General features: G+C 38.3%; 2 protein-coding genes across 2 annotated transcripts; one reads left to right on the forward strand and one right to left on the reverse strand.

The window, feature by feature from the left end:
- Positions 1 to 6,142: 6,142 nt before the first annotated feature.
- UTP3 (UTP3 small subunit processome component) lies at positions 6,143 to 7,735 on the reverse strand. Its single transcript, XM_044680538.1, has one exon. The coding sequence runs from the start codon at positions 7,628 to 7,630 to the stop codon at positions 6,185 to 6,187; it is 1,446 nt and encodes a 481-aa protein (XP_044536473.1). The 5' UTR covers positions 7,631 to 7,735; the 3' UTR covers positions 6,143 to 6,184.
- Positions 7,736 to 32,507: 24,772 nt separating this feature from the next.
- Positions 32,508 to 41,602, forward strand: JCHAIN (joining chain of multimeric IgA and IgM). The gene is made up of 4 exons (XM_044680899.1): positions 32,508 to 32,585; positions 37,800 to 37,932; positions 39,253 to 39,333; positions 40,449 to 41,602. Exons 1-4 carry the CDS (start codon positions 32,522 to 32,524, stop codon positions 40,651 to 40,653), a joined length of 483 nt encoding a protein of 160 aa, XP_044536834.1. The 5' UTR covers positions 32,508 to 32,521; the 3' UTR covers positions 40,654 to 41,602.
- Positions 41,603 to 72,089: the final 30,487 nt, after the last annotated feature.

A 72,089-nucleotide genomic window follows, 5' to 3' on the forward strand; every position in this document is an offset into this window, starting at 1 on the left:
TCAAAATAAAAAAATACATACAAAATAAAAATGATAGCACATTAAACAAGTCACCTATGTACCTATGAGGGAGTAAACCAGATTGCAAGCAAGGCAATATATTAATTAGAAAAGAAAACACATATAGGAGGGTTCAACTTTATAGCAGATAACAAGTCCTCAAAAACAATAATGTCCAATGGTACAGAAGCAAGGTTTCAGGGATCATGGTATAGGCTTGTGGACCTTAATTTGCAATGATAGGTAAAGTGTCAGCACTTGGCCAGAAAGTAGTGCCAAAGGAAAAGGGCATTAGAAGAAGGGGCTCCCCAAAGCATGCTTCTACTGGGACCTCTGGCCACTCACTGGTTATCTTCATATATTCTCTCTTATATCCAAGCTATGATATTCTATACCCCATTTCTTTGCCCATATATCCTCTCTTATATATGCCTTTACCTGTTCCTTTTTTCCATACCTCTGATGGAATTTTCACACATGTGCATATATACTCATGTACATATGCAAAAAATTAAGAACTTAATTCATGCAAGGAACTTTGTTAGGAGGTATATATATAAAGATGTATTAGATATCAAGCTTATTCCCAAGAAATTAATTATATAAAATGTAGGAAAGACAACCTGGGGAGTGAGGTTATTTACACAACTAAAGGCCAGGCAGAGTTCAAGAGAAATGTAAGGATGGAAAAAAGTCACTTTATTGACAGAGATTTCTGGGGTTGGGGGATTGTCATCCAGAAGAAAAATGAAACAGGGACAATTTTGTGGAAGAACTGACAGGAAATCAGTTTGTTTATATACTTGCTTATGAAACAAGTAGAAATATGGCTGAACCTTTATGAAAAGTTCTTATGAACGATTGTGGAATTCTCGAAACTGATGTCAAGTAAGCCCTATCTTTTAAAATAAAGTATTTGTGGATAAAAACTCCCAATCCTATATTTTACAAATATTATGGATCTTTATCAAACAATTACTATTTAACCCAAGAAAAATTAATTTATTGCATCTATACATGAGAAGTCAAGTCCAACAGGTTTTACTACTACATTTAGATGTGAGTAGACCATATGATATTAAAGGTTATCAAGAAGATTGAATGATTCATAAAGAGGCCTTTCTGTGTAAGCAATGAGAAGGCATTTTTGAGCATCAAATGCAGTGCTGTAAGTTAACAATGATAGTGTTAACATTATTTTTTATGTTTCTGCTAAACTAATAAAATATTTAACTTCAGTATATATGCAGATGAAGCTGTCAAGGTCTGTACCTTGTGCTGGCAATGCTTGGTGATTCTGCTGTAAGCCTACATCTTTCTAGCTGACTGGCAACAATTTGTCTTTCCACTTCCAGCTCTCTGGTGAGTCGTTGAAACTGATGCTCCTGCTCCTTCACAGAGGCAATGGTAGTGGCTGTGGTTTCTGGTTCCATGCCTGGGTCTGTGGAGGCTTCCTGGCTAGTTTGTTGCAGCCCCTCCTCCACCAAGGGGGTCTGCTCAGGAGCTGGCATTCCTCTTTCCAGGTTAGGAAGCGGCTGCCGTCTCTCCGGGAATCGGGGACAGCCGCGCGGAGGAGTCGCGGCTGCGGCACCCCCCAAAAAAGTGCCAGGGCCAAGAGAGCTTCCCTCCCCCGCCCGCCCCCTCCCCTGAAACACTTCTCCCACCCCACCCCCGGGAGGCGGCGGCGGTGGTGGCCAACTTCCCCTTCTACCCGGTGCCCATGGTGCCACCTTCCTCGGCGACAACACGGAGTCGGCCCCGGAGCTCTGGCTGCTGCCGAGCTCTGCCGAACAGCCCCCGCCGCCCCAGTCACTCAGCCAGCCAGCCAGCCAGCCAGCCAGCCTAGGGCTCCTACTTTTTTGTTTCTTGAAGAGAAAGGAGTACTGTTTAACATCAGTCATCTGGAATCATCAGTGTATTTGATGTAAGTTTTGTTGTGTTTTTGTATTGTGTACATTTCCACGACAGTAGTCACTGCATTTTATATACATATATACTTTAAAACAGTCCTTGCCCAAAAGAAGCTTGCTTCTACTGAGGGGATAGGAAGGGGTGTCAGGTACACAAAATAAATATAATACAAGATAAATTTAGGTAAGTACTAACAACCTTGAAGGGGGAGGGAAAGAACATTTTCTGTGTGCCAGTCACTATGCTAAGAGCTTTACAAATATGTCACTTGATTCTCACAACTGTGGGATAGGAGTTATTATCCCCATTTTACATTTGGGGTGACTGAGGCATAGATTAAATGACTTGCCCTGGATCACACAGCTAGTACAATCTGAAGGCAGATTTGAACTCAGGTCTTCCTCACTCCAGGCCTAGCACTCTTATTTATTGTGACACTAGGAGCAGGGAAAGTTCCATAGAAGTGGTAACTTTTTGGGAAGATAAAAATTCCAGGCAATGAGGATTTACTCCAGGCATGGGAGATGTCTTAAGCAAATAGGGAAGCATAAATGTTGAAAAACAAACAGGTTAGATGGAAACCCAAGTGGGTGCCAGGGGAACAGTATAAAAAAAAGTTGAAAGCGAGAGCCACTAGATTTACTTTGTCTTACAAGTAATGGGGAGCAAAAGAAAATTCTTGAAATGGGGAGTAACCTTAGGTAGTAGTGGTAAATGAGTAGACAGATGCTAGAAATATGGAGAGAGGTAGAATGAAGAGTTGGCAACTGATTTGATGTGTTGCACAAGGGAATCAGGAGTCAAGGACTGGTTAATTCCACATGTGTGTGCTTGGAAGGCTAGTGGTACTCAACAGAAATTTTGTTTGAGGCAAAAGAAATGAGGATTGTTTTGGACAAAGTTTGAAGAATCTGTAGGACATTCAGATATACGGATTTGGAAACATGCATGGAAAAATAGTATGTTTGAACCCAGGGGAGCATAGGAGATCAGCAGGGAGAGTACATATAGAGAAAAGAATCCAGGACAGACACCTCCTTGTGAGATGGGATGAAAACGTGGTCCAGGAGCCTGATAAAACATGGTCAGAGGTGGAAAGAGAAAGCCAAGTCTTAAAAACTGGAGGAGGAGAGTATCCAGAAATAGGGTTACTATCAAAAGTTGCAACAGTCCTAAAGAATGAAGACTATGAGAAGACCATTGGATTTAGCAGTTAAGAGATTATTTTTATTGCTCACCCAGGAAAACTAAAAGGTCAGATTAACAGGGATGAGAAAGAAATGTAGTGACAAAGCATAGACCAAAGCCTTTTAGGAGTTTGGCAGTGAAAAGGAGATATAGGACTGTAACTTGAAAGGCTATTAAGGACAAGGATAAAGGATGCTTTTTTAAAAGTTGGGGATAAGTTAATTATGTTTATTGACAGTGAGAAAGGAGCCAGCTGACAAACAGAAAACAAAAAGTGAGAACAGGAGTAATACAGGATAAAGAGCAAAGACAATTGAGTTTGTCTTAGAAAGAAGTACCATTTTTGTCTCATAAGGGGGATGAGTGAAAATGTAAAGGGGTTTAGGAGATGAGGAAACCTTGACAGGTGAGCTATTTCTTCAATAAGGTGGTTTGATGTCTACTGAGAAACAGGTGGGGTTTGAGATAGTATTGGGGACTTGAGATTTGGAACAAAAGAGTGTGATAGTCAGTTAAGGAAGAATAAAAAGATAGCCATGTAACACCAAAGACTTAATTTGAATACTCCAGAACCATCTGATTGGCAGAAGGTAAGTGGTAGGACAAGGTGGGTAGGGAAGCCACAGGTCAGTACACTATGTTATTGAACTAAAGGGTCAAGAAAGGAACAAAATGAGGTCAGAAGACAGCTGAAGGACTAGGAGGTATAGGTAGGTATGGCAGGTTTTAGGGAACCTGGAGAAACTGAATGATTGATTTAGGAGGAAAATCTAAATCATGGAGGTCCTGGCAGTTATCGGTGAGATATGAGGTAGGACCATACCTATGGGTGGCTGAGGTAAAGATGCTGGTCACAGAACTTAAAGAGTATGTTGAAATTGAAGCTGGGGAATGTATATGTCCCCAAATCAGATGAGTTTGGGTATACAGGAAGACTGGCCAAGCATACTGATGATATTCCAACAACTTTCTAAAAACTACAAGTTAATGTTGGGAATGCTCTGAGCTCAAAGAATGTAACCAGATCCTGAATGTAAAGGACTCAATTTTTTCTACCCTCTTGGTGAAAAACTTGCAGTATTTACTTTTTTCCATGGTCCTTCAGGTACATTGTAGAATGCTTTTTTAAAGCCCTTTAAAAGAAGTTTTGGCTGAGATAGGAACAACACATTACATTTCACTTTACTCAGTACATTCCTTCCCTTATTGCCCAATCCTCAAATGCCCCATATCCCTCCTTGACTCCCAATGTTGAGAAGGAAGAATGGTACAGGATAAAGAACATTGGATTTGAGATCAGAGGACATAGGTTGGAATTTTAAGCTCTACCATTGTCTTTCACCTTTTTTTAAAAAACCTATCTATGGAACTTTAGGCAATCCTTAATCTCTCTAGGCTTCTTTTCTGATGTGAAAAATGAAGAACTTAGAACAGATGTCCTGAAAGCTATATTATGACCCTCTTCCAAAACATTTTTCTAGATATGTAGTGATTTCCTTCACTTAGTACTTTCACATGCAGTGATTTTTTTATCCTCATATTCCTGAAGGCCAAAATGATTAATCATCTCCTTTTTAAAAAGAACATTCTCATTTGGAACATCACCCCAATTCAAACTACATTTATTAGCAACCAGTATTGTTTATGCCTCATGTTAATAAGGTTAATGGATAATAATAGAATGCTTTAATCAAGTTGGGGTAACCTCCTACTTAGTAGGTCTACCTTGCAAAAAAAAAATGTCTTCTCTTCTTTTACCTCCAATTCAATATCGAGTTCCCTCCTGATTTTCTAATACCTTATAAACTAGCTCATAAATTATAACTGCTACTTTCAAAAAGAAAGCACCTCTGAAGTATTTTCGAGATTGTTATTATATAAGCTTGCTTTCAGCAATACATGAGCCTAAGTACTCTAAATTCTAGCCTGACTCCAAAAAAAGAAAATCCAGTAAAACTAAATTAACAATAAGGCAATTTTACTTTTCAAGGCTATTTGCATTTTAAGACAGGATGTCTGGAGAAGGAAATACTTATTCTTAAGAAGTGAACTGGTGGAATTTTGGGCAAGAAAATAAATTGGGTAGGTAAAGATTTTTAAATTTCACTTTTTTGCAGTTGTCAGATTGTTTCCCATTAAGATGAACATTAAATTACATTAGATCACTATTCAAACTATGTCTGGGCAAATTTTACCTTTTCTATTCAACAGCTCATACAAAATGACCTCTTTCTCTAGGACATGTGACATGACATCGTCTTGTTTGCTCTCCACTAAACAGCCAGGTAATCAATTATTATTATAAGTCCTTGCCTTCTTAGAATCAATACTAAGTATTGCTCCAAGGCAGAAGAAATATAAGGGATAGGCAACTGGGGTTAAGTGGCTTGCTCAGTGTCACACATCTAGTGTGAGGCTAGATTTGAACCCAGAACCTCCCATCTCTAGGCCTGACCAGGTTATCCATGCTCCAGATAACCAACTATTGACAAGACAGGAGGAAACCTGATAAAAACCCTTGCTAAGGGGCAGCTGGGTAGCTCAGTGGATTGAGAGCCAGGCCTAGAGACGGGAGGTCCTAGGTTCAAATCCGACCTCAGAACCTTCCCAGCTGTGTGACCCTGGGCAAGTCACTTGACCCCCATTGCCTACCCTTACCACTCTTCCACCTATAAGTCAATACACAGAGTTAAGGGTTTAAAATTAAAAAAAAAACAAAAAAAAACCCTTGCTAAACATAAAAAAGTTAAATAAATAAATAAATAATGAACGCAAGGCCCCATTACATCTAATCTTATCCTCTGTGCAAAGCCCATATAAGCATTATAGGCTCTATTGTAATAAATTTATACAAATAATTACAAATTGAACCTTCAAAAACCACACCCTGAATAGATTTTTCTTACCTGAAAACAATAAACAATGTATTTTTGACAAGTTGGCTGAATACCAGAAATGACTTCACCAAAATTTTAAAAGTTCTAAAAGACTACATCTTAGATAATTTTAAAAGAAAATCAATTTGTAATAAAAAATTTATTGATCCAAAATATATTGCTTAGAGCTTAAACTAAGCAAATTAATTTTATTTCAACTTAATGCTCTTTTTAACTCCAGCACGAATACCAGATAGTTCACCAGAATATTTGTATTCTTCTGTGCGAACCTGTGGTACTTGACCTCTTCTCCGAATTTTGGCTCTCCTAAATTTCTCACGATGTTTAACTCTGGGATTCCTATCAATTTTCTTCCTTCTGGGTGTAAGTCCCTTATTTTTGGCAATCTGGTAGGTAATAGCCCTCTTAGCATTTGGATCTTCAAGCACTTCTTCCTCACCCATTGCTTCTTCTTTCTTTCTTTTTAATTTCAGTCTCTCTTCCATTTCTTTATAGTGCTTCAAAGCAGCTTCTTTATCTAAATCAGAGTCATCTTCAAGGTCCGGAACATCACTGAGATCAGGAATCTTGGAAAGGGATTTTAGCTTAAGCTTTGTGGGTTTCTTCTTTAGATTTGCTGCCACTTTTCCATCAGTACTGCTCTGTGTGAGAAGATGCCTCATTTCATTCGACAGTCTCTGATCCACAATAGCCAGTTTGTTTATTAAGTTTCGATAGGTAACAAGTCTTTCAATGACAGGGTGTCCATGAATGGGGACTCGTCTAGCTTTCAGGACCAAGTAAAAACTAATGTTAGAGCAGTAGTTCAAGTAGAGGTTGTACTTGGTCTTCAGGTACTGGCTACCTTTTCCGGGAGGGATGATCCCCTTTTCCACCATGTGCAGCAACGGCTCCAGCTCATCTTTCACCTCTGTAAGCTTGGCCTTCAGGTCCTCGATCAGCTCCAGCAGCTCTGGGGATTCCTTTCGCAGCATCTTAAGTTTCTCTTTGGCAGGCATTTTGTCCAAGTCTTTCACCACCCGAGTCTGGGCCTCCTCTGGCAGGACCGGGGCCGACTTACCGAAAGCCTCCACCCAGCTCAGTCCGAAGTCGTCTTCCTGCAGGGCCTGGGCCAGGCGCCTCTGGATGAGCTGGGCCTCCTCCTCCTCCTCCCGCTCTTCCTCGTCGGCCTCCTGTTGGCTCTGCAGCCCCTTGCTCTTGGAGGCCCGGTAGTCTGTGTTGTAATAGAGATTCTTCCTCTGGCCCCACGACAGGCTGGGATCAGCATCGGTGGCGGGGTCGGCATCGCTGAGCACTGAGCTGCCACCCACACTACCGGCATCGTCCTCCTCTTCATCTTCTTCGTCCTCCTCCCCCCCTTCATCTTCCTCCTCCTCCTCCGAGTCTTCTTCCTGCAGGTCTAAGCCTAGCACCTCCTCCTCCTCCTCCGGATCCTCTGCCCCGCTCTCCCCGTCGCTCCACGAGGGCGCCAGGGCAGCCTGCGATCGCGCCTCATGGAAGGCATCTACCTGGTCTTGGAAATAGCTGGGGTCCCCCGGGGAGGGCGGCAGTTCCTGCTCTTCCTCCTCCTCCACCAACTGAGTCTTAGCGGTCCGGCGGTGACTAACCGTACGCTTCCGCGTCTTGCCCACCATCGCGGCAGCGGTTCCGGGACTGGCTCGCGCCTCAGGAACGGCGGGTTCCGTGACAATAGAGACCGCGCGGAGTCCTGGAACCGGATATCCGAGAGTGATTCCGCCTCTCTTCCGGTTTCCAGAATACCTTGGCTTGAGAATGCCTAGGGTACTTCAGTTAACGAGCAGACGTTATCTCCGTCCACGTACTCTTAAGTGCCTCAGACTTCCGGCGCTCTCCGAACCACGCTCCACGTGGGCATGGCGGAGAGGCAGGATCGGCTTCTTGCGTGAGCCCGCGCAGTCACGTCAGGAGAGTGGGACAACGCGAGATCCCGGTGTTCCGTCGCTCGGGGAGCGGGAACGGGGCGGGACTTTTGCATCTCTGAACCACGCCCCCAACAAGGTGCTGCCTCCTGCTAGCGCTTCCGTACAATTGGATCCTGCAGTTGTCGATCAGTGAGCACTTCCTGAGCGGCTCCCGGGCATTGTGGGCTTATAGGAAAATTTAAGACCTACGATACCTCCGGAAGGAGGAGTAGCTCCCTCTGCCGGATTAGAATCTCCCTTCTGAGGAGGTGGCCTTTAAGTCTGGAAGGACCCCAAATAAGGGAGAATAAACTGGAACGGGACCAGGACCTCGCGGCCCAGCTTCTATAATAAGGAGATGGGGTACCAAGAGAGGTCAAAGGCTCCTCCTGTTTTTTTTTTTTTTAAACCCTTACATTCCATTTTAGAATCCGTGTGGATTTCAAGGCAGAAGGGTGGTAAGGAGTATGCAATTGGGGTTCAGTGACTTGCCCAAGGTCACACAGCTAGGAAGTGTCTGATACCAGATGTGAATCCAGAATCCTCCACCTCCAGGACTGGCACTTTAACCACGGAGCCGCTCTTATTTCCCCTTTTTAACTAAAAATTGTTTCTTTGAAAAAAAGATTTACTTTTTAGTTGATCCACACCCCAAAATGTATCTTTTCAAAATAGGATAAAAAAAGATTGTACTTGAATCTACTGATCTGTATTGTTTACAGCTTTCTTTTTTAAAGTATCTATGGAGTCCCCAAAGTCTTGGTGCAGATTAAAACTTTAATAACTTTAAAAAGAAAAAGTAGGGGGCATCTGGGTGGCTCAGTGGACTGAGAGAACCAGGCCTAGAGAAGGGATATCCTAAATTCAAATGTGACCTCAGACTCTTCCTAGCTGTGTGACCCTGGGTAAATCACTTAATCCCCATTGCTTAGCCCTTACCACTTCTGCCTTGGAGCCAATACGCAGTATTAATTCCAAGATGGAAGGTATAGGTTAAAAAAAAATTGTAAAAATCTTAGTACAATTTTAAGCTTTAATAGCACTTAAAACTGCACTGATTTGAGACACCCTATAATTCACCGTACATAATATCTCCATATTTTTAGTTTTGCTCCTTGTTCTTACTGACCTCATTTCTGTAATCTACTGCATATTCATTATTAAATTTTTTTTATTAGCAAAAACTCATACACAAACTATTCACTGTGATATAGTAAAGTAAGCGATCTCATACACTGTTATAACAACTCCTTGCTGTTCTTGGATAAGAAATTTTGTCCAAAAGGATTGCTTTCACAATTGAAAAAGTTTCTAATCTCTTCCCCGTTGTTTCCTGCCTTCAAAATGGAAATGTTTTCTTATTCTGGTATTAAATTCTTCTACTTGTATTTCAAACTCTCCCCTTTTCTCCCTTTGCTGACTTATCCTCTTTTTTTTTACCCTTCCCTCTCCTGTGAAAATGATTTACTTGTTTATCCTCAGTTGCTGCAGAATGATGCCAATTGGCTATATAGTCTAAGCCAGTGATGGGCAAAATACGGCATGCGGGCCACATGCGACACAGAAATGTTTCTATTTGGCCTTTCGACATTATTCCTAATCTGACGAATACAATGAGTAGGTTACAATACAGTGAAATTTCTAAAGAGTTGCCTTAGAAACAGACTGACATGAGCATTTCCTTTCCTTTGGTCCCCTCTTTTAAAAGTTTGCCCATCACTGGTCTAAGCTATCAGTGAAAGCAGATTCCTTAGCATTCTAATACATTTCTTTCAGTTTGGCCTCTATCTTTGATCCAGAGTAATCAAATCCCTGATGATGGGTAGGCCAAGAGAGTGAGAAAATTCTTCAGTACTCATGATTTTATTAATTTGCAAATTCAATTACCCTTTCTTGTTTTTTTCTATAGATATAAAACTATTGATCATCCCCATCCTGCTAGATATCCTTTCACAACAATATCTTTTAATTTTACTCTTATGTCACTGACAGATCCTTCTCAGTCTCTTTTGTGGGATCATTATCCATGATCTATCAGCTATGGGTAGGTATACCTAAAGACTCTCTCCTGGACTCTCTTTACTTGTGACTTCATTTGTGTTCTTGAATTCAATTATCATCAATATATAGATGGCTCCCAGGTTTATACATTCAACTGTAGGCACTCTCAATTTCATTCCTGCATCACCAGTAGTTTTTTGGACATTGGACAGCTCTAACTCAACACGTCCATAATGGAATCTTTGACAAATGATCCACCTTCTCTATTTCTGTCGACACCCTCATAACCTCAGCGCTATCTTCAGTTCTTTCCACTCTTCATCTGTCATGCAAACACTTGCAAAGTCTTGTTGATTCTAGCAATGCAGTATCTCCTCCTTTCCACATGGCCACTAAATCATTTCTCAAGCCTTGATCTCCATCTCTGCCTTTGATAATCTCTTTTTTTTCCACTCCATTGGTTTTCTTGAATCACATGTGTGACCATATCATCCTCCTGATCAGGAAGTTCCGGTCTCTCTCTTTGCCTCTGAAATTGAATATAAACTCCATCAGTTTGGCTTTTAAAGCTCTTCAAAATCTTATTTCATCTTCCTTTTTTTCTGGCCAAAAAATAAACTAGGCAGGGCAAACATTACTTGTTTTTCAATTTTTGTATTTTTAGTGCCTAGGACAAGACTGGCTTGTAGCAGGGGGTAATGATTACGTGTTAAATAAAATCAAATATTTTAGATGCTTTGAAATCTTTACAAAGTACATTCTAGAAATGTTTCCAATGGGTATGGGACAAAAAAACAACACCCCCCCCAAAAAAAAAAACAACCATTAGTACTGAAGAATTGATATTTCACATCAATCCCTTTATACATACACTCATTCCTAACCTCTGTTCGTCTAACCTTATTCCCTTACTTGCTGGTTTCACACATGACCTTCCTTCTATCTCTGTGTCTCTGCACTTCATTCTCATGGCTGCTTTTGAGGTCATTTGCTTCCTTTAAGTCTTAGCTTAGATACCGTCTATAAGAAGCTTTTCCTGTATCTTCTCCTATTCTCTGAAATCCCAAAGTCCTTCAATTATTAGGACCTCTACCTTGTCTCTAAAAGAATTTGTATTTATCTTGTTATCTTAAATGTGTACCTGTTATTTCCCCATATAAGGTATAAATTCCTTGAATTCAGATATTTTTTCTTTTTTTTTGAGGGGGGGTAGTATCTCTAGCACAGTTTCTGGTGCAAAGGAAAACCTGAAGAAGGGCACTGCTATTTTCTCCCCAGGTCTCACTTTTGTATTGGCAAAACTACCTCTTTCGAATTCACAAACTCACTGTGGGGTTTTTTTTGTTGTTGTTTATATTATACATTAAATAACTCTGAGATAACACCTTACCAGTAAGAATAGGAATAAATATAATATCGGTCATTAAATATCATGGAATATTATTGCATGGATAGCCATATATGAATGTTGTATAGAAGATGCTGGATGTTGTATAAAACTTTAGATAGGATTATGCATCAAATCCTAAGGCCCTCACCTCCTTTCATATTTATTTAGCATATGTTCCTGTTTAGTGGTAGGGGAGAAACTCCATATACTTGCAGTGATTAATGAGACCAATAATTGTTCTGTTTCTGGTATGTTCTTTTGTGCACTCACTTAAAAAAATAAAATTGATTCGTTAACAATAAAGACCAAATATCTTGCTCTTCTTTGATACTGTAAGTCATATGAAGTCTTCAAGTCTAGAGAGAGTTAGCATCCTGGTCATCCCAAGTTCTCAGATTCTGGGGAAGGAGAAGGTCTAGCTATGCAGTTGCATTGTTAATCTGGAACTGGCATCTGGAAAAGAACGCCTTTAAACTGGCAATCCTTCAATTCTCACTTGATGAAGGGTGGTTGAGGCTCAATTACAGGGCAACCCCATCTGTCTGGAGGGTTGTATGAGAGAAAGTAGGGGTCCATTACAGTTAGAAAGGTTGATAGATACTTGTTGATTGACTCACTACTAAGACCAGGAAATACAAATACTGATAATAATAATAAAAAAAAGACAATCCTTTCTCTCAAGGACTCTATATTCTAAAGGGGGAGTGAGAACAGTATATAAAGAGGACCAATAAATCGAGAAAGGAGGTGGCAGTGAGGGATTAGGGCTGCTGCTGACAAGATGGAGAAGTCCAGAGTGAGGAAGAAAATTGAGAGTGACGTGAGCATGGCTTGGGCACTATGAAACTGTGATTTGGGCTAGGGACTTAACAAACAGGAATAGGGAGCAGGCATTACCAGGATGGGAAGTTGCTGGTTAGAGGTCCAGAGAATGAGGAAAGAAGTGGGAGGAAAAGTGATTTTTGACTTTTTATGGGCATAGGTATGAGGCTTTTCTGTATTCATCTTATGAAATAAATTTGTTTTCTGTGTTTTGACACATAGGTGCTTAATAAATGTTTGTTGATTGACTGATTCTCTGTTGTATATAATAAGTTTGTTTTAATAAATTTGTTCCCATGCCTTATTGGCTTGGTGCTTGCAAGGAATCTGATTACACCTAGACAAAAGCTAGAAAAGAGCCAATTTCAGATGTTGCCGGAGGCCATACTCTCTGGGTGCAGTCCTGAGCCATTAATGTTGTTGATAGATTTCCAAGATACACAGTCTGTCCTTGACTGACACCTGAGTTACATTTTAATGTCATTTCTTGGTTTGAGATCAGGTTAAAAAAAAGTCCCTGGGGCAGCTGGGTAGCTCAGTGGATTGAGAGCCAGGCCTAGAGACGGGAGGTCCTAGGTTCAAATCCGGCCTCAGACACTTCCCAGCTGTGTGACCCTGGGCAAGTCACTTGACCCCCATTGCCTACCCTTACCACTCTTCCACCTATAAGTCAATACACAGAAGTTAAGGGTTTAAAATAAAAAAAAAAATTTAAAAAAAAGTCCCCTTTATATTCTTTCCTAGTTGCTGTCATTGCCTCCTCCAGATACATATTCTGTCTTCTCATTTCTTTCTATTACTAGCCTTTCTTTCTCCACCCTCAACGCTGGATCTTATGGAGACAGACTTTATTTTCCTAGTGATTCAAGAAGAAAAGGGAGAGAGAAAAAGCACTTTCTATAGAACCAGAAACACTGACTGCATATAATGCAGTGAGTCATTCCATTTTAATGATTAAATTTGATCAACTGCATGGCCAAATCTAATAATATCTCCAGAAATTGATTAGGAATGATTGTGATCAAAGTCCTTAAGACAATGCAACCAACAAATATATGCAATTACTTCTTGCTAGAAAGTTCTTCTTTTATAAACAATAGCTTTTGTTATATTTCTTTTCTATTGTATAGAATGTACCTATTGCCAAATTTAAAAAGAGCCAGACTTTTTCCCTGCACAAACTGGATTATGAAATTCATTTTCTTTGATGATGTCAATGAACTTTAAGAGAAGTTACAATTTCCCTTTCCCTTTATCATTCTTTTTTTTTTTTTAACCCTTAACCTTCTGTCTTAGAATCAATACTGTGTATTGGGTTCCAAGGCAGAAGAGGCAATAGGGGTTAAGTGACTTGCCCAGGGTCACACAGCTAGGAAGCATCTGAGGCCGGGTTTGAACCTAGGACCTCCTGTCTCTAGGCCTGACTCTCAATCCACTGAGCTACCCAGCTGCCCCCATTCTTTATTTTTTAATTAAAAAATTGATTATTTTCCTCAATTACATGAAAAAGCAATTATTTAAATTTGAGCCAAATTCTCACTCTCTCCCTCCCTCTTCCCTGGGATAGCAAGCAAACCAATATAGATTTTACATGTATAATAATGTAAAACATCTTTCCACATGAGTCATTTTGTGAAAGAGAACTCAAACAAAAGAAAGATGAAGAAATAATTTTTCCGTTTACATTCAGACTCCATTAGTTCTTTTTCTGGAGGCAGTTGCATTTTTCATCATTCTTTTTCTTTGGAATGTTTAGACTCTAGCACATTCAATGCTGGCATTTCAGAGCAACATCCCTAGACATAGAAAGGTTATGACTTCTTGTCCTCTTTTCTACAAGTTAATTTTATAGAATGGTGAATATGGAATGTTTGAGTTAGAAGGTAGCTTAGAGGTCATATAATCTAAGCAATCAGAGGCAGGACTAGAACCCAGATCTCATCACTTCCCTCCACTACTCACCTAAGACAGTGATGGGCAAACTTCAGCCTGCTGGTCAGATGGGGCCCCCTGAAATGTTCTATCCAGCCACAAGACATTATTCCTAATATGACGAATACAATAAGTAGGATACAGTACAATGAAACTTCAAAAGAGTTGCCTTAGAAACAGACTGACAGATGAGCATTTCCTTTCCTTTGGCCCCCTCTTTAAAAAGTTTGCCCATCACTGGCCTAAGATATTCATTCACCTCTTTACCACACATGCTCAGATCAGAAGTCTGAAGAGCTTTTATCGTGAACTTTAATTGCTGATAACAGATAGTAATTTCAGTATATCATAATCCAGTCATGTTCTGTGAGCGCCCCACGGTAGGAATTGTGTTTCCTCATTATTGTAGCCTGAGCTCTGCTTCTGGAATTGGCCACTTAGGGTGACAGGCCTTGAGTCAACCTGCATAACTCCAAGGTAAAACCTTAGGGGGAGCAAGCATTTTACTCAATTGTTGGTCGCAGCCCATTGTATTAGTTAGCCTCCCTTGTGCCAGGATGCAGGCACTCCCCGTTGTACCATGTTTCCTGAATGTCTTTTTTCTCTTTCCATACTTCTGTAATGATCCAAGTGGTCAGGCAGTATTTCAGGGCGAATGGCTCTTTCTTTTTGTTTTCTACAGTTTTCTGTTGTGGTATTGTGAAATATTCCTCAAGGCCTAGTCTTTTGTCACCCCTAAACTCCCTCACCTATTTCTGACAACAGTAGAAGGTTTATTAAATGCTTTTCACTCATATATCTAATGCTTTACCATCTTATGTGACTCATTTTAGTCATGAGAGCAAGGAGTCACACATTACTTCTGAAACCCTGTTCCCTGAGAGCCATTAGAAGCATTCTTTCATTTGGTCTCTAATGACTGTATCCAGAGATGTTCACATTAGGCCTCTCTGGCCATCAATTAATAATTGGGATCCCTTCTTTGGTTCTTTTTCCCCATGGCTATCATTGCTTCTTTTCCTCAAATCAAGCAAAGCCTCGTTTTCCTCCCTTATTCTTGGACGAATGCATACTATGGTATAGTCTTTTTTTCCCACTTTTCACTGTCTTAATTTTTAGTTTTTATTGACATATTTAGTTTTTACATCCCTTTGATTTTCAAATATAGTCTTTTCCTATTTAGTGAGCCTTGAATTATAACAAAGGGAAAAAAACAATTCAGCAAAATCACATCAACTAAGTCTAAAAATATATGCAAATTTCAACATACATAATTCCCCTGTCTTGTAACAGTATACAACAAACTTTAGTAAACATGAATATTTCACTGTACAAAAAAGGATATCAAAGAGGATTGTATATGAAATGGAAAGAAGGGTTACTCTGCTCTCTCTGTCTCTGTCTGTGGCTCAGTCTTTCCCACCATTGCCTCCATCCCCACCTTCACCTCTTTTCTTTTCCATACTTGCTTCTTGAGAGTATTATACTTGAGACTTTAGAGAGAGGCACTCTCTCTCAGACTTCCAACAAGGGGAGTTTGGGATAATAGCTTTCACTCCTCACCCCCAGCAGCAATGTCAAATGTGTACACCTGGCAGTGAGAACATGGGCTTGCCTAGGCCAAGATTGCCTTTTGTTTTTTAACCTCAGTAATAATTTATTACAAAAGATCATTGGTTTGGAAGATTTTAGACCTTGAAAGGGATTTTGAAGATAAGGAAACAGATCTTACACATTTACTTGAAAATAAATCACAGTGAATTGTTGTTGTTGTGTTAACGGGGAACACATAAATAAAAATAAAATAAATGAAATAAAAATAAAAGGTATTGGGGAACACATAAATAAAATTGCCTCTTCCCTTTAAAAGATTTACCTGGTTTTAGTACTTGATCATTTTATTAAATTAGATTGCTGGTGAGGCATTAAATTCGCTTCAGAGGATTTCTTTTTTGTTGATAGAACAAGTGAATTAAATTCTGAAGTTTCTTTTTCTCATAATCTAGTAGTTAATTACCTTTTGATTAAATCAAGGTGCTTTATCTTATGAACTTAAGTGGGGAGCTCTGTAAGGGTTTGGATATGAAGATACTGACTGGGATTTAGGACCCTGTTCTGTTCTAGTCCTTTCCCTTTGAATCCATAAATTTAGAAAGGAAATATTCAGAAAATAAGATAATTCCGCTATTCTATACAACAAACAGCAAAGTAGGGATTCGTTGTAAGCTAATTTGCCAGACTACATTTTGTAACTATTTTCAAAATTTATGAGTCTGGTTTAGTAATTAGTAATTCTATAACTGGAAAATATAGTAAGATAATATTAAAAGAATAAAATCTTAAAACACAATCTAGCAGTGAGTTTTATTTTCTCTTCCTAAAGGGAAATTATTTTCTAGAGAATCTACAGAACACAATTGTTCAATAGGGTAAGTAGGCAGCTAATATTGGGAATATTGATTTTGTTTTCTAAATTCAATTTTATTTTATTTTCAGTTCCAAATTCTGTCCCTCCTGTCTCCTCGCCTACCTTTTGAGAAGGGGAACTATTATTTCAAATAATTCAATACTTATCATCAGACATCAACTGATGATAAAAGTCATATTGTGTCATATGGTAAAGATTTTTGTGTATTATTAATAAGTTTCACATATCTCACACTGACATTCTTTAAGAAGAGTTTTATTCTCATGAGTGGACATCAACCAAACCAAAAAAAAATCTATTGGAATATCAATCAAGTTAGTGAGGCTATTAGACTATTTGCCAGTCAAATACATTTCATGCAACCCTAACACACATTTTTTCCAAATTTAGCTTTGTCAGTATAGAAAAAAGTAGTTAATGCTTCTATTCCATTCTTTATTCTTTGATATTCATGTCTGATTTTTTTTTTGTTGCATAAATCTGCTACTGGGATTCTTAGAAGACGAATACAGTCTCTTGTCTCAGTGTGGCAGTAGCTCTGGTGGCAGCAAGTCTTCCCTGTATCTCTTCTGATCCTTGGAGGCCAAAAGCAAAAACCAAACACTGGAATCTATGAAGGAACTGAGTATAAAATGTTTACATCTTTTTTTTTAACCACCCACAAGATTTTAGCCCTTCAAATGGGAGAAAAGCTCTCTTTTTAAGGCTTCCAGGCCCTCTTGAATTCACAGTTTATACCAGACTAACAAATTCCTATCCTGGACAGCAAAATCATATCCCCACATACATAATCGCTTTGACAGTAGGAAGTACTAGGGTTATGCTGCAATTTTTTTATACATTTAAAAATTTTTCAGGTTATATAGTCAAAACAATTTCTTAACATTTGTTCTCTGATATTTTGCTATTCATATTCTCTCTCCCACACAACTCCAGGCAGGTAATATGATGTAGGTTGTACATATATGTATCATATAATATTATTTCCATGTTTGTCATGTTGTAAAAGAAGACATGTATCATTTACACTAGGTAAAAATTCATGGAGGAAATAAAATGAAGTTAGTCCAACTTGTATTCAGACCCCATCTGTTCTTTCTATGGTAGTGGATATCCATTTTGTCATGAGTCTCTTGGAGTTGTCCTGGATTCTTGCCTTGTTGATAATAGTTAAGTCACTCACAGCTGATCATCATGTTACATTATTGTTACTGTGTACAATGATCTCCTGGTTCTGCTCACTTCACTTTGCATCACTTCATTTAAGTCTTTCCAGGTTTTTTTCTTATCATCTTGTTTGTTATCTCTTATGGCACAATAATATTCCATTACAAGCATATACCACACCTTGTTCAGCCATTCCCCAATTGACGGGCATCCCTTTAGTTTTCAGTCCTTGACCACCACAAAAAAGCTACTATAAATATTTTTGTACAAGTAGATCCTTTTCCTTAATCTTTAATCTCTTTAGGATACAGATCTAGTAGTGGTATTGCTGGATCAAAGAATATGCACAGTTTCATGGCCTTTTTGGACATGCCTCCAGATTGCTTTCTGGAAGGGTTCTATCAGTTCTCAGCTCAACCAGAAGTGTATTTTGTGGATTTTTCCACATCTCCTCTAGCATTTATAATTTTCCTTTTTTGTCATGTTAGCCAGTCTGGTGGGTATGAGGTGGTACCTTGGAGTTATTTTAATTTGAATTTCTCTAATCAATAATTTGGAGCATATGACTAAAGAAAATTTTAATTTCTTCATCTATGAGTTGCCCAACCACATCATTTGACTATTTGTCAGTTGGGAAATGCTTTGTATTCTTACAGATTTGACTCAGTTCTCTATATATTTGAGAAATTAAGCATTTGGCAGAGAGATTTGCTATAAAGACCTTTTTTCATTTTTGTCACTTGCTTTTAATCTTGGTTGCTTTGCTTTTGTTTGTGCAAAAACTTTTTAACTTAATGTAGTCAGAATTATCTATTTTACATCTCAAAATGTAAGTTTATACTCTTTTAGTATCATGATGATGCCTTCCCCAGTCACTCTTTTTAGTCCTTTTCTCCCCTCTCTAAATAAAAGACCTCCTTCATAATAAGTGTAGTCACATAACATAAATTTACCCAGTATGTCTAAAAGTATACAACTCATTTTATACCTCTGGTCCATTGCCTGTCTTCCAGGAGATGGGTTTCCTCAGCAGATTTCTGGAGTTGTGGTTAGTCATTGATCATAAATCTTAATCTTTCACAATTGTTTTCCTTTACAAAAAATGCAATTGTATCATTGTTCTGATTCTGCTCACTGTTACCATCAGTTTATATACCTCTTCCAGTGTTTCTCCGAATCCATTCCTTTTGTCATTTATTAAGACACAATAATATTTCATTCACATTCACACACCAATTAACATTGGTTAAACCATTCTCTAATTGGTGAGTACCTACTTTGTTTTTAGTTCTTTGCTCCAATAAAAGGCTGCTATTGCTTTCTCTCTCTATCATTATCATCTTACCTTATTTCTTTGGTTTCTTTGGCATATAAGCCTAGTAGTAGTGATACAGTTGTGTCATACTGTATAAAGCTGGACCTGATATATAGTGTATAAAAGAAGACCCGAGTCCAAATCCCACTGAACAAGTCACTTAAACATTGCTTGACTCAGTTTCCCCATCTCTATGACATAGATAAAATTACCTACCTTCTAGGGCTAATAGGATCAAATGCGATTTATAAAGTCCTTTGCAATCCTTAAAGGACTAGCATATAAATGTTAGTTACTATTGGGTCAAAAGATATACACAATTTAGTCACTTTTTGGATATAGCTACAAATTGTTTTCCAGAATGGTTGGATCACTTCAATGTTCAACCAGCGGTGCTTTCCTGGGCTTGTCCTCCTACTTACAATAAATGACATTTTCCCTTTCTGTCATCTTTGCCATTCTGATGGGTGAGTGGACAGTGGACAGCTATGCCTAGTCAGCATACGGCCACAGAGGTTCCCTTTCCCCTTATGATTTCTGTCCATTTTTTTCCTGTTGCTTCATAAAAAGAATAGTTTAGGGGTTTATTATATTCATCTTACAGATGAGGAAGCTAAGGTAGATATAGATAGGTTAAAGGATCCCAGAGTCACACAACAAAGTAGTGTCTGCAACTGTATTTGAACTTAGATCCTCTTAACTCTAGGTCCAATGCTCTATCCACTGGGCCACCTAAATACTTGAATAAAAAGCAAGTGATTTCATCCAGCACTTTGGATGAGACTGGAAAATATAAACGTTACCATGAGAGGGTCTGTCTCTTGGCAGCTCCTGCCTGGTTGTGTTTCCTAGACTAAGAAAAGCAAGAAGAAATAAGAACTAAGAGATATTTTAATCTTAACCTTTCCTTAAACAACTTACTTATCTGGATATGGATAGCTAGTGAAGATCTATTGTGTGTAGATCTATCTAGATAGAGAGGTTGTCTGGAGATGAAGATCCATATATAACTCTCTATTTCTAATCTTTCTGATATTTTAATAAACCCAAAGCTAAGGACAAAAGGGGAAGAGAGGAAAGGGATTGCACCATATGGTTTTTTTTTTTTGTTTGTTTGTTCCTCTATCCCTAGCACCTGAGCCCCTGGGGATTTTACTTGCCTCTTTGGTGGTGTTTGTAAAAAATATAGCAGGTTGTAAGAGATTTTTAAAATGGGAAAGGGGCGGTTTTCAATTTTTTCTTATTTTTTACTCATTTTCTTCCCTCTGTCTGTCTCTTGTTCTTGATGCTAAGAGTAGTAACTGGAAACTTTGTTTTTTAGGGTTAATAATAGACAGCAATTGACTTAGGTGAATTTTTTTATAGTCACAGAAACTCTCTGTATTATTTTTAGATGCAAGAAAGAAAGAGGAAGAGATTAGGTACAGTTATCAACATCTGTTGGATTTTAAACCTTGAGACTACTGCCACTTACAAGTTTCTTGTTGCAAACAAAGGGGCAGTCTTAAAAAATATGGCAAAAGTGATTCACAAATTGGTAAATATTTTAAATGTTTGAGCAAGCAAGCGAAATAAATGCCTCTGTTGAAATATGGGGAAAACAAGAAAAACTCTTGGAGCTATTAACTGATAGTGGACCAGTTTAAAGTCCTTACTTTAAAAGAAGTAAAAATTTTGCCTCTGCTAAAATTATAGCACTGTCTCTTTTCCCAAGCCACTGGCTAATTCAGAAGTACATTATAGTAATTTTCCTAAATAAGAGTGATATTTGAATCTTAGCATTTTTTAAAATAGTCACTCTCCCTCCCTTCTTCCCCCCACCCACCAACAAGCTGACAAGCGATTGAATCTTATCTTTTTCTATACCATGTAAAATATTAAATATGTGTATAAGTATTTAATAGTGCTCACAAATGTATTAGTGTTTAATAAATTAAATTCAATGAGTTTGCTGTGATCAGTCTTAAAACATGATATCAGAATACCATTATTGATTGTTTCTTTGAAAAAAAATATACCTGTATATGGAGTTAAAGGAGATCTTTTTGTAAACTTTAAATTCTAGCTATTAATTCACTGCTGTTTCAAATAGTTTGCAGAGGAATAATTAGGAGACAGTCATAGTTATTTAATGTCAGAGCTGATGGAGAGAAATTCATCATTCAAGAGAAAATTAAGTAATTTTTAACAAAGAAATAAGCCTAGCTCATTTTTAGCATAAGACAAATAGTCTACTCACAAAAATCAATTACATGACTATAGTCAAATCATTAAACCATCTTCCTTCTCTAATTGCATTCATTACAAATTCATTTGCATGTTTTCTTAATATATTTTCTGTGTTCATGCTTTCCTGGTTTATACTGAGGGCGAGGCAACTGGATCAGAACCTAAAGGCTACCATTATGATAGCTTGTCCTAAAACTGCTTAAGAGACAGGATTAAATTTTTGGGGGGTACGGTAAATATTTTTAGCGTATAACTTTTTGAAGATATATAATAATATATATGCATATTATTAATCTCATCAATTGGTAGAGATATTAATATAGATTAATATGTTAATCTATAATAATAGAGAAATATTAAACCCACCCTATTAGAAGCAATTAATACATGTTCATTATTTTATTAATTTGCACCCATGGAACAACTGATTTCTGAAGTGCTGAAGTAATTTAATATGATAGAATAGCCAATGATTATTTGTTACCTCTGGAAGGACTTTATGTTAATGTATACATGTGTCCTATGAACCAGAGGAAAGGAGGGTATGTCTCTTGTCTTTTGCCTTTTTCTACTAGCATATTAGCATAATGAGTCAATTGGTAGTGAAATTACTGCTTTGGAAGGCCTGGCCACAAGGGAAAGGTAAGGATGAGATGAAGGGCAGGGATCAATGAATGTAAAGGGGACACTGACTAAAAAGATGACCCCAGATTGGAGCTCATTACCATTATTGTCTCCTTATTGGAATGAAGCCAGATAGAAAAAGAGTTCTTGGTCTAGTCATTTGGGTAAGTATCATCCATTCTGGTCAGAAGCCAATTGAAAAACTTCCCTTTATGATGTGGCTAAGTGGACCAGAAATAGTCATAGAATCCCTTGGAATATCCCAAAGTGCATGTCCAACATGCTCATGAGGGCAGGGTTCTCATGGGCTAGTGTCTGCCCCTTCACAATTGTTTTCCTTCTTTGTATTTGCACTCCTGGTGCATAGGGCCTGGTCCAAAGCAGGTGCATCATAAATGCCCATCTTCCTTTTGTTAATTATTTTTTATTTTCCTGTCCATATCTGGTTTGTACATAGATGTTTGCCTGTTGTCTCTCCCATTAGTTAGACTGTGAGTTCCTCAAGGGCCCTCAAGTATAAGGACCATCTTTGGCCTTTCTTTGTATCCTGTGAAAAGGGAATCCTTCTTTCTCTTTGCCTAGTTGAAGTTAATATTTTGACAATAACTTCAAGTCCCCCTACTTAGTACCTCACTAGATTGTGAGGACAAGAGTAGCTCTCCTTTGTCTACCTTTTGATTAAATCAACACAAGCTTGAACTAGGTGGAGGAGCTCAAAAACCACTTAGTGAGTTCACACCTTACTTGATACTAGGTGAGAAACCAGCAAGATACTCGGAGAGCTCCGCCTTTTCCCCCAAACTCAAACATCTAGAAACTTAAGAGTTCACACACTCAGAAAGGCGTGAATCTAAAGGTGACAACTCAGACAATTTGGAAACTGTGATTGGCCCCCATGAAAAGGGGCAGGGACAGGAAACCACCATAAAAGCCATGAAAATCCCTGACTGTCTGGTGAAGGTGACTCTAGGGAAGAGTCCCCAGTTTCGCATTGTGTTTGGAATATAGTAGGCACTTAATAATTTTTATTGACGGATTGACTACTGCTGTAGTCAATAAAACTTACCAAGATGGAGCCAAGAAGAGTCTGATGCTTCAATTCTCTGTCAAAATGTTTACAGGACATATTATCATATTTGTGTAATAATACAATTAAATCTAATTAGAGAGAAACCATACACTTGTAATATGATATGACAGTGATGGTAAACCTTTTAGAGATGGAATGTTGGGCTCTGCCCCCATCTCCCAGACCAAGTGCTATGCTGCCCCACCATACTGAGTGCCCCCCCCAAGCACCATGACCCCTTTCTCCCCCTTCTCTCCCCTCCCCCTTAGCCCAGACAGGGAGGGAGGAAGCTCTCCCATTGGCTGCTGGGCAGAGGGGCAGGGGAAGGGAGGAATGTCTTCAGGCGCAGGGAGAGGGGAAGGGGAACAGTTCTGCCCCAGTCCCTCTGGCTCTCTAGTAATGAACTCTGGTGAGTGATAGCAGGTGTACCCACAGAGAGGGCTCTGTGTACCCTTTTTGGCACCCATGCCATAGGTTCGCCATCACTGTCATATGCTATGCTATGCTATGATAATCATAATAGCCAATTTTTCTATAGAGGTTTACTATGTGTCAGACACTCTGCAAAGCACTTTACAATGATTTTCTCATTTGACCCTCATGATAACCCTGGGAGGAAGGTATTGTTATGATCCCTTTTTTTTCAGATGGGGAAACTAAGACAGAGATCAATAGTTTTGTCCATGATCATACAACTAGTAAATGTGTAATGCCAGATTTGAACTTGGGTCTTCCTGAGCCCAGGTCTGGCCCTCTATCCACAGTGCTACCTAATGGCCTCTGCTTATTTCAATATAGCAAAAATAAGGGAACACTGTGAATGTTAGAATGGTGACCTTGAAATAGTAAAAGAACCATAGAGAGGTCTTCTGTATTCTGGGTACATTTTCTTTGGAAGATTTTTAAGAAATGGATGAGGTCCGGATAATTACATACTCATTTAAGGATGCCAGGAAATGCAAAGTAAAAATAATAGCTGGCACAACACATTAAAGTTTGTGAAGTATTTCATAAACATAATTTCATTTTATCCTCACAACTCCATGAGGCAAGTACTATAGGTATTAACACCTTTTTACATAGGGAAACCATGAGACCTGAGAAATTAAATTATTTGTTGATAGTCATATATCTGGTAAATATCACAGGGCTGCCTTTAAACTCAAATCCAATAATCTGTCTACTGTACCATGCTGTTATGTAATACAAACTAAATATATATATATATATATATATATGTATACACACACATATTATTTTTCCACATAAGCTACTTTCAGGTTCATTATTGCTGACTATTCAAATCATGAACTAAGCCTCCATCCTGGGGTTCACTTTATTGCTGATGTAATGGGGATAATTTGAGGAAAGGTGTGTGGTAAAAGGGGATTTTGAAGGGAGGTTGTCAGGGACTTGCTAGGTAAGTAATATGGGTTGCAGGTAGGCTGGAATAGGGAGATTCAGGATATAATATGAGCTGAAGTCAGGGAGTATAGCACTAAAGGTAACAAAGATTTCAGGGAGAGGGGGAATTAATCTAAACAGGCAAAGACAGCAGGGCTTATAGACTAGGACTTAGACTAAAGACAAACTGAGGGAAATAGACTGAACTGAAATTAACTACAGGCTTTAGTTAATTTCACAGGAAGGGACTTGTTTTGAAGTTTCACCTTCCTTCAAGATGGATACCCGGCTTCCCTTCAAGCCCAGAGTATGTTGGCTCTTTCCCTCTTCTTCCCTCTCTTACTAATTGACTGACAAAGTAACTAACAGGTCTGTTGAAACACAAAAGGGTTTATTGTCTTATAAGGTTGATTTGTCAGGAAAAGTGAATTGAGGAAGCCCTAATAGTTGTTTAAAGAAACCTCAGGTGGGGGAAGGGAGGCAGAGATGGAGTTTGAGCAAGGTCCTGCCTTAGCTCAGCTCTCAAAGTGCTCTTGATGTCTAAAGGGAATAAAATGATGACTAACTAACTTCTCTAGATAAAATACTGCCAAATTATAGTTAAACCCCTCACAGATTTGAACTACTCTCTAATTTACTCTCCTTATTCAATGCACAGACATTTAAGGTAAGAGAGGAAGGTAGGAAATGAGGTAGGGTATGGAGATACAAAGGGTTTATCTAAACTAACAATTTCTTAAATAAATATTCCAAAACTAGGCTAAATTTCAATTCTTCAGATAGGCAAGGAAGCAGCTCAGCTGGTCTGACTCTCTCTCCACGAGATTCCCAAACCAACTGCCCTCTCTCCCTCAAGATTCTAAACTCCTAACTGATTTCAGAACTCAGTCAAAGCTTGAAAAAAACTGTCATGACCCCCCCTCTCTGTACTACACTAGACACATCAAGGACACATGAATTCCATGGCAAAAGCATTTAATTAAGATGGGAAGCAACAAAATAACAAGGAAGTGAGCATTCTCTGTACCCATTTACAAAGGGGTGCAGATCTGCACTGTAGTGTTTTAATCTAACTCCTCTTCATTTCCTCTAATTCTCCAGGGTGATGGGAGGATGTGGTCACTTTGAAGTCAGAGTGCTAGGCATGGATGTTTAACATGTAGGTATAGGCTGCTTTTTGGAGTCTTCCCCAGGAGTCACTTGGGGCAGGATGAAGCTGATAGCTTTCACTTTAGTTCTGTAATTACTGTCTTCAAGATCCTGATAAACACCATGACCATTGTCCTGTGTGACTATCTTTTCTTTTTCTCTTCCTAGGTACAGTTCTACATCTAGCAACCTTCACCCATTCATCTCTATGACATTCATAGCCTCCTTTTAAAACCTGCCTTCCAGAACCTTCCTATGATTAGTCTCCTTGCCTTGTATTATATTAGGCAGATTCTCCCATGCATGGCTGATTCAAAAGTATAATTATTTTCTAAACAAGCAATGTACTTGAATCTTATCTTGTTCAATAATCTGTAAAATACTAAATATTTAAGTACTTAATAATTATTAATATTTAATAATCTAATCAAAGCATTTGGGGAAATGAAGTTCTAATTTAACTTCCTTTACATGTGCATATGAAAGGAATATAGAGTAAATTAACATAGTATTAGATTTTCAGGGAAGGCTTCCTAGGAGAAGTGAGTTATGAGCCAGTTCTTGGAGGGAATTACAACTGTGGATGGGCAGAGAAGTAGATGGGCATTCCAGGTGAAGAAAATGGCAACGGCAGAGATTTGGCGATGGGAATTAGAGTGTGGCACATAGCAAAAGGCAAGTGGGATTGATTTGTTTAGGCCAGGTTTGAAAAGGAGAACTAATGAAATGTGAACATCAGTTGGGTGAACATCTTCAAGGATTTTGGTTGGATGTGACAAGTGATAGCAGGGCAAAGAAGTCTCAGGTAAGAAATTGTGCTTGAGGAAGATTTTTCTTGCAGCTTTGTATAAAACAAATTAAAGAGAATCAGAGACAAGGAAACCAGTTATGAGGCTGTTATATATAAAAAATTTCTGGATTAGCCACTAATTTGAATTATTTATACCTCTTCTTCCATTCATTAGAATAATTAAAAGGCATCTCTATTTGAAAGTAAATATGTTGTATAAGGCCCCAAAATAGTGACTATCAAACTATTAGATGATAATGATTAAATGTTTTTTTATCATATTCAAACTTTCAAAAACTGAATGAAATCTTTGCTAAAATGATAAGGACAAAAATAATTCTATTTTGCATTGTATTTGGCATTCCCTGGGGATGGACAAATTAGGCATTTGCTCATGTGTAATTTCTTTGGTGCTTCAAAAACTAACTGCCCCAAAAGTATGTATCCTAAATCTCTTATGACTTAAATTCTACCATTTCAATATATCCCCTTAATCTCTGGTTTTGTTGGACTATTAGAGCAAATCAACATATCTATACACATTTATTAAATGCCAAGTATTGGAGGATACAAAGAAAGGCAAAAGACAGTCTGTACTCTCAAGGATAGCCCTTGGAGGAGGAGACGGGGGCAAACAACTGTGTAGAAACATGATATATGCAGAGAAAATGGAAGGTAATCTCAACTTTCAAAGCATAGATACTTCTGAGAGGAATAATTCTTTAAGTTGAAGAAAGAATCAAAGACCACTGAAAATTTTAATCTATGCTACTTGGAGAATGGTAGTACCTTTGACTGAGCTAGGGAAGTTAGGAGAGGGAGCAGCTTCGATGATAGCTTTGGCTATACACATGCCTTTCATAGACTTATGGGCTAACCTGGGAACCTGAGCAACATTTATGACATATTTATATGGGGAAACATGTTTTTAATTCAAAGTAGCTGAATTAGGAATGAACTTCTGCAACCTTTTTGAAAACTGGGGACTTCCCAGATAATTATGTGGTCGGTGACAGTTTGGCATGATGTTCATCATAAATAGTTGGAAACTGAATGTATTGTCTGAGCAACTGTTCTGTGTATTAAATAACAGTTTTTGAAAATAGCTGCAGGTGTGAGTTTATTTAAGGGCAGACCACAAAACAGGTGCTGCTCTCCTTATAAATATTTAACCACAAAATGAAACTTTGAAAAGTCTATTTGGAAAATAGATGGGAAAAAGACAATTTTGAGGATGATGTGACAGGCTAGTCTTTGTGTCTCTGTTTTTAATTAATCAGCATTTAATTTAGTGTCTGGATTAGAATTTCTCCTTCTGTAGTAATTTCTTGCTCCACTTGTTGCCAGTATAGAATCGTTGCTAGAATAGAATCTAAAAGTCAGCTTCAGACTCACTAAAGTGACTGAGTAGAAAACAATCTTTATTAAGCCTTGACTTAAGAAGAGTAGTTTAGGATATAAAAACATAATTATGACAGAATATTGACTAATAATACCATTTCCATGATGCCATGGTGTAGTGGATTCAGGAAACTTGGATTCAAAGTCTAAATCTGCCACTAACTAACTAGCTGTGTGACTTTGGACCCTTATTTAACTTATGTTGGCATTGGTTCTCTCATCTGTAAAGTGAGGTGGTTAGAATAGAAGATCTCTGAGGTCTCTTCTAGCTATAAAATTCTATAATTCTACAATCAGTAAAACAGACAAAAAATGATGCAAAACTAGAATGGGTATTAATTCTTGTTTTAAGGGATTTGAGCATTATCATCATTTCAGATTTAACAATAATTACTTCTGCTAGGTCCAGAGACTGGGGAGCTTTATCCTCTCCTCCATTAATGGACCCTTCTCAGCTCTATACCCAAACCTAATTTAGTCCTGGGAACTAAAATTTGGGCCACTCTTTATACCCTGACTCTGGAGCCCTTGGAAAATTACTTATAGTTTAGGTTTGCCTCATATCTGGAGTCTCTGCAAAGGAGGTAGTGTGGTAGAGAGGTATTCCATGTACAACGTAGATCAGGTATAGGGCAGCTTTTTATTTCTTCTACACATAAGAAATCAAACAAATAAGATTCCCAAGAGTATACTGACTATAGAAGCAGGATGTTGGGACTTAAACATCATTGAGATGTGGTATAGTTTGCAGCCTTTTGGAATATACATTTTATTTTTCACTGTAGTTCTGAGTCAACCAAACTTCCCTCTAGATTTGGATCTTTTGACAAACCAGGCTAAGGATTGCGTTCCTCCCTTTGGTGGTTGTCATCTTTTCTAGTTATTTCTGACCAAATGATCAGTACCTCCTGACTTGAATGAGTACCAGGCAAAAGTCCATTGCTCTTTCTTAGTTCCATAATATAGCACATCACACTTGATTTTACACAATTAAAATAAGGAAATTTGTGGGGATCACTCTCAAATATTTATCTAATTTCAAATATTTTCATCTAGGTGCTAGAGTTTGACTTTGGATATGAGTCATAAGTGACATGGAAGAAGTAAAGCTAGAGAAAAAATGTATTTAGTTCTGCATTAATATAACTTTAATATAATGATGTTGGGCTATAGTATCTCTAAGGGCCTTTCAATCTCTGTCTATGATTCTATAGTTCAGTGATATGTAGCTTATGAATTTTCTGTACCAGTTGGAATCAGAGGGTAAGAATTTGGAATTTGCATGGCAAACACCCTTCCTACATCATACTAAGACTGGAAGTCCAACTTACTTCTGTGAACAGAGGCCAGCCTTCTTATTTCTGGGTGGAGTACAGACATCAAGAAAATTTGGAAAATAAAATTGAAGCTATTTGAAAGTAACCAAATTAATTCCCCTTCAATGACTGAGACTATTACATGATATTCAACTAGAGTCAGTCCTCTTGACCTTCTGCCATTTTGTTGTCCTCATTGTTTTCTGAAGTCCAAATGCTTTCTTTGCCTCCTTTCCTTTGAAACCTTTACTGTCTTGGTGATGGACTTTGGTGAAAAGTAGTGGTTAAGGAGGTCAGGGTAAGTGAATCTCCACTACATGGTGTCTTATTCAGAAGCCATGTTCTAGTGAAGATGATGATGATGATGTTTCCTTTAAGCACTTTCTTCATCCACCTTCTGAGAAATTCTTTAAAGGACAAGTATATTTCTAGCATACAGCTATTCATGTATGTGTATATCTGTATGTATGTATGTTTATAGTGTCAATATGCAGATAAACACCTAGCAATTTGAGTAGGAGATGTAGGAGTACTAAGAACTAAGGTGATTCTGGGTAAAAGTTTCCAACAGGCAATGGCACACAAGCTGAGCCTTGAAGGAAACCAGGATCTAGAAAAAGAAATATTGTTTATGTAGATGACAAATGTAAGGGCATGACTAGGGGTGGGGGTGGGGAGGACAGGTTCTGATTTATTTGAGGAATCTTCTAATCAATCTAATTAAAAACCATCTCTGCTTCCTTATCTGTAAAATTGGACTCAATGATCTTCTAAGGTCCCTTCCAGCTCTAAATCTGTGATCTTATGATCCAAATTAGACTTCAGGATGTGCATTTTTGTCTGAAGCAAGGGTTCTTAGTCTGGGATCCATGAACTTTTTTTTTTTTTAAATTTTCGATAAGTAAATTTTAACATGATTGGTTTCTGTTGTGATCCCAGGTATTTTTTAAACCTATGTGTTTAATGTTATGAATTTAAAACATTATTCTGAGAAGGGGTGGATTGGCTTCACCAGACTGACAAAGGGGATTATGATACAGAAAAAGATTACAAAGTCCTCTAGAGCCATCTAAAGGGTTCCTAAAGAGATGGGTGCACATGTGTACAGGCTTCTTGCTTGGAGGCCCCATAGCACCTATCTTCTTGGTTCCCAGTGTCTGAGACTCAGGAGTTATCTCAGTCTGTAATCGATAAAAGTGCCCCTCCATAAGCACAAGCTCACTCTTTCATTCTCTAAGCTTCCCTCTTGATCCATGTAACCTTCTGTTTCCATGTTGTATATCCCCCTAGGACAGTGACCTTTTGAGCTTGGTGTGTCAAAATTTGCCAAAAAAACAAGCATAACTCAGGTGGTGTGTCACTTTGAGAAAAAAACCATAATTTCGTGATATTTGTAGTTTAAACAACAAAAAAAGTATACTTGTAATATATAGCTATATTTAATAAACCAAGAAGAATGTGGTCAGACATAAAGTCAAGTCAAGAAGCATTGACTGAATACCTCAGACATTGTGTTAATACTAGGGATACAAATACAAAAAAAGATACAAAGCCCAAAGAAAAATGGTAACTGCCTTCAAGGAATTTTTATTCTAATTAGGGAAACAAACATATAAAAGGGGGCTAAAATGCAAAGTGGGGTTAGGGAATCGTGGTGAAGTCCAGAGTATATCTTTGTATGTGGCTGGCCACATGTGGCCGTGTGTCATCGAAAATGGCTACACGTGTCAGTGCTGACACATGTGTCATAGGTTCACCATCAGGGCCCTAGGAGAATGTATACTCCTTGAGGGCATGTACTGATTTTTGTTTTTTTGTTTGAGAGGACCTGGTGCATAAATCTATGCATGGTAGATAATGCTAAATAATGGTAATAGGTGCTTTTTCAATGTGGATGTACCTTAGTGACAGATGACTTCTTCCTGGTCAATAATCTGCTATTTCAGTAATCACCACAATGTGGCTGGGGCACCATAACTGTGGTACCTTCTTTGTTCATCCCAAGGATCCACCTGCTCCAGTTATTACTATATTTCTAAGGAAAGAAAGTATTTTCACACTTAAACAAACAGGTGCTGATCCCTAGTGCCTCCATGTTCACCTTTACATAAACATGAAGAACTATTCCCCTGGATGCCAATTCAGTGTATAGAAATACCATTACTTGCAACTTTTCACACATGAGGATGAGGATAAGGAACATGAAGATCATCACAAGTGCAGGAGATTTCCTGGGGGCATCACCCCATATTTCTCCCCTGTGCAATCAACTCCAGTGGATCCCTATCATCTCTATTGTTATTCAGTTATTTCTTAGTCATGTCCAACTCTTTGTGACCTTATTTGGGGTTTTAATGGCAGAGATAACTGTAGTGGTTTGCCATTTCTTCCTCCAGTTCATTTTACATAGGAGGAAACTGAGGCAAACAGGGTTAAGTGACTTGCCCAGGATCACATACTTAGTATTAGAACTCAGGATTGATGAGTCTTCCTGATTTCCAGGTGCCACGTTCTATCCATTTAGCCAAATATCTGCCCATTGCCTAGTTAACCATTACACCAGGGGTCAGCAACCTTTTTGGCCGTGAGAGCCACAAACACCACATTTTTTGTGAGAGCCGTACAGTGCTCACAGTAACAGCGACTGAAAAAAAAATGGGCTTTATGGCTCCTGCAGAAAGAGCCATATCTGGCCCTCAAAAGAGCCAGATATGGCTCGAGAGCCATACGTTGCTGACCCCTGCATTACACCATGATTGTTTTAAAGTACAGATCAGATTAGTTTAGGAACAGCTAGTGCTCTATCAGTCCTTAATAGAATGTCTTTTTTGGTTGCTGTGACTGAAAAATTGATCATGCTATGAACCTTCTCTAAATTTTGTTGGATGTCCTTCTAGTGAGTGTAGTTCCTGTTGCTTAGTTTTGTTTGTTGCTTAGTAGGACCAGGCAGGTTAAGCTTAAGCCGTTCAAGATTATTTCTGGAGAAATCAGAAGAGCTCTTGAGTGAAGGATTTCTCTTTTATAATCCATATAATAATCTATTTCCTTTCTCATCATCCTTGGTTCCTAAAGTAGCAAATTATTTCAAATTAGAAAAATAAAAACCAAAAAACTCCCTTTTTTATCTCAAAATTTGACAAATATCATCAAACATGAACATTTTTATATGTTAGAGAAGCCCCTTCTTTCCTCCCTCCAAATTTATTTTGATGTATCAGTTAAGAACTCCAAAGTTTAGAACCCTGAGTTTGACATTCTGAGTTCAACCTTCCTTCTTACCTGGGATTATTCCTAGTTGTGTTTCTGTTTTAGTCATATACAATAGATGTCTAATAAGTTATTATAGTAAATGGTATCCTCTTGGGACTGTTGTGAGAGGAGTTACTTTTAGTGTAACATCAAATTATTTACCAGAGCAGCACTTGAGTTTCAGTAATCAGTTTTTGGTTTTTGGTTTGGGTTGTTATTTTAAGAAACCAGATGCTCTATTATTTGTATATCCCTTATAGCTTTGACACCCTCTGACTGAATTGTAATCTCAAGGCTTTCAGGACAAAGGAGGCAAGATGAAGAGATCTTTGCTCTTCTGTGGGCTTCTGGCTGGGCTCTGTGGGACCATTCTCGTGACAGGTAGGTACTTCTGGGGGTCTTTGATGGCTAGCAAGCTAACTCCATATTTCTAAAATGCTAATGCTTTATATGCAATGATTCTTATAGCAAACATATATATATACATATATATATACCTAACATGTGATCATGTGATATATATACACACATATGATTCCATTAATCCTCTTCATGTATTGGCTTGTTCAGTGCAATCTGGAGAATATTAATGTAACCTGACTTTGATTCTAGGTAATTCTACAGGGTTTCCCCTCCTTTTATACTGGAATCTCTTATATGGTTTCTTAGAAGTAGATAGTAACATGTATAGATTTTTTAAATAGATTTTTCTGGAAAATTAAGACAATATTTGTTTCTTATATGTATAGGTTTATTTTCTTCTAAAATTTATTTGCTTTTGTGTTAGGATGTGAGGTCCTTGAGAGTAGAGATTGTTTTTTACTTTTCTTTGTATCTTTATCACTTAGCAAAATGCCTGACCCATAATGGTGTTTAATAAATGTTTATTGACTAATTGATATTATAAGAAGTATAGGAAAGTATAGGAAAGTCATACTATAAGTCAAGGAGTTATAGAGATCAACAAAATTAACAACCTTTCATGTTTTGTAGTAAAGAATTTTTCCAACAGTGGAAAGGAAATATATTAGGTAGAAATAATATCACTTGCATTTATTAAAAAAACAACAACCTTGGGGGGCAGCTGGGTGGCTCAGTGGATTGAGAGCCAGGCCTAGAGACAGGAGGTCCTAGGTTCAAATCCGGCCTCAGCCACTTCCCAGCTGTGTGACCCTGGGCAAGTCACTTGACCCCCATTGCCTACCCTTACCAATCTTCCACCTATAAGTCAATACACAGAAGTAAAGGGTTTAAAATTAAAAAAAAAAAAAAAAAACAAAAAAAAAAAACAACAACCTTATCTAAAAATTGATACAAGTATTGGTTCCAAGGCTAGTCTTGCCCAGGGTCACCCAGCTAGGAAGTGTCTGAGACCAGATTGGAACCCAGGTCCTCCCGCTCCAGGCCTGTCTTTTTATCTACTTTGTTACCTAGCTTTCCCTGATTAAATTCTTCTGAATACTGATTCTATTATTGTATTATCTTGTGAAAGAAGCAGATTAGAAAGAAGATTATAATTTCATGTGTTTCTTTGGATTTGTAGTTGGAAAGAATTTTGAGAAGTCATTGTATCTTACTCATCTAATAATTAAAGCAATTAGAACAGATAACCTAGAATGCTTCTTTCAGCTTTAAATCCTATGACCCAGTTATCACAAAATTTGACACTATTTGGCAAAATTCTATATTGTAACAAATCAGAGATTTTAAATAAAAATTTCAAGCATAGGAATGTAAGATGATTTTCTCCTGGCTAGTGTTAAAAATGGCATAGTTTTTTTTAAAAGCAAGTTTATTAAGGTTAGGTTAACATATCTGTTGCTAACTGATTATTTGTTGGAATTGAAATATCTTTGGTTCATGACAATAGTAATTGCCAGTTACTTGAATTTCTCAAATTTTTGTGAATTGGAGTTCTCTTAAACTTCTTTCCAGTGATAATTAGTGTTCTCAGATGACATTTGCTTTTAAGAATTGCACTAAAGCAAACATGACGATTCTTGTTATAATGGAATAACAAATAGCATTTTCTAATTAATGAATTAAATGTTTTAAAACATTTAGGAGAAAAAAAGCAAGAAGTAAAAGAAATGAGTTTTTTTATATTTTAGGAAAGTTGGGGTCAGGACCCATGATTTTATCTATGTGGATCTCCTACTCTGGAAACTCCCTTTTCTGATAAAATGAATCATTTCATTTTGTTTGGGCTAAATTACTAGTCACAGAACCAGGCTGTGTAGAAAAGGAGACCTCAAACTCAGATCTTCCTCACATTAAGACTTCTCTTCTAACTGTCATGTCAACCTGCCTCTTTCAGGTCTTTCATTTTTTATATCTAATTATTTTGATTGGTTTCATAAAACTTCTTCACTTGAAGTCAAGAAGACCTGAATTTGAATCCCTACTCAGATCCTTCCTAGCCGTACGATCTTGGGCAAGTCACTTGCCCCCTCAGCCTTAATTTTCTCACCTATAAAATGGGATAAATAATAGGACTTACTTTCCAAGATGGTTGTTGGATCAGATAAGATAATATGTGTAAAATTTTTTATTATAATAATTATGCCACATAGTCTTTTGCCAGAAGATTTCATGTTTTAAAAATTAATGTATTATAAATATTGTTATCATAATATATTATAATGCTTTATTTAAGAATTTGAGAACTAGATTAATACAAATAACAATTGCTTTTTTATATCACTATTAATGTCTCCGATGAACATTATCATAAAAAATGATTCATCAACAGACACAATATCTTTCCTTCTCCCTATCTTCTCTCCCTTTCTATTCCTCCCTCATTCTCATACTGTTTAATCTTCACATCTGAAATTCATATGCTTAACCCTTTCTCTTAATAGTGGTAGGATAGAAGGATTTTTTTTTGGCATTAGAATACATTTATAAAAATACTAATTTAGTGGTCTTCCAAATTAGCCAGTTAGTTACACTGAGGAAATAGCATACTCAGATGATATAAAAAGGCTTGTTACAATATAACAGAATAACTTCATGCATTTTGTTTTTGTTTTTGTTTTTAATTTTAAACCCTTAACTTTTTTGTGTATTGACTTATAGGTGGAAGATTGGTAAGGGTAGGCAATGGGGGTCAAGTGACTTGCCCAGGGTCACAACTTCATGCATTTTTTAAAACCCCTACCTTCTGTCTTAGAATCCATACCATGTATTGGAAAAGTGGTAAGGACTAGGCAATGGAGGTTAAGTTATTCACCAGGCAGGGGTCATATAGCTAGGAAGAATCTGAAGTCAAATTTGAACCCAGGATCTCATATCTCTAGGACTGGCTCTCCACTGAGCCGCCTAGCTGTCCTCAATTTCATGCATTTTTAAAAAGGGTAACTATCTCTTCTATATATATTCTAATGGGAGTTATTCACTTATTTCAATTGTATCTAACTCTTCATGACTCTACTTGGGATTTTCTTGGCAAAGATACCACTGCAGTTTGCTATTTCCTCTTCCAATACATTTTATAGATGAAGAATCTGAGGCAAACAGGGTGAAGTGATTTGTCCAGGATCACATAACTAATAAATAAGTGAAAACAGATTTGAAGTCAAGAAGATGAGTCTTCATGACTCTAGTACTGGTGCTCTATCCACTGCTGTACCTAGTCGCCTCTCTAATGGGGGAGGCAACATGTATTTATAGAAGTACATATTAGGTACACACCAAACCTAAATAAGACTGTTGCAAGACCTATACCGGAAGCCTTTCCTGCTTGGTAGGATTTATTGGAGCTTTGCCTTTGCTATCCTAGTCTTTAAGAACTGAGAATCATTCCCATCGCGTAATAGGTCAGGACAAGAGCTAGATTAAAACAAGTGAAACTTCTGAATGTCACTATATTAACCAGTGAACCAAATAAGCAAATAGTTACTAATGCATGCCCATGCCCAACAGTGTTCATATAATACCATGGTGGTGGTGAACCTAAGATACCTGTGCCAGAGGGGGCACTCAGAGCCCTCTAGGTGGGTATACACTCTGTTGTCCCAGCATAGGATTCACCAGAATTCATTACTAGAAAGCAAGAGGTACTCAGGGTTGGGCTACTCCCTTTGCCCCCCCACCCCTCTAAAAGGTTTGCCATCACTGATATAATAGCTAAGCTCTGGTCTCCTTCTCCCAACCCTAATTCCCCTGGCAGATTGGGTCTCTAGAGCAAAGTAGGCAACTTATCTTCCCAAGATTCTAGAGGACCCTGAGGTATTTGGAGATGGTTTTCTAGCACTATATATGGTTCTAGAATATAAGTGATACAATAAGAACAATTGGTATAAAGCACAAATAATTTATAGATGATGTGAAGGAAGAAATCTTGAACATCTAGATTAATTTTTTTGGCACTGATGACACTCATTTCTTCAGTGCCACATCAAAAAAAAAAAAAAGGGAGTAAAGTAGGGGAAAACCAAGAAACCAGATTATTCATTAGATTGATTTCCCCCCACCCCCACCCCACCTCCACAGTAAGCTTGCTGTTTGGGTATCATGTAAACATAGGCTTAATGTTTTCTTGAAGAATAGACCTCAGAAGAAGATATAAATTGACAGAAATTAAAATATCAGTGAAGAAATATAATGTAATAATTGTTGATATATAAGGATAGATTGAAGGAATTGAGTGTATTTAGCTTGAAGAAAAGATGGAATTTAAAGTCTTGCTGGGGAGGACAAAGCTAACAAATAAATCTGAAACAACTGGAGGCCACTTCAAATACTTGTGAGCTTATGATAAGAGAGTTTACTGAAGGAAGAGATTAGTATGGCCCAGAATAGGGCAATAGTTTAATGGAGGAGTTAGACTTCAGAGGATGGAGAGGATTTGGATGGAGGAGGCTTTCCACAGGTATGGACAGATGGATGATAGACACAATTATGGCATATGTGGAAGACTAAACAGACCAACTTTATTGGAGCACAGGATATGGGCTGGAGAATAGTGGAAGAAAAGTTTGGAAAGGCAGAGTGGGTTTTCATTGATCTAATGGCACTGATTAAAGTTAAACCATTATTAACCTCAGACTCCTGCTTTGTTGACTAATTTAAAGCTAGCATTGACACAATAAGTCTTTGCCTGGCAATGATCAAAAGGAAACTAAGGGGAGGGGGTAAAGAAAAAAAATGAAACTAAGGAAAATATTTCTGATTCCAGTTAATATAGATGGTTCAATTGCTTTTCCCAAAAATAATTCCTGGGATTCTCTACCTACCCACCTCCTACTCTCCAAAAAACAAAACAACAACAAAAAAAAACCCAAAAGCAAAGCAAAACCCTTGGTTTTCCTACTCCGAAATGTTTAATTTCAAGTTTACCTTTCCTAGGTGGAAGGGGATAATTGAGGGAGAAAGCCAAAACTGATCAAGGATAATTTCATTCTTTATTTTAGAGTCTCCAGCACCAAGTGCCGTGCCTGCCATATAGTAGGTGTTCAATAAATGCTTGTTAATCTATTGTTTGACCAGTTTTCTCTTCCATTAGTAGGAAATCTCAATTAACTTAATGGTGAATGTTCATGAGATGTGTTTCTTTTTCTTGTTGGTTTCCCTTCTATTTTCTGTTTCTAGCTCAGTATGAAGATGAAGATGAAGGGAGAATTCTTGTGGATAACAAATGTAAATGTGTCCGAGTGACTTCCAAGCTAGTTCCTTCAAAAGACAATCCAGAAGAGGAGGTTGTGGAGAGAAATATTCGACTCATGTATGTAATTTCACACATCTTTTTTAATTGAATTGATTAATAATTATATGTGTATACATGATTTACACATATATAGAAATACAAATTAATAATTAAATGAGATGAATAATTGTAAAGTGCTTAGTACAGTGCCTGGCACATTATAAGTGCTATGTAAACATGAACTATTATTATTATTACCTTTAAATTCTACTTTCTGGCAAGGGGTAGTGATGTTGTGATGTAAGAAGAGGGTGAGAGGATCAGGGGAGAAAGCATGATATCCTGGAAGGAGGACTGGTCTTAGAGTCAGAAATCCGTATTTAAATCCCTGTCCTGATGCTTGCTAACTTCACAATCATGGTCTTTAATTGATAATATAGAAGCAAGGGCTGGGAATAAAGTTAATTATCTAAGATGGGACCTCCCAACATTTTTTGATCCCTATATCCCTTGTATTTCACTAAAGCATCCCACCTTCTTTATTCAATATCAAGTGAAAATAAATTCTCACACTTAACCATGTATATACACACAAGATATAAAATAGACTAATTTCAATAGGATAATGGAGTTAGATGTTAAATATTTCCAGTTCTCATTGTATCATCTCTGCTTGGAGACCACTGATTTGGGACTGAGCTGAAGAACAGAAGTTCTAGCCCAGGACACCCAATATGCTCCTGTTTACATAGTATCTCCTATAATTAGATAGTCTGGTCTCTGTGATAAGTCTCTGTGATAGGTCTGGAGAAAGGAGAATAGAAAACTTCTGTATTCATGATTTGAAAGACTGGGCTCATTGCCAGATACAATGGGAACAGTATTTTGTCCTGTCACAGCTCATAGCCTAGTAGGCAACCAAAAGTTCTGATCTGATCCAGTCCATAGTTCTACTCTGCCTATACAAGGCTAATTCAACCTAAACCAGAATTTTCAGTGGTTTGTGTGCTATGCCAACTGAAACTTCAGATTGATACTTCGTGTAAACTGAAGACATGGCATTTTACTCTTCATAAGCCAGTGAAAGTTTGGCTCTCGCCCAAACATCTGCTTACATTCAGATTGATGGCCAGATCAAATTGGAGCTCAAAGTCCCCTTTGATGAGGTCATCATTTAGTAGATACCCCTTCCAATGCCCCATATCACAGGCAAGGCCAGGACATGAGGTAAATCAGAAAAGTATATAAATTATGTGAACTCATTCACAATTACTTTAATTATCATCATTTTAGATTATCCTATAGAGTGCTGTAGTGATCTGAACAAAACAGGTGCTGAACAGAAGACATGTTTTTTCCAATAATGGTGACTTTGGACAATTTCTCCTTCTTCTTTAGAGTACCTCTGAGGAACAGAGAGAATATTTCTGATCCTACTTCTCCTGTGAGAACCCACTTCGAATACCGACTGACTGATCTGTAAGAGCTTTTCCTTTATATTAATTAATAAGCTGAAGCTGATGAAAAATAAAGATTAGAAAATCAAAATAAAAAATTCATAATGTATTTTGGGGGGAAATAATGATATCTAGGTAGTGCAAACAAACAAAAAAATAGTCCCTGTCCTTGCTTCATTTACAATATCCTCAAGTGTCTTTATTCAAAAGAAAAACAACACTTTAAGTAAATCCTTCATAGCTCCTTTTCTGCAGAGGCAGAGAGAGCTCTCAGTGAAGAAAATGCAAATCTGAATATCTGAAAATTTTTATGTCAGACCAGATATGAAAGCATTCTTGTCATATCTGTCATCTTAGTTACTTACTAGGGAGGCTGAGGCTGGTGGGTCACTTGAGCTTGAGAGTTCTGAGCTATATTAGAACTGAAACTAATTGGATGTCCATACTGAGTTGACCATCAACTTGGTGAGCCTTGGGGAGCCTGGAGCCACCAGGATGTCCAAGGAGAGGTAGAATGGCCCAAATGAGAAAGGAGCAGGTTAAAACTTGCATCCAGATCAGAACTGGGAACATACTTGTGTGGTGAAATAAGGACACCTAGGCTTAAGAAAATTAAAAAAAAATTTTTTTAAACTACATAACCTAAAATATTTAATAGCTAGTATCTTTTTATTTGGCTTTGAGTTTCTCTAGTTGCATTTAGAAAGTAATTGGGAATGACAAACTATTCCATTCAGTGAATTCAGTGGGTAAAAAAAAATTAAGTTAGTTACCTGGTGGCTTGTACACAAAGAAAGTAGATTACTGATTTTTAATTTTTCCGTTTGGTTGTTTTGGTTTTGTGAAGACATGGGCATAGACAAAACAGTGATGTAAGATAAGTGCCTAACACAGTGACATAGCTGATGATGAATAAATGTTTGTTGCTTAATTAAAGAAATTCTAAATTGAATTTATTTATCATGATGATGCAGAAAGCTGGAAGTTTGCCTTCCAAGTTTCTGCTCATAGTTGTGAAATCCAATGGAATTTGGATTCCCACATGCAATAGGGCCAACAACAAATGATTGTTTACCCTCTACTGTGATGAAGGTGTCACTCAGTAGCTAGTGTTTAATGCATGTATTTATTTTTTAGCTGCAAAAAATGTGACCCCACTGAACTGGAGCTGAACAATGAGGTCGTTGCTGCCACCCAGAGTAATAATTGTGATGATACCAGTGAAACCTGTTACACTTATGACAGAAACAAGTGTTATACATCTACTGCTACTCTTTATCTTGGAGGGAAGACCAGAACGGTGACAACAGCATTGACCCCAGAGTCCTGCTATAACGATTAATTAAAAGCCTTCACTGACCGAAATCTTTCCCCACCTTTCATAGAGCTCTCTTCTCCCATTTTGAAATGGCACTTCTTTGTCATCAACAAACATATGGTCTCAAATATCTGTTTCTAGAATGATCCACATTTTATTTTTTCTCTATCCCATTAAAATTGCTATGTTCCTTGAAAAATCATTCTCCAGGACATATCTGTAGTATGAGATCTCCGCTTCACTTCAGGTCTATATTCATTGAGCACAATTCTTCACTATACTCACTACTTATGCTAGTGCCTAGGAACATGGGGAATGAATTTCCCCAAATTTGTAATTCAGTGATAGGCATTCTCTCTCTTTCTTTCCTTTACACCTGCCAGTTTTTTTTTTTACCCCAAAAGAATACACTTCTGTACTAACTGAAGAAATGTAGACGCAGACATAATTCCATCTTTTACTATTATTAGCCATATACTAATTGATAGATTTTAATACATTTAAAAGTACTTAAAGAAATGAAAACATTAGAAAACAGGAACCATAATATCACATGAAACAAATATGAACATATTTCCCCAGAAAACAAAGTGATTGACAGTTGTGTTGTGAAAACAATCAGTTTTTTAAAATGATTCATTATTGGATTAATAGTTCAGGTATCATTGAGCCTCATTTCTTATCCTATTTTTCTTTCTATGTAAAATCAAAAATTCTAATTTAATGAAAAACTAATTAATATTAGAACACTGAAATCTATGCATTGTCATTTGTTATGGGAAATATTTTTAGTCTCTACTTCATCCAGGGGCTACCCTAGATAATGCGTAATTGTCTTTTTCTTTTTGGTAAAAAATGTTTGAGAAATTCTGGTCTGGAATAAACCAAGTTATGACTTTAATCTTTAAGCAATATGTATTTCTAGATATGCATCTTCTAGTATCGTTTCAAAAATTAAATGATTTCAGAAGCATCTGCCTGCCTGAAGCTTATCTTTTAGGGAAGTATATATTTAGCTTTGTCTTTAATCTTTATAGTATCACACCAATTATCATCATTAGTATTTGCTTAAAAACCTATGATAAGGAGAAACTTACCACCAGCCCACTTACAATGGGCTTTAAATATTAAGATTTTCCTGACATTTAGCCAAAATTGAACATTTTGTAGAAACAAAAAGAAAAATGTAGACAGCTGTGGGCACAGTGGATTATGCTTATGCTAATGGGAGAGGCTTAAGTTGGTTCATTGCTTAAGCTAAGGAGTTCTGAGCTGCAGTAAGGCAAAAATTTGATTGGATGTCCACACTAAATATACATCAAGATGGTGAGCCTCTAAGAGTGGGGGGCCATCAAGCTGCCTGAAGAAAGGTAAATTGGCCCAGGTTGAGCAGGTCAAAGTTCATATGAAATCAATAATGAGGTGAGGGTCTTGAGTGACTGCTGTACCTCCAGCTAGGGTGAGAAAGGGAAACCCAGTCTGCAATAGGCAGCTTCTGGGAAGAAGATGGAGACCAACTTGAGTGACAGATCATCAGTTATAGAATTTAGAACTTACCTAGATGGCATGAGCCAAGGGCAAAAGACAGTTGCTACCACCACTATAAAAGCCCAGGGGCTGAACCCTTCAGGGTCTCATTTTTTAAAAGGGTCCCTGTTAGTGTGGGTGGGTAGGCCTATAGATCTGCACTCCAGCATCTGTACCTTATTGCCTCAAGTAATCAATTCACCAGTTGCTGATTAGGGCTGAGAGGTACACATCAAACATATACCAAGAAGAAGAAGATCATAAACCTTCCTTTCACCTGGTCTAGGCCATGCTGGGCCTGACCAGGGTCTGTGAGGGAGAAGAGCCTCTCCAGCCAGCTGCTCACTTGCTAGTGATTGATTAGCTCACTCCAGCTCCCATTAGATTAGCATAGCCATCCCCAACACCACTTTCCTTATCCTGAATTCTACCCCTTTGAGTTTAGTAGCATTAAAGCCTTAAACAAAGTTAAGTGAAGACTGGTGTTACTCTGCTGAATAATTTCTTTTAGTATGGAGTCCAAATTTATATTAATTTCTGCTTTTTCAGGAAGACCAATGATTCTCAGATTGTCTCTTCTAGACCAGTTTTCTTGGTCTGTCACTTTCTCATTGAGATATTTCATGTTTCCTTCTATTTTTATCAGTCTTTTGACTTTTGTTTTATTTGTTCTTGCTGTCTTGAGAGATCATTGGCTTCTAATTGCTCAATTCTAGCCTTTAGGGACTGGTTTTTGGCTATAATCTTTTGGTTTTCCTTTTCAATCTGGTCATTTCTGGTGTTCAATTTGCTTATCAGTTCATTTGATTTCTGAGCCTCACTTTCCAATTGCAAAATTCTGCCTTTTAAACTGTTATTTTCTTGCTTGATTTCCTTTTGAGTTATTTCCCATTTCTTTAGCCAAATCTTTTCCAACTTTCTCAGCATCTCAGATTTGAACTCTTCAAGAGCTTGTGACCAGTTTTCATTATTTTGGGAGGGTTTGGATGTGATTGCTTGTTTGTTCTCTTCTTCTGTTTGCTTTGTTGTCTGGATTTTCTCTGTGTAAAAGTTGTTGAGTGTTAAAGATTTCTTCTTGTTGTTAATCTTTCTCTTCTGGGCTTCCTGATTCTGGGTTGCCATTTTAAGCCCAGCCCCTTCTCAGCTTTATCCTCACGCTCAGGGTCTGTCTGCGCTCTTTTAGGCTCCTGAGGTCTCAGGTCTGGTTATTCTCAAGGTCAAGCCTCCTGGTGGTCCCCCTTGCTTGATCCTCTTCCAGAGGCTCCTTTTCAAGTCTCAGGGCGCTGCTTCCACAGTTGTATACCCATCTGCACTGGTTCCCCACTCAGGGTTTCAGAGCCTTCGCTCAAGCCTGCATCCACCTCCACCCGCACCTGCGCTCAGTGACAGCTCTCAAAGTCCGCGCGAGTTCTTTAGCCTTTTGGGGTCTTAAGTCTTGCTGCTCTCAGGATCAGGCCCTGGAGCTGCCAATGACTCAATGGGTGCCCCAAACTTGCTCTACTTCTTTTGCGCTGGCTTTGGCAATGTAGGTGGTGTGTGTGGGGAGGGGGTTGCTCAACCCGCAATTTAGTGAGAGCTGTTTCACCCCTTTATAGCATGGAAATGCCCCAATTCCACCTACCTTCCACGCTGCACCCTGTTGTGGGGTCCCTCCATTCGTCTGGATTTGTTTTTATGTCCCCTTGAGGAGTCCTGTATGTTTTGGTTAGGAGAGGTTAAGCCGCTGCTTTTTTACTCTGCCGCCGTCTTAACCCAGAACTCCAGACTGGTGTTATTCTGAAGGACAACCTAGCAGATACCTCTAAGGGGGAAGGAAATAGTTGAGTAAATTGCAGTCAACCGCATTAATCCAACCGTATCAATTATTATCCCTAACATAAAGTAAGCAGAGGTGCTGTGTGGATCAATATACATCTTCTCACTTATTCACTTTGGCTTGGGCACTGTTTGTGGGTCAAGTGCTTAGCTGAGTTGCACATTTAGAAGCCCTGGTGGTTACCAGCATACCTTGGTGGCCTTTCAGACATCCCTCTCTTCACTTAGTTTAGATCCATATACCATCTAGGATCTTGGGCCACCTTCATCAGGCCCATCTTATTCAAGCACCATACCACCCTGTATAACAGGTCTCAAGGAAAAAAGAAGATCATTTCACCATTCCAGAAAGGGAATATCATTGATCATTTTGTCTTTTAGATGGTTCTGTACTCCAGCTACCAGCTTAGTGAACTCTTTGTATGAGTAGGCAGCCTAGTTCTTCCAAGACACTGGTACCTAAAACTCCATATGTTCTAAACTGAGTTTATTGACTTTGATTCTCCAGACTTGCTCTTTGCTTGGTCATTGATGCTATCATTTCTCATGTTTGGAAACCTTGGTGTTCTCAATGAATCAATCATTTATTTATTTTTCTTTCTTCTTCACCCATCTGTCACCAGAATCATAGAATTTAAGAGACGGAAGGTACCTTTGTAGTAATTAAGCACATTCTATACCTGAAAGAAATCTTGTGGTGTAGAGTGGGGGCAAAACTGTTTTTGCAGAATTCCTATTGTAAGTTAAGTTTTTAGAATCTTGGGAAAAAGTTTCAGTTGGACTTGGGAACTCATGGAGGGAACCAGGGTCTAGCTCCTTCTTAAGATTGAAACCTAGCTTAGATTTGCAGTTTCTTTGAGATTTGTTTAATTTAGCTAAATCCTTTGAATTTCCTACCCTACCTTATTTCCTACCTTCATTTCCCTTACCTGAATGTCTGAGAAGAGTGAATAGGAGAGTGAATCATGGAGTTAGTCCTGCCCTTGCAGCAAATTATCTATTGAGGTTTTGTATCCAACATCCTAATCCCTTTTGATTTCAAAATCACCTTGAGAGCTGAGTAAAGGCAGGTCCTTTCTCAGTCTCACATTCCTGCTTCCTTTCCCCCACCTGAGGTTTCTCTAAGCAGCTGTTAGGGCTTCCTTGATCCTCAACCCTGTCAATCTATCCTAGAAGACAATAAACCCCTTTTGTGTTTAAACAAGACCTTTTGGCTACTTCATTAGTTAATTAGCAAGAGAGGGAGGAAGAGGAAGAGAAGCAACATACTCTCTGGGTTTGAAGGAAGCTGAGGGTGTCCATTTTGAAGAAAGTGTAACTTCAATACAAGTCCCTTCCGGTGAAACTGACTAAAGCCTGTAGTCAATTTCAATCTGTCTTGGCTGATTCTAACTTGGCTGTATAGTGTCCTTTACTTGAAGGGATCAGTCTATTTCCCTTCAGTATTTTGTCTTTAACCTAAGTCCCAGTCTGTATTCCCCTGCTGCTGTTTGTCTGCTTAGATTAATTCATCCTCTCCCTTGAAACCCTTGTTACCTCAGTGTTATACTCCCTGAACTCAGACATTCCCTTATTTCTCCTACCACTTCAACTACCATCCTTCATCATTGAACCTGCCACATCCACTATATTGCCTTAACTTCCCTACTACCTAGTCTATTCCCTTGATTACCTCCAGCCTTGGGTCCCTTGCCTTGTCTTATTCCCTGATACTACCAGTTATTACCCCTAGCTTCAGCCTCTTATTACATCCTACCTAATCCCATATTATACTTTCCTAATTCCCATATTACATCTTTAAAGTCCCCTATAACAATCTCTACTTACACCCAATGAATGATTAAATTTCAGCCTTTGTTTGAAGACTTCCCACAGAGGGAAAATCCATAGCCCATTGAGGTAGTTCACTCATTTGCATCCAGTTCTAATTTTTAGGAAGATTGTCCTTAGGTCAAATCCAAATCTGACTTTCTTAACTTCTTGGCTTGTTTTGGCCAACTTGTTTGGCCCTTTGGGACCAAATGGAACAAGGCCAATCCTTCCTTCATCCAACAGTCTTTCAAATGTTTGAACATGGCTATTATTGTTTCCTTTGAGCCTCTTTATCTTGAGATTAGACTTCCCACATTCCTTCCACTGATCTTCATATGACCCAGGCTCACAGTTCTTCTCTACTATCCTGGTTGTCTTCTCTGGGTGTTCACTGGCTTCTCAGTGTCCTTAAATAGCTCCCTAAACTGAACACCATACTTCAGGTATGGTCTGAGCAGGGGTTTGTACAGAGAGACAATCTCCCAATTCTTGGAAGCCATAGCTCTCTTACTGCAGCTCAAGATAAAATTAGCTCTAATGTCTCTTCTGACCTCCTATCACCAAATGCCTTTTGGACATCTTGAACTAGATATCTAGTAGGCTTCTCAAAGTCAGCATGTCCCCAAATGTACCAATTATTTTTCCCTTTAAACTCTTCCCTCTACCCTGTTTCCCTATAACTTCTTTCTCCTAAGGGTGAGGGGCTGTCAAGCTGCCTGAAGAGGGAGTGAATTGACTTTTCCTCCTATTCTTTCCCTTTTCCCTATTATTTTCTGTGTAAAGTGTCAATATCTTCCCAGACTCAGGAGCATCTTCAAGTCCTTACACTCACCCTACAAGTCCAATCTGTTGCCAAGTTTTGTCATTTCTACCTTATAACATCTTTCGTGTGTGTGTGTGTGTGTGTGTGTGTGTGTGTGTGTGTGTGTGTGTGTACCCACATCCTTTTTTCTACTCACTCATTCTGGCCTCTCGTCACCTCATGCCTTGATTATTACAATAGCTATTTGTGGTTCTGCCTGTCTTAAGTGTCTCCCTACTCCAAACCTTCTTCCATTTAGCCACCAAAATGATTTTCTTAAAGTACAGATCTAACCATGCCTTCTCCCTACTCAAATGGCTCTCTATTACTCCAAGATTAAATATAAAATCCTCTGTTGGGCTTTTCAAGGACTTTATAACTTGACCTCCTCCTACCTTTCCCATCTTCTTATAAAAATAAATTATTATTTATTTTAATCTCCTCTGTGTTCTCTATGATCCAGTGACATTGGTCACCCAGATGTACTTTGTACACAGCCTCCCATCTCCTGACACCAGCCCTCTTCACTGGCTATTCCCTAGGCTTGAATTTCTTCCTCTCTTTTATTCCTCCTTTTGGCTTTTGGCTTCCTTGACTTTCTTTAAGACCTCTCAAATTCCTCCTTCTACAAGAGACATTTCTGAGTCTCTCCTCCCACTCCACACTTTCTTTCTGCAGTTACCTTCAATTTATCCTACATATATTTTGCAAGTAATTAGTTACTTACATGTTATTTCCTCCATTAGAATAAGATCTTCTTGAAGTCAGAGACTGTTTTTGCTATTCTCTGTATTTCTAACACTTAATAAATGTTCATTGATTGACTGACTTATTGGTTACTACATTGCACTGCTGACTCATGTCGTTTGCTTTTTGTTTATTTGTTTTCAGACAAATTGCTCTCTAATCCAGGTTCTCCCATTCTTTGCTTGTAAAGTTGATTTACAAAAAAATTATATAGTAAGAACAATGCCTACAAAGGCCATGCCATATATATAGTTATGAGTCCTATCCATTCCATAAGGCCTAGACTTATTCCTTAGATGGCATTAAAATGATTCTGGAGACACCAAACTTAGAAATACTGATATAGTTTCCTGCTGGCCCAAGTACCAAAAGCCAGAGCTGGAGGAGTCTAGTCCTCCCTTGGGTTTAGCCTCGGTACACCAGCATGGTCACCTCAGAGGCAAGAAGAAAAACCACGCTCAACTGAATTAATGCTGTATCTTTGCTGAATGTCCTTTCCATGTTGTTGCCAAGCCAATCCTCTTATTAACTTATTAAACAGCCTATGAGTATCTTATTTTGTTCAGTTGGGGCAGTTTAGTGGTTCAGTGGATGCGCTTAGAGTCAGGAAGACCCAAGTTCAAATTTAGCTTCAGCCTTACTAGCTGTGTGACCTGGGAAAGCATTTAACCTTTGTTTGCCTCAGTTTCCTCATCTGTAAAACAAGGATAATAATAGTACCTATCTCTCAGGGTTATTTTGAGGATCAAGTCAGGTAATAATTGTAAGGTGCTTAGTAGAGTACCTGGCACATAATAAGCTCTATGTAAATGGTTGTTTTTTTTACCTTTTTTTTTTTTTTTTAAAGTCTGTATCACGAGGCTGGTCTGAGTCGGGCCTGGCCTGCTTCCTCATTTATAAGACTTTGCATTTATCTTGGTCAAGATTTTGGAACTGGTCAACTCACTGGCTTAAAGTTTGCAGATTTTATTTAGTTCTTTTTTTGAAATTTCTGAAATGTTGTTCTTTTGCTTCTTCCCTATTGGCTGAATGACTGGACTCAAGGAATAGTTGCTAATCAATTATCATCAAATGGTCAAGAAGTCTCCAATAGAATGCCTCAGGGAATTGTGCTTAGACCAACATCATCTAACACTATTATCAATGCCTTGGATAATGGTATATGTCAGAAGCAGGCGTAATGTCAGCATTCTTTTAGTGAAGGTTCAATGTTGGGATAAAATGAGACATTTCCAAGTCATTGAAATATCACCCAAAGGAGCTTTGCTTTGCCCTAAAAGATATGCAAAGAGGATATGGTGACAGAACCTCTCTGGATGTAGCTCTCCCACCTTGTCTCCATATGGAAACATGTCTATCTGTCCAGTGGGGCAGGGTATGCTGACTTGTGGTCTGCAGAAATCCACTGAGTCAGATCCTGACTCTCCATCATTATAACTTTTTATGCCCTTGGGTGACAAGGAAGCTGTGTCAGGGAATAAGGTGGCTATTCAAATCTCAGGGACAAATTTATGGGCTTCTGGAGGAAACTAATCCCTATTAGGAAAAGAGAGAAACGTTGGGCCTTATATAGCATGCTAATCAAATTTGCTGATGACACAAAAGTGGGAAGAATAATTAACATCCTGACTAATTGAATCATGAACCCAAAAGATTCTGATAAGCTAGAATGCTGGACTGAATGGATATAACAAAATGAAATTCAACCAAGATAGATACTTGGCTTCAAAAAAAATCTAGAAAATGACAAATGGGAAAAGGGATAAATGGGGAAAGCAAGGGTTGTTTGAAAAAAAGATGGAGGGACTGCAAGCTCAGTGAGTGTCTAGGTGATGGAGCAGCCCAGGAGGCTAATAGGATTTCAGGTTATATTAAAAGTAGTTTAGTTTCCAGAAGGTGATAGTTCCTTTCTCTTTGGCTTTGGTCAGACTACTCTTGAGCATTGTTTTAATTCTGATTATCATTGTTTGGGAAAACCCTGATCCTAGGGAAGTTAAAAATCACCAGGATTGTGAAAGATTTTTAATCCATCACACCATATAAGGATTGGTTGAAGGAATTAAGGGTGGTTAGTTTGGAGAGGAGAAAATGCAAAAGGAATAGAATAGCTGTGACTTTGAATCTGGAAATTCTTTTATAAATTCTTTATTCATATCCCATCTATTAGGGAATAGCTTTTGACCTTACATATTTGATTTAATTCCCTATATGTCTTTTTTTTTAAAACCCTTAATTTCGGTGTATTGTCTCATAGGTGGAAGAATGGTAAAGGTGGGCAATGGGGGTCAAGTGACTTGCCCAGGGTCATGCAGCTGGGAAGTGGCTGAGGCCGGGTTTGAGCCTAGGACCTCCTGCCTATATGTCTTACCTAGCAGACTTTTATCAGAGATATTTAATGCAATGATTTCTTCCTATTGATAGTTTCCTTTTCTATTTGAAACATTTTTCACATGAGAATTGCCCTGCAGTCAGTTGTATTTAGCCACTAATTCTTTTAATTTGTTCCTACCCTTGGTTTGCCAACTGAATTTGTTTTTCTAGAACCTTGGCATGGACTTTGATTTTCTATTTGAGTAGAACAGAATATTCAAGAACCACAAGTTTTACATGCCTCACTTCAAAGTATGACTATGATAACTGTTTGAAGGGATGTGTCTGAGATGCTATACAATGTATTTCCTCTTTTAAATTTTAAAATTTATTTTTAATGAACAAAAATTCATGTATTCTTCCAATCTCTCCCCACACCATTTTAAAGAAATCTTTACCTTCTGTCTTCCTATCAATTCTAAGACAAAAGAATGGCAAGGGCTATGCTGGTGATGACAAACCTATGAAACGTGTGTCAGCACTGACAGGCATAGCCATTTTCCATGACACGAGATGACAAAAAAAGTATGGGGCTGCATGCTAAGGATGAAGCATTTGCTGTAGTGTAGTGTAGACACTCTGTGCACTATAGATGACAATTCTACCTATATTAATTTACCTAATTTGGTTTATTAAATACAGTTATATATTACAATTATACATTTTTGTTATTTAAACTATAAATATTGCAAAATTATGGTTTTTTTCTCAAAGTGACACACCACCTGAGTTATGCTTGCTTTTTTGGAGAATTTTGACATACCAGGCTCAAAAGGTTGCCCATCACTGGGCTAAGCAATGTGGGTTAAGTGACTTGCCCAGCTGGGAAGTATCTTGTGCCATATTTGAACCCAGGTCCTCTTGACTACAGACCTGGCATTCTATTCATTGTGCTACCTAGCTATCCTTCTTACCACCATTTTTGAAAAGGAAATAAAAACCCTCATAAAAATATATATTTAATTTAATATAAAAATTACATATATAATTAAGTGTAACAAGTTTATGTTTTATTTTTATTGTCATGCAAAACACACTTCCATATTGGTCATTGTCATAAGAGCAAAGTCATACATAACCAAAACCCACAAATAAAACCATAAATACACGGATGTGAAAGACGACTCCAACAGTTCTTTCTCTAGAGGTGGAGAGCATTCCCCATCTTAAGTCTTTCAGAATTGACCCAGATCATTGCCTGGTTGAGGGTAGCCAAATTTTCACAGATAATCATCGTCCAATATTGCTTTTACTGTGTACAATGTTCTCCCAGTTCTGCTTATTTTGCTTGGGTTTAGTTGCTGCCACTGAAAGTAGCTGCTACAAGGTGTTTCATCTCTACCTGAGAGGCAATCAAATCTGAGATGATAGTTTGTGGTTTCCATTGTTTGAAATCAGTTAGTCAAAGAGCATTTATTAAGTACCTCCTGTATGTCAGGCACTGTGATTAGCATTCGGAATACAAAGAAAGGCAAAAGACAGCCTGTGTCCTCTGGAATCTCACAGTCTAATGGGAGAAAAAAAAACATGCAAATAACTATGTACAGATAACTGATATATAGGACAATAAAAAGAAATAATTGACAGAGAGAAAGCATTAGAATAAAGGGGGATTAAAAAACCTTCCTGTTGAAGGTAAAATTAGTAGTTGAGGAGCCAAGAGGCAGATATGAGGAGGGAGAACTTTGTAAGCATGGGGCCAGGATCGGGGGAGTAGTGCAAAAAAGACTGGAAAGATAGGTGGTGTTGTGGGGCACTAAAGTTGAACTCCTGGGGTTTGGGAAGGGTACCTTTTGCAAGAATACAAGACTCCAAAACTCAGCTTAAAAACAAAAGGAGAAATTTATTAATTTGGAAAGTAATGGTGGAACAGCAAGATGAAAGGCTGCTGCCAGAATCCATCAATTCTGGAGATTATATACTCTTTACAACAGTGGGGACGTGATTCTAGAGTGGTGAACACTCAGGCATTCGGTGGGGAGGTTTGGTTATCTGACCGGAGTCTGCCTGAAGGCCCTCATAGTTTAGGGGACAGATGGATGTCTGAGATACAGTCTGATGGTATTGAGGTATAGCCTGGAGGTGCATCTCTATGTCCATCTCAAATCTAAAGGACGGTCCAAGGAGGATAATTCTCTCAGGGTCTTATAGAAGTTATCAGATGTTGTTGGGTTAGGAGTCACAAGGACAGAAGAGAGCAAAGGAATTTCCCTGCTTATAGTTTGCCTGAAACACTTCTATAGTTTTGAGGTACAATGCCCATGCCAGGAGGGGGGCAGTTTGTGTCTTCTAAAAGGGCTTACTGAATGGCCTCACAGTTGACCACATGCCAGAAGAGGAGCGATTAGTCTCCAGTTCTCACCAAGTGCTCTTTGTACCTCAAAGTGAGGGAGAATAGTTGTCTGAGCAGTTCTTCTCTATACTTGGGCTTTGGTGCCCATTAACATTTAATATAAATGTCCATTTTGGTGTCTTTCTGAGCAGCACTCTTGGACTTTTTCCACCATGCTCCAGAAACTTCTACCTGAAAATACACTCCACACCTTCCTGGACTTCACACAATGGAAGAATCCTCATCCTTTGGGGCCTCCTCTTCTGATTGTCTGGTTTTTCCCATATCTTCCATTTTTAGAAAACTATCCAGGCCAGCAATGTCATCATTCCTCTCCATACTGATTTTCCAAGACTTTCTTTTCAATATTCCCACACTGAGTACTTTCATTCAAGATAAATATTTTTGGAGCAGAACTAGCCAGCTGAGATTATTAGAAAAGGCCTGTTGAAGGAGATGGTATTTGAGCTGATCTTGGAATTCTTTGAAGGCAATAAAGGATAATCTTTCATCAATAAAGAAAGATCTGGTACTAGTAAAGAAAGATCTGGCATCTATGAGGTTAAACCTACCATCAGTGATACACAGTTTGGTTATAATTCAAGGACTAACTCAAAAGACCAAGCCTCTGATGAAGGCTAGAGTCATTCCCTTTTCTGTGCTAAGGAATCCTTTAGTAATGCAAATTAATGATGCTTTCTTGGTCTTGTTGGTAACAAACATATATTGGGTAAAAAATAAAAATGCAGTGTTTTCTGAATACTAGAAAGAGAAGAATTTAAAGAGCTTCCATACTTAATATCTAAGGCCAAAAAAAAAAAAAAAAAAGGAATCTCATTGTGAAACAAATCATAGTTTGTCATTGCCCCATCAAGCTTGCTTTCTGATGGATGTCAGCTGTGCAGTTGACCTGAGTCACCATGAAACCTTTGTGGCCTTGTAAAGAAGGAAGGAGCAGGGCCACTATTAGTCAAGTTGCTGTTTCTTTCTCCCTTCCTGTTCTCCAGAAATGAACTTGGATCTAAAAGCCAAGCTTAACCAGTTTTGGGCAGCAGGAACTATTTCTTTTTCTGTGTTGTACATGTATTATTATGCAAAAACAGATTTCCATAATATTGATTTTTGTAAGTAAATAATCTTATAAAACCAAAACCTCAAATCATATACCCAAATAAACAATCATATATTTTATCTGCATTTCTACTCCAACAGTTCTTTCTGTAGAGGTGGATAGCATGCTTATTTTCTGATGAGTTAACTATAAATTTCCTGGTAGACTGTAATAGGAATTGAGTCCTAACTGAATTCTAATTCATTTTGCTAATATGTATTTTTATGTGTTTGTTTTTTTGGGGTAGTAATAAATTACCTATCTTATAACTTGCTCTTGGTCCAAGCTTTGTAGAAACAAAGACATGGCTGTAACCCAGGACTTAACCAATTTTTTCTTTGTGTGAGTGACTTTATGAACATGAGAAAGATGACCTGAGTCCCTCTAATTAGAGGGAGACTTCTGCCCCCCACACCATAGGATCCAATCCAGTCCAAACTGCATGCCTAAATATAGAATAGTGAGAGGGATAGTACCTGTGGGCACAGTAGCATTTCCCTTAAAAATAGAATTCATTTCTTCCTTTTTTGCATTACTATCACTTTTATTTCTCCTCATCAATTCTTTCCCTGCCCCCTACTTAAAAAAGAAAAAACAACTTGCCCATAGTCTTATAAGTAGAATGTTTTGGAAGCAGAACTTGAACCTAAGTCTTCCTGACTTTGAGGAAAAATCTTGCTCCAGAACAAAGTAGGTACCTAAAAAGTGCTTGTTGACTTGCCTTTCCTCTTCGAGCACATAATGTTTACATTATTCCTATTTTGCAGAAACACAAACTGAGGCTTAGAAAAATGAAGTGGCAAGCCTGTGGTAACATGACTAGTAAAAATCAGAGGCAAGCTTCAAACCCAGGACTACCCACGTCTGGCCTACTTTCTCTTGTACCATGGTACCTCCTTCCAGAGGTATGGAATCCTGAGATACTCAGCAATAAAAACAGTCTATGAATCAGCTTATCAGGTTCTTTCCACCTTGCCATGGTTCCCATCTTTGAGAGCAGAGTCAATCCATCCAGCAATCAACAAGCGTTTATTAGGCACCTACTCCATAGTAAAAAACAGTCCCTGTTGTTGTAGGCAAATATAAGGGAGGGCATGTAGAAAAGGTAGATATATAAATATATAGACAGCATAAGGCAGAGAGCTGGCTGGCTGCCATAGACATTCCTAGTAGAAAGCTACAGCAGGGTTTGGAAGAGAGTTAGTTGGAACTGCCAAGGTTGGAGGAAGGAGCTTGGGAGCTGTGATCCTTTCATCTATCTGATACCAGATACTTTGAAGATCTTGAGGAATATCAACTAAGTGTCTTGACTGAAGGAGAACAAGACATTGTACCTGGGTGGACCAGTTACAGTGTGTCTGTCTCCTCAGTTTGTGAATTTACTGGCTGATCAAGAAGTGTTCCTGTTACCTGTGTCATAAAGGATTCAGCTGGGACTAGTATCTCCTGTGGAGTGAGAAAATTCCCTTATCTCCAAGAGCCCCTAGCAGCCACCCTGATTCAGCCAGACTCCTGTCTGTGCTGGAGATAGAGAAACCAGCCAGCCCAATCTAACTGGTATTTGTCTGGGTCTTATTTAGTAGTTAGTCAAACCTTTCCCATCTACCTTCCCCCGTTTCATTAAACTGTATTTTGTAGCTTCCTGTTTACTTCGTTCTCTAAAACCAACAAGGGACCCACTTGTGTTGTGTAATCCCTGGCTTGTCAAAGGAGGCATGGGGGGGTGGGGAGTGGTAACTGTCATTTCCAATCTTGTCACCACTCACTCCTAGCTGTGTTCTGTGTTTGTGGGAGTGGGTTTGTTTTCCCTGCATAATTGTATGTTAGGCAGTTAACTTTACTTACCAATACATTCCTCCATCAATCCCCTTCTTATTCTATTAAACCCAGTGTTTATTTACCTATTTCACTCTTCACAGTGAGCTCACAGGCTAGTGGGGAGACAACATGCAAACAAATATGTACAGGCAAGAAACCTGCAGGATAAATTGGAAATCATCAGCACAAGGAAGGCATACGAAGGCAGAGCATTCTTGAACTCTCATTCCATGTTTTTATGTGTGCAAAAATGTCTTTTTGGAGTATTTCTTTGATTTTTGTCTATTAGCTCTAACATTTTTGTCCCATAAATGGTCATTTTCAACATTTTGCAAGTTTCTAAGCAACTGTATCTTTTCTTTGCACTTTTCACTGCTTTCCTTCTCTATTTTACCATCCTCATACACTATTTTAAAGTCTCAACTTTTTCCTATTTGGCTTTTTGTCTCTTTCTTGTCTTTGCACTCTTTTTCTATGGTTTTGAGTGCTAAAATGCAAAGAGCCTTCACTCTTCGCTCTTCACTCAGGAGGGTCTCTGGAGGTGGGATGGCATGGCGAATGAAATGAAAACGAGCCAGAGTGCAAGTGGAATTGCAGAGGCTGTTCTCTGTTGCCATCTACTGATTTTTATTTTTATACCCTTTTTTCTTTATGATCTTATACAGGTTTTGATTTTCCCATACATTCAAAATCACATATTAACTTTTGAAACATCATAAGATTGGCATTTACTCATTATCTTACTGTGGTTAAAAAAAGGAGCAAGCTTGTCAAGAATTATTCATTACGGAATGGCTTAGTTGGAACTTATTATTTTCAGCCATCTGTAAGATACAAGAACATCATTTTCTAGCTAAGCATAATAGTTAATTATATTTTAACTAATTAAATCATGTGTATTGTTACATTATACTATTCATACCTATCATCAATCAAGGAGATAGTTATGGTAGTTGATTACATCAAATAAGATACAATAATATCAGTCTGGTCCAAATTTTGTTCCCATGATGTTCTTTCATTTTTCACTATTTTTTTAAAAGTATGTTTGCTGTTCTTTCTGCTATAGGGTTAATAAGAGTGCAGTTCTGGAAGGGTGATTCTGTGCTAATTTGTCATTCCCCTATTTTCCTTATATTTCACTGTTTCCTTGGTCTGTGAGAGTTTGGGAACAAACCCAGGCCAGGTACTTTCTTGCTGGGGAATTTAGAAACTTGCATTAACTCACTAACTGCTGGTTTATTGCAGGGATAATTCTAGGGAAATTTCTATACTCTGGGGGTTTGTATAGGGGTTTATTTTGGGATACTGGGTAGTCTGTGACTGTTGTTGTTCTTGCCATGAACCTGTATTGTTTTTCTGTATCTCCCTGGAGCTGAATAAGGATACTGATTGCAATAGTTTCAATGCAAGTGAATGTCACTGTAAAAAGAATCACATGGGGTAAACTGAGTGTGGAACTTCCATCCTCCTGATAACCTGCTGTGCTGGCTTGTCAGAGCTGCTGACTAGCTGTGCTAAACGTCATAGCTTTGATGGCTTCCTGCACTAAAACAGAGTCCTGGTTTCATGCACTGCCTTGTGTGCCTGAAAATCTTGGCCTGGCTCCTTGTGATATGTATTGTTCCATTGTAGCCAAGTCAGGTGATTTGTTATGTGAACTTTTTGAACCCCCATACTTGTGATCACAGCATCTGTTAGTTTTCTTTGAATATGAGCTATTCTGGTTGTATTTGGAGTTGGTATAAGTGTTCGTATAGCTCTTTCTTCTGTTATTATTATTTGAGTTGTTAAAAATTAATTTGCAGTTTATAATAACATTTCTGTTAATTCATACATCACTATTTCCTATTCCTATCTTATGTTCCCCCTCCCTCCAATCTTCATGCATGATACTTATTTTGTATTTGCCAGGAAGCACATTATTAAAAGTAAAAGGCATGAAGTTGACCTTGCCAGAAAGTTGTAGACTGCACTTCTCTCCCTAATGGCTTATTGACTGTAAAGTCATCAGCAAATCACCACAGGCATCCAAACAAGAGACTTTCCCTGAAACTGAGGCCAAAAACTGGGAAAAGGTCACATCCATCACTGGCTTGTTGGTAACAATAACAGGAAACATTTTGGGTTTCAAAGAAAGTCCTGCTCTGCTTTCTGCCTCAGGAACAACTACCTGGACTTTATAGTTCCCTGATTTTTCTTTGAAACAAAAATCTCCTCGTGAATCAGTCTCTGCTGTGATCAAAGACTTTTCCCTTCCATGGGAGTTCATAACAACTTTGTATTTGTTGATCTGCTTTATTGTGTCAGGAAAGCAAGTTATAGATATGTAACCACAGACACTGAACCCTGTGGCTATGATGTCAGCCAGCTGAGGGGCATTTGGTGCAATTTTGACTGAAAGAGGATCAAAGTAGAGATGCTCCTTCTGAGCATGAATTGTGTATGTTCCTATGGTTGTGTTCTCCAGTCGGAAAGAGCCATCACCTTTTGTTTTTACTTTGATTTGATTATTCAGTGTGACAATGGCATTTGAGACACCCTCTCCCTCTGCCCATTTGAAACTCTGCCAGTGACGGAGAAGCCCATGACATAGAAAACAGGCTCAATTTTTAAGCTGTCATGCTCAACAGTAAAGTCCAGCCTAGAAGGAGCAACATCAGAAGTAATCCTCTCTCCTCTATAGAATGGAACCACAGTGTACTCCCACTTCGCAATGAAAAGAAGGAGAAGGAGCCATCTTCTTTTGAGATAACACTACACAAAAATATCAGTTTCTCATCCTGAGGCTAGAACCCATCAACTGGAGAACTATTACAGCCCAATATATCCTTTCTGGCTACTGAAGAGGAAAAGAGGAGAAATTTAACACCTTTTATAGGTTCCCCATCACTTCGAACAGAACCAGAAACTTAAAACCAGCAACTACTAGAGGACCAGCAGCATAAGCATTGGCATTAGTTACTTGAACAGTAGTGCTAGCTTCTCTCAACTGTCAGCAACTGTTAGCAACTGCCTTCTCTGGCTCCTTTTGTTCCATCCCCCTTGCACAAATCCCATCCTTGCATTACAAAATGGCCAACTCTTCCACATAGGCAGCATTTCTTTGTGTCAGTATTCTGTCTGGGTTGATATTGGGTTCTTGTCATGTTATTTCTAGCTTGCAAGGTTGCAAGATTTTTTTATTTTGCAAGATTTTTTTATTTCCTCTATCTCCTTCTGCTTAATAGTAGATTTAACTTCCTTTAATTGCTTCCTAAACTCACTGATTGTCTCATCCTTGGATTTTTCTAGCAACCCCTGTGACCCAAAATGTATATAATTGGCTATTTCCCTCAATTCCTCCATGGGTAATTGTTTGCAGATATGTTTCATGTTTTGCTCTTCCAAATTTGTGAACCCAAGAATCAGTTCTCCAGCTTCAAGAACCCTTTCTAAAAAGGTACTGGGATGTGTGATAAGGAACTTCTGGGACAAGATGGAAAACAGCTTGAGTGACAAGTTCATTGGTTAAAGAACTTAGAATTTACCCAGGTGGCGTGAGCCAAAGCCAAGAGACAGTTGGGACCACCACTATAAATACCCTTGGACGGCACCACCCAAGGTCTCAATTGGAGAGGGGAATTCTGGGAGGAGGGTGGTTTATGGGAGGGTAGGCCATAGACCTGTAAATCCAGCATCCATACTTGAGTGCCATAGGAAGTTCATTTCTCCTGATAATAGAGCTGATAGAGATTAACATCAAGCTACTAAGAAAAACATCATTATCCTTCCCATTCCTTTGGTTTGCACCATGGTGGGTCAGACTGGGGATTGTGTGAGGGAGAATAATCTCCAGCCAGTTATCTACCTATTATCTATAGGTTTAGATCAACTTAACTTAATTAAACATAGCATAGCATTCCTAAACCTCTATCCTGATTCCTAGATCCTAACCCTTAAGATAAGCAATAAATCTTGTTAAAGTTTAATCCAGCTGAAGATTTGTGCTCCTTTCCTGACTAGTGACATCTACAGCTATTGGGAAAGGGATTTATCAAACCACAGTCAGATTATTAGCGTTATCCATTTAGCAAATCAATACCAACCCAATCCAACCTTTTATCATCAAACCCAACCCCAAGCCAAGGAGCTAGAGGAGTCATTGATCATACATACAACCCCTCAATACTTTGGCTTGGGCACTGTTAAAGAGGTGTAGACTTGGCTAAGCTATACTTCATAAATCCTGGGGATTACTAGCACAATTGGTGATCATCCAGGCAACCTCATCTCCCACTTAGCCTAGATTAGTGATTCCCAAAATAGGTGCCACCTTCCCCTGGTGGGTGGTGCAGAGATCTGGGGAGGGGGGGGAGCAGTGATGGCCACAGGTGCATTTGAGGGCAGTGAATAACTGTAAGGGGGTGGTGATAGTATGTGACAGGGGGTGCAAAGTAATATTTTTTTGGAAAGGGGGTGGTAGGCCAAAAAAGTTTGGGAACAACTGGCCTAGATCCATCTACCACCTGAGGATCATGAGCCAGCTTGGCAGGCTCAGATTATAGAGCCTGTCAGCCCAGAGAAATAGCACCTGGGTTTATATCAGCCCCTTTTCTTTAACAGATGTTCTCTAATTTTCTGTCTAAGTGCCTTGAACTGCCCCCAGGTGTTTGGTTTTTTTTCATGTTTTGACATTGCTTCCAGGAGATCCTGCCTGTATCTTTTCAAATAAGCATGATTGTGATAATTTGATAACTCCACATCATCGTAAACCTCAGGCCATGATGTTAGGCTATTATTTTCTCTGGTTTCCTTGATAAATTGCTGGGCTTGGGTTGGGCTAAATAATTCCTCCATTAGAATCTCAATGTCCTGGTAAAAAGGATCGGAAATCTTCAATGTGAATCTAAATTCCTTTAAACATTTTTGTGATTGTTGGTTCCAATTATCCATTCTCTTTTTTAAGCTGTCCAAATCATTACTAGTAAAAAGTGTATGAGTTTTCAAATGGACTATTCCCAGGTCTGGTTTTAAAATGGCTTTATCTTGCAAAAATCCCTAAAAAGCAACCTATTTATTCCAGCCTATCATTACATTCAAGCTAAGTAAGACCTCGTGTACAAGGTAGGTAGGGACTCTTTCAGAGGTTATGCTGCCTTCTGAAGTGAATTTTGAGGAGTGAAGGCTTTATAGTAATTTCTTTACATTTCAACCCATTCTCCAAAGGGGCTAAGAGGCTATAGAGGAGAGTGCCCTTCTGGTGCAGTAGTGATCTGTCTCACAAATATCTCTTTATAAAAGTGAATTTAAATTAATTGGTCAAATGATAGTGGGGACATTCATCAATGGATCAATCAATAATTTTGAAGAGAATACTGGCAATTGATATTGGAGAGAGAACAGAATGGGAACTCAAACTTGGATCATGAAAATAAAAACCTTACTACCCCTCAGGGATATCCCTAGAGTCTGAGGGAGGAGATATAGTCAGTTTTGTGCTCAAGCCCTGCCAAGTATGAAAAAGGATAAGGACCCAGGAGTATGTATGGACTACATACATAGTAGAATAGAAAGAGTAATTTGCATTAAATAATGGCTATTTTATACAGCTTTGTTTTCTTCAGTATATAACTTTCAGAGCTGTCCTGCTTGTCTGTGATTCTTTCTGGCCTTTCTTTTTCTTTTTTGTGCTATTTTGAAAAATGTCTCAATGACTGTCTTTATCTTTTTCTCTTCCCTCCTTCTGCTACCTTATTTCTGCTCTTCTTTTCCCTTATTCTAATGGGAAAGAAAATCCATAAAACCCCTATATCATGTATACCTAGTCAAGCAAACTAACTGCCTACATTTGGCCATGTGTAAAAATGTCTTATTCTGCACCTTGAGTCCTTCATTTCTCTTTCAGGAAGCAGGTAACATTCTTTATCATAAGTCCTCTGAAATTGCATTTTGGTCACACAATTGAATCTTTCAAAGTTGTTTTTCTTTAAAATGTTTTTATTATACCAACTGTTCTCTAGGTTCCACTCACTTTATATAGGCCTTCACAGGTTTCTCTTCCATTTTTCTTACTATGCAATAATTAAAAATACCCTTAACATCAAAAAATTAAGATCTTAGCAACTGGGCCCATCACTTCTGTCAACTAGTGGGAAAAGAAATGGAAGCAGTATCAGATTTTATATTCTTGGGCTCAAAGAATGCACACAGTGATTATAGTAATGAAATTAAAAGATGGTTATTCCTTAGAAGGAAAACTATGGCAAATCTGGAAGTATACTAAAAAGCAGAGACTCCATCTTGCTAACAAAGGCCCATTTAGTCAAAGCTACAGATTTTCCAGCAGCAATGTTTGATTTTGAGAGTTGGATTATATAGACAGCTGAGTACCATAGGATTGACTATTTCAAATTGTGGGACTAGAAAAGAATTAGTCAAAACTTACATTAGTAGATTAGTTACTGTAAGGTCAATTACTAACACTGAGCTTAAAGACTTTGGCCACATAATGAAAAAACAGAACTCATTGGAAAAGACCCCTGATATTGTGAAAGATTGAAGGCAAAATGAGGAGATAGCAGAAAATGAGATAAATAGATAATGTTACAGGGTCACAGAGTTAGGTATGATGAGCAATAAAAACAACACTGTGCAATAATATTATGTTATATTGAGTCCCTAATTTAGTTAGTCATTCCTCACTTAATGGGTACTCCTTAATTTTCAGTGTTTTGTAACTATAATAATAATTTTTGTATGAATAGGTCCTTTTTATTTTTTTAAATAATTCTATTAATATCACTTGCTTTTAAATCATCTAAATTCTCTAGGTATTGTTATAAGAAAATAAGGAAAGAGCAGGAGCAGGAGCTGCTGGAAAGGCAGAAGCAGGAAGGCTCCAGAATTCTAGGGAAGTGATAGTGCTTCTTTTAGGAGACCATTGAAGGAGTAAGTTGAATTGGTTTGATCTCTTTGGGTGGACCTTGTGAGGGTTGGCTATTCTCCCTCTCCTGTGGCTGTCCTGATCCAACTACTTGTTCCTGTGTTCCTGTGTGTATCCTGTACTGCTGACTAATAGATATTCCAACAGAGCTGCTTGAGACACCTAAAGCCATCTGTGTGATAATTAGATTAAGTCTATACTGCCCATCTTTAGATTTAATCACCAAAGGTGAGAGCACCTACAATCTTGGGAAGTCCTAACCCACATGTGCTAGAGTGAGTGACAAATCAGAATCGACTGACCCACCCCCTAGGCATTCTATGAGAATCATCTATTGTGATTGGACATGCAGGCTAGGGGAAGGCACTGGAAGTGATGCATAAGTGACCCCTTTAAAAAGAGGGAGTTGAGTGAGTGAGGTTTCTGGTTTTGTGAAGGGGACCTGAGGGAGCTTTGCTGGTTCGTGACCGAGACTGTTCCACGTGGTGAGTTTAAAGACTGAATCTTCCTGAACTTCTATTAAGAAATTTCTTTTTATAGACTCTGTGAATGAAGTTTGCTCCATTCAATTCCGGGCCTCAGGCCCTTTAACCCTTGGCTGAGGGCTAAGATATACCTGGACTAATCAGTGAGATAGATTCTTATTTCCTTACTTCCTCTCTCTCTTCTCATGTAAATAAACTTCCATAAAAGTAAATTTTGATTTGAGATTATTCTTAATTGAGGATTGATAATAGTTCAATCCTCTGGAGACCATCTTTTAATAGATTGAACCCATAAAACCCCTTTTTCACCATTACATCTGTCAGTGACAACCTTTTCCCTTTAGTCCTGTTCCTGCTTACCTTCCAACCTTACCACCTCTATTAACCATCTAAGGGGAGAATTTGGTTTTAGTGAAGTATATTTATTGTAGGAAATGGGATGTTTAGGTAGAGAGGTAATTGATAGTGCAGATACTAACTTTCAGAAGATAACAACTATATTTGGTGGAGAGTTTTATTTATATTCTTTAGATAGATCATCCCAATTCCCTTCCCTTATCTTAAATAAACCCTGTTTAATAGCACTCGGTATCCTGTAAGCTTTATCCTGTCGGCTTTCCCAAACCCTGAGATACTTCTGATACTGGACCTAAACAAACATTCCTTGACCATCTAAAATCCCAATACCACCCTAGTATCATTTAGATCAGTGATTCCAAAAGTGGGCGCCACCGCCCCCTGGTGGGTGCTGCAGTGAACCAGGGGAGCAGTGATGGCCACAGGGGCATTTATCTTTCCTATTAATTGCTATTAAAATTTAAAAAAAATTAATTTCCAGGGGCGCTAAGTAATATTTTTTTTTGGAAAGGGGGTGGTAGGCCAAAAAAGTTTGGGAACCACTGATTTAGATACTTAATTCAATATCCTTCTCTCCCTCCTCCCAGAGCAGGGGTTGGCAACGTGTGGCTCTCGAGCCATATCTGACTCTTTTGAGGGCCAGATAGGACTCTTTCTGCAGAAGCCATAAAGTCAATTTTTTTCAGGCGCTGTTACAGGAGCGGCACTGTGAGCACTGTACGGCTCTCACAAAATTACATTTTAAAAAATGTGGCGTTTATGGCTCTCATGGCCAAAAAGGTTGCCAACCTCTGTCCCAGAGAGTTATGCTTTATAATATGTGATTATTTTAAAAAGGAAAAATAGGAAGAAATGAGGAAAACCCAGCAAAACCAATCAATATACCAAAAACATCTAACAAGACACACAATATCTCAGGCTCTTAGGCAGCATCCCCTTCCTACTCTCAAACAACGTGTGCAGTTTAAAAATGTTCTCAGTCCTGGGAGACTACAACTCCCAGGACTCCCTACCACAACTTCCTCAGACACCTCCCATTTCCTCTGTGGGAGGTGTCTGAGAAAGTATAAGAGAGAGGCCCCAGTGCTTTTGGCGCCTTTTCTAGAGAGGCCTTTTTCAGGGAAGCACCTTTTTAGAGAAAGAGCCTAGATCTCTGGAGATCTACCTCCTAGCTTCCCTAGACCTTCCCTTTTCTAACTTTTCCTATCTAAATAAACCTAGCTATTCTATAAAGATAAGTTGTTTCCTGATCTTTATTTGAGCCCCAAAGGGCTCAGGTCAATTTCCCACCCTGGCTGGTAGGACCAGCTACCTTCCTTTCCCTACCTACCTTCCTGCCTATTCCTTTCCCTTCCTATTTCCCTTCCTTTCTCCCATCGATCCTTCCTCTCTTCTTTTCAATCACATTTCTGGCGACCTCTATTGAGACCTGATCCTGACTGCCTGACTCCCATCCTGTCTGCCTTACTGCCTACCAGTAAGTAAAAAAAAATTTCCCAACAAAACCCAGCCCAGTGGGGGTGGGGCCCTTCCCCTACTAAACCACTGCCGGGCTACTCTGTTTCAGCAGGGGTTCCATATCTAAATCCCCCTCACCCTTGCCGGGCTAAAATACCCAGCAGGGGTCCGAAAAACCCTGGTCCCTCTCTGACTTCCACCCACCTCAACCTAATTCTAAAAACTCCCTACTGCCCCCTACCTTACCTGTCTAGCTCCAATCTCTCCCTCTGGAGTGATTTTGTCTTTTAAAAGGCAACACTAAAACCCCAAAATAAATAAAACTCAATTTACCTTGGTTTTCAGCTGGGAGGGCTTCAACTCCACCCTTTCCTCCATTTGGGCTTTAACTCTACCCCCTAGTCCCACCCTCCACCAGTAATTCTCCTCCCTCTATAGTATTGCATCTTGGCCAGTAGAGGCCAACACTGAGCATTCAGTGTGTTCCCCACTCCCTTTTCCTGCTGAGCTGCAGAGCTACCTTTCTGCCACTGGAGGGGCATCACCAAAAAATACATAATACATAGCAAAACCAAACAAATAAATAAAAAATAATACATTTTTTTGCAGCTTAAACTAAATAAATAAATATGCCAGCCAAATAAATAAATAAATAGCTAACTAAATAAATAAATCAATAGAAGCCTCTCAATATGATTGTTTCCATAAAAGAAAAACTTTTGGCTTTTGCCAAATTGGAAATTTTTAAGGTTTCTGAATGCCTCCTCCTTCTGATGCTGCTAGGGAATCTTCTTTTCTTAATTTTCAATATGAAGATGCAAAAGGCTGCAAATAGGAAAATGCAAGCAAAAATCCAAGTAGAGGTACATTTCTAGTTGGCAAATTTCAAATACACTATGCACAATGCACCGGAAAAGGAAGATCCAATTCAAATATCTGATTCAAAATTTTGGAAGTATACAATAAAAAAAAATACTTCAAAATTTTGTGAGGCTGCTCCCGAAATACTTATAGAGGAAAGTCCTATTTCTCCTGAAGTAGAGAAGGAGACAGATGTGAAGAAACTCCTCTCTCATCTTGTGCATCTCTTGGCCAACCCTCCCTCCCCTGCTACTTCTCCTGACACCCTGTCCTCTCCTGTCCCTTTTCTCTGTCTACAACCAACCCCAGTCCAGACCATCTGGTTCTTACCAATACTGCCTTGGTAAGCACCCAAATGACTCAGAAAAAAACAAAAACCACAGACTGATTTAATAGGACAAACTGGGGATGTGATAAACTTAAGACATCATACTCCTTTCACACCCCAGGATATTAAAGAATTTAAAAGAGATATGTCTAGTTTCCAAGATGACCCTATTGCCATAATGAAAAAGATGGCCTACATATTCTTCCAATATGATCCTTCTTATAAGGATGTTGAAAAATTACTTCAGACCCCTCTGATGGAACCTGAGAGAAATAAAATCATCTCTCATGTGAATAAAGCCCAAGGATGCAATGCTGTACACTGGCCACCTCAAGATCCTCAATGGGACTATAATGTTCCCAGGGACTATTTACAGTTAAACAATGCTAGAACCACCATTCTCAAAGCAATGAGAGATTGTGCTGAACAACCAGATGTTTGGACAAAATTTGACCAGCTGATGCAAAATGATGAGACACCCTCCCAATTTATGGATAGGCTTATTGAGCTGGGGGTTAGGTACCTAGACCTATATCTTTCTACAGAACGAGATATAAGACAAATAAGGCGTCAATTTGTTAATAATTCTAGCAGAGTGTTCCAGGACTATTTTAAAATGCATTGCCCAAAATGGCCTGAAATGGATCGGGAAGAATTAAGGAGAACTGCTGCATATATCTCAAAAGGACATTCAGAGAAAAAAGTAGAAACTAATGATCTATTGGAAACCATACAAAAAGAACTGAAATCATTATGAAATAAAATAGATAAACAAGAAAGAGGGAATGATGATACTACACCAATGCCACTTGCCCCTCTCCGAGAGTCTAATTATCGATCTCTGACCTGTCACTTCTTTGGGAAGAAGGGCCACTTAATGATGAATTGCAGAACTCTATGCCAGGCAATTAGGAATAATAATAATAATAACTACAGAAGCAATAATTTCAGAAACAACAACTATCGGAACAATAACTATAGGAATCGCAATTTCAGGACTGATAATTCTAGGAACATAAATCAGGCAGATAACACACAACAAATGACCCCACAACAGTATCTTTTAAGTGGAGCTCATACATGAACTACTCAGGGTGCTACTGCCCCTCCACATGGGGCAGAAGGAGGTGTCCTTAAAATTTTTTGCTTTTGTCGTTTTGTTGCTATTAACCCTTTTCAGTTTTGTCTCCCTCAACATAGCAAAGCAGAAGAAACAGATTTTGAATACAACACCTGTCTATCCCCTTATCTTTATTTATGCCATCCAGTATTTGACATGTACCTTTGTAGAAGTCCATAACAACTTATATTGTATTGATAATTTGGAAAATTTGTATTTTGTGTATTTGGAAGATTTGAACATATATTAACTTGAAGGAAAGCTATATTACTGACCTCTAAAAGTAACCTGTTTTGAATTGACTTGCTTTGAATTCAACTTGATTTGCATTTTGTGCTTTTTTGGTGTGAAATTTTTGTATTTTCTTCAATGTATTATTGCTTTTATAACTCCATTGTTTTATCTACCTCATTTGCACTCACACTGTGGACCAAGGCTAAGTTAAGAGGAAATGCATCAAAATTCATGGGTAAGAACCTTTATATCTACCCCTCCTTAAGTGACACGAATTAAAATAGATATTTTTATTGTAACTGATTATAGGAGATATATCTATATTTTTGAATTTTTAGCACATTTTTTCTAATTGCATGTGCAATTTGATTTTTCCTAAGCACATGTCATCTATCTAAATTGAAAGAGTTTTTGATTATTAGGTTAGTGTAGGTTTAGTATATCCATTAGTTCTAACTGTAACTGCCTACCCCCAAAAGCCTTAAACTACTGAAATTGTCATTTGTATTTTGCTATTTTGGGACTTAGTATATATGTCTGATTTGACAAAATGGGATCAACAAAGGAGCACAGATTTCATCTACACCGTGCCAAAGACGCATGGACATCTACACAGTGCCAAAGAAGCACGTACCTAACCTGAATGATGCCAAAAGAGAAACCAATCTTGCTAAGATTGCTGAGATGTCTATGCCAATAAAAAAAGGACTTGAGGAGTTTCTGGGTTAAGATGGCGGCAGAGTAAAAAGCAGCTGCTTGACCTCTCCTAACCCACACATATAGGACTCCTCAAGAAGACATAAAAACAAATGCAGACGAACAAAGGGACTCCACAACAGGGCACATTGAAGGTACATGGAATCAGGGCATTTCCGTGCAATAAAGGGGTGAAACAGCTCTCACTAAAACACGAGCTGAGCAACCCCCTCCTCCCCCCACACCACCTACAGTGCCAAAGCCAGTGCAAAAGAGTTAAAGCAAGTTTGGGGCACTCATTAAGTCCTTGGCAGCTACCTGGGATCACCAGGGTCTGCTCTTGAGAGCAGGAAGAATTAAGACCCCAAGAGGTAAAGAACGCACCGACTTTGAACACAGACCCTGAGCGTTGGCATGGACGCAGATCCTGAGCGCAAGCGTAGACATGGATCCTGAGCGCAGGGTGTGGACCTTGAGTGGGGACCCAGTGCAGAGGGGTGCAAGACTGTGGAAGCAGTGCCCTGAAAGTGTTAAAGGAGCTTCAGGCAGAGGAACAAGCAAGGGGACCACCAGGAGGTTTGACCCTGAGAACAACTAGAACTGAGACCTCAGGAGCCTAAAGAGCACAGACAGACCCTGAGCATGAGGATAAAGCTGAGAGGGTGCTGGGCTAAAAATGGCAAGCCAGACTCAGGACCCCAGAAGAGAAAGATCAAGAAGAAATCTTTAACACCCGACAACTTTTACACAGAAAAAATCCAGACAACAGAGCAAACAGCAGAGGAGAACAAACAAGTAACCATATCCAAACCTTCCCAAAAAAATGAAAATGGGTCACAAGGTCTTGAAGAATTCAAATCTGAGATTATGAGAAAGATGAAAGAGATCTGGGAAGAAAATACCAGTTTAAAAGGCAGAATTTCACAATTGGAAAGTGAGGCAAGTAAATTGAAGACCAGAAATGACCAGATTGAAAAGGAAAACCAGTCTCTAAAGGCTAGAATTGGGCAATTCTAAAAAGATGCCCCCAAATTAAAAAACTTGATAAGCAAATTGGAGACCAAAATCAAATAGCTAGAAAACAGGATAGACCAAATCGAAAAGGAAAATCAAAAGCTTATAGCAGAAAATCACTCTCTAAAGACAAGAACTGGGCAAGTAGAAGCCAATGATCTCTTCAAGACAGCAAGAACAAATAAAACAAAGTCAAAAGACTAATAAAATAGAAGGAAACATGAAATATCTCAATGAGAAATTGACAGATAAAGAAAACAGGTCTAGAAGAGACAATTTGAGAATCATTGGTCTTCCTGAAAAAGCAGAAATTAATAGAAATTTGGACTCCATACTAAAATAAATTATTCAGCAAACCTGCCCTGAAGTTCTACAACAAGAGAGCAATATAGACATTGAAAGGATCCATAGATCACCCTCTACACTAGACCCTGAAAAGACAACCCCCAGGAATATAATAGCCAAATTCAAGAGCTTCCAAGTAAAAGAAAAAAACTTTACAAGAAGCCAGAAAGAGACAATTCAGATATCAAGGAGCACCAATCAGGATCACACAGGATTAGGCATCGTCCACACTAAAAGACCTCAAGGCTTGGAATAGGATATTCAGAAAGGCAAGAGAACTGGGTCTACAACCAAGGATCACGTACCCATCAAAACTAACTATATATTATATATAGCTATATAATATAGGGCAAAGTTTGGGCATTCAACAAGATAGAAGATTTCCAAGCATTTGCACATAAAAGACCAAGACTAAATGGAAAGTTCGATATCCCATCACAAAAATCAAGAGAAACATGAAAAGGTAAATAAGAAACAGAAGGGAAAGTAAGAAAACTTGTATTTTTAAAATTTGCTTCATTAAGGGCTTCAATAAGATCTAATTATTTGCATTCCTATGTGGAGAAATATATAATTCTCTGTAGTGAACTCTATTCACTATTATAGTATTCACTATTATAGTAATTAGAAGAATTATTCATAGGGAGAGGTTGGAATACTAAATGGTCTAAGATGATATGGGGGGTGGGAAAGAAGGGGTTGAATAGTAGAGGACACCAAGAGAAACTTGAAGGAATAAGAAAAATAGGATATTCTATTACACACAAAGAGGGCATGGGAAGGGGAAGGAGGAGAGCATTAAGAGGTAATATTTAAACCTTACTCTCAGCGTAATTAACCCTGAGAGGGAAGAGTAGTTATATCCGTTGGGATATAAAACTCTATCTAACCCTACTGAGAAAGTCAGAAGGGATAAACCAAGGGGAGCAGGGGAGAGGGGAGGTCAAAAAAGGGAGGGAAGAAGAAGGAGGAGGGAATTCATTAGGCCTTAAAAATAAAAAGAGGGGAATAATAAGGGAGGAGGTAGAAAGGGAAGTAAATCAAGGGAGGGGACGAGGGTTACTGGTTTAAAACAAATCACTGGTTTTAAAGGAAATAGTGTAAGAAGAAGGGGTAGAACTAGGAGAGGATACTAAAATGTGAGCAAATACACAACTGATAATTATAACTCTGAATGTAAATGGGATGAACTCGCCCATAAAAAGGAAGTAAATAGCAGAGTGGATTAGAAACCAAAATCCTACCATATGTTGACTACAAGAAACACATATGAGGCGGGTGGACATACACAAGTTTAAGGTAAAGGGCTTGAGCAAAATCTTTTGGGCTTCAAATGAGAAAAAGAAGGCAGGAGTGGCAATCATGATTTCTGACAAAGCCAAAGTAAAAATAGATATGATTAAAAAAGACAGGGAAGGTAATTACATCCTGATAAAAGGCAGTATAGACAATGAGGAAATAACAGTGCTCAATATGTATGCACCAAATGGCATAGCATCCAAATTTGTAAAGGAAAAACTGGCAGAGCTCAAGAAGGAAATAGATAGTAAAACCATACTAGTGGGAGATCTAAATATTCCTCTTTCAGATCTAGATAAATCAAACAAAAGATAAATAAGAAAGAGGTAAGAGAGGTGAATAAAGTTCTAGAAAAATTACATTTAATAGATAAGTGGAGAAAAATAAATAGGGACAAAAAGGAATACACCTTCTTTTCAGCTGCACATGATACATTCACAAAGATTAACCATGTAATAGAGCATAGAAACATTGCAAACAAATGCAAAAGAGCAGAAATAATAAATGTAACCTTCTCAGATCATAATGCAATTAAAATAATAATTAGTAAGGACACCTGGACAGGCAAATAAAAAACTAATTGGAAATTAAATAATATAATCCTCCAAAACCAGCTAGTCAAAGAAGAAATCATAGAAACAATCAACAATTTCATTGAAGAGAATGACAATGATGAGACATCCTACCAAACTCTGTGGGGTACTCAGGGGGAAATGTATATCCCTGCGTACATATATTAACAAATTAGGGAGGGCAGAGATTAATGAATTGGGCATGCAACTTAAAAAATTAGAAAGCGAGCAAATTAAAAATCCCCAGATGAAAACTAAATTAGAAATACTAAAAATCAAGGGAGAAGTTAGTAAAATCGAAAGTAAAAGAACTACTGAATTAATAAATAAGACTAGAAGCTGGTATTTTGAAAAAACAGATAAAATTGACAAAGTACTGGTCAATCTAATAAAAAAAAGGAAAGAAGAAAACCAAATTGACAGTATCAAAGATGAAAAGGGAGACCTCACCTCTAATGAAGGGGAAATTAAAGCAATCATTAAAAACTATTTTGCCCAATTATATGGCAATAAATATAGCAACCTAGGAGATATGGATGAATATTTACAAAAATATAAATTGCCTAGATTAACAGCAGAAGAAATAGAATACCTAAATAATCCCATAACAGAAAAAGAAATTGAACAAGCCATCAAAGAACTCCCTAAAAAAAATCGCCAGGGCCTGATGGATTCACAAGTGAATTCTATCAGACATTCAAAGTGCAACTAATCCCAATACTATACAAATTATTTGATATTATAAGCAAAGAAGGAGTCCTACCAAATTCCTTTTATGACACAAATATGGTACTGATTCCAAAGCCAAGTAGATAAAAAACAGAGAAAGAAAACTACAGACCAATCTCCCTAATGAAAATAGATGCAAAAATCTTAAGTAGAATATTAGCAAAGAGACTCCAGCAAGTGAATTGTGTCTCCACTGAAACTCATTGTTAAGTTTCTATACTCCCTCTCATACAACTAGGGGAACTTTGCAGAATATACTATCTGAAAGAATATATGAGTAGGTCATGAGAAATGAAGTATATGATGGGAACCAGGACCTAAGAATATGATCTTTGACTCCACAGTTAATATAAACTACCTTTAATGTAAATACCAAAAGAAGTCTATCTTATGGGGAAACTTACATGTGACCTTGTGTCATCTTGGGCATTTTGTTCTGTTTCTATATCTAACCTGGTCTAAAGGATAGTATAGATATCTACCACTGTGCTCCTGCCATCAAAGACTGGGCCTCATAAGTAAGCTCTCCCCAATAAAATTTATTTACTTCCCTGCTGATGTGGTCTGTCCCTCTTTGTTTCATATCTCAGCATTTTCTCATTACGGTGAGACAGTCCCTCTAGGTAGTCTGCCACCTTGTTGTGAAGATAGGATTAACTCCCCCTTGTCTATTTTTAGCTAATCAAAATCAGGTGGGATTTAT

This window comes from Gracilinanus agilis, chromosome 6 (genome assembly GCF_016433145.1).
Source record: "Gracilinanus agilis isolate LMUSP501 chromosome 6, AgileGrace, whole genome shotgun sequence".
In the NCBI taxonomy this organism is placed as follows: domain Eukaryota; kingdom Metazoa; phylum Chordata; class Mammalia; order Didelphimorphia; family Didelphidae; genus Gracilinanus; species Gracilinanus agilis.

Excerpts from the sequence above, each read along its gene's own strand:
- UTP3 (XM_044680538.1), bottom strand. The coding sequence starts at position 7,630 with ATGGTGGGCAAGACGCGGAAGCGTACGGTTAGTCACCGCCGGACCGCT.
- JCHAIN (XM_044680899.1), top strand. The coding sequence starts at position 32,522 with ATGAAGAGATCTTTGCTCTTCTGTGGGCTTCTGGCTGGGCTCTGTGGG. Across the intron at positions 32,586-37,799 it reads TGGGACCATTCTCGTGACAG|CTCAGTATGAAGATGAAGAT; the intron begins GTAGGTACTTCT and ends TTCTGTTTCTAG. Across the intron at positions 39,334-40,448 it reads GAATACCGACTGACTGATCT|CTGCAAAAAATGTGACCCCA; the intron begins GTAAGAGCTTTT and ends TTTATTTTTTAG.